Source organism: Uranotaenia lowii, chromosome 2, assembly GCF_029784155.1.
Source record: "Uranotaenia lowii strain MFRU-FL chromosome 2, ASM2978415v1, whole genome shotgun sequence".
Taxonomy (NCBI): domain Eukaryota; kingdom Metazoa; phylum Arthropoda; class Insecta; order Diptera; family Culicidae; genus Uranotaenia; species Uranotaenia lowii.
This window is the reverse complement of record NC_073692.1, coordinates 82,987,365-83,059,453: the sequence shown is the minus strand read 5'-3', so window position 1 is coordinate 83,059,453 and position 72,089 is coordinate 82,987,365. Positions and strand designations below refer to the sequence as shown.

General features: G+C 32.7%; 1 protein-coding gene across 2 annotated transcripts; it reads right to left on the bottom strand.

Moving 5' to 3' along the window:
* Positions 1–16,773: 16,773 nt before the first annotated feature.
* On the bottom strand, positions 16,774–33,970 carry LOC129745919 (pupal cuticle protein 20-like). 2 transcript variants are annotated; one of them, XM_055739311.1, is made up of 4 exons: positions 33,830–33,970; positions 17,740–17,944; positions 17,473–17,680; positions 16,774–17,398 (listed from the first exon to the last, which is right to left on the bottom strand). In XM_055739311.1, the coding sequence occupies exons 1-4, from the start codon at positions 33,836–33,838 to the stop codon at positions 16,939–16,941; spliced, it is 882 nt and encodes a 293-aa protein (XP_055595286.1). In that variant the 5' UTR covers positions 33,839–33,970; the 3' UTR covers positions 16,774–16,938. The 2 variants fall into 2 exon arrangements, with proteins under 2 accessions (XP_055595286.1, XP_055595287.1); XM_055739312.1 differs by having other exon boundaries at positions 17,473–17,677.
* Positions 33,971–72,089: the final 38,119 nt, after the last annotated feature.

The following is a 72,089-nucleotide window of genomic DNA, read 5'->3' as shown; positions in this document are numbered from 1 at the left end:
GTTGAAATCTCCTTCAGTTTCCGAGAAACCGATTTTATTATAACTGTTGTCAAAATTGCCGAACCTCAAACCATCCGGGCTAAATGCGTCTATTTATGCTTTAGGCAAAATTTCTGTTTTTTGGCAATATTTCCGTATAATTTCATTGGGAATGCTAGATACTGATAACTTTCATACGACAAAGCTGAAGTTTTATAAAAATCTATTTCTTCTATTATTTTATAGAATAAAACAGGAGTTAGGGTTGCCATATTATGGAGGCAATTCATCCAAAAGAAAAACTTTATCAAATCTGTTTTTAGATCTTCAATTCTCTCTAAAGGTGTTAATTAGAGCTTAAATTCGAAGTTTTAATTATAAAAATCATATATTTATCCTATTTAACCTGTTATTTAAGGGTAGCGGCATTTTACAAACATGATGGGGGCATACAAAAACACTCTCTTATTCCACTTTCCAATAATTATGAAACCATTATAATAGCTTAAATTCGTTTTACCTCTAAGGTTCCTTTGAATAAGAAAAAAAAAACCACCCAATTTTTTGTTTTGAGCTTCTTTACATATTGTGTAAATGAGCCTAATTTCGCTATATTTTGTCAGAGGTTTTTAGATTTGATATTATTGCGCCGAATCTTTAATACTTAGATATACAATTTTTTGGTAGCTAAATTCCAAATTTTTTTCTGAACTCTGTTTTGGTTTGAAATAATCATTTCAAGCCTTAATTTACGAAAAATATCATGTTTTATAAAGTGTGTCGATGTTCCTAATATGGCACTAATTGTTCCTAATGTTAACATATGAGGAAAAATGTATCCGCGTACCCAAATATTATACTTTTTGTTCCTGATTTTGCATATGGGTCTGTTTTTTTAATACTTTTAAAAGAGAAATCTTAAAACTCACCTTTTTATAAATATAACAAAGTTTTTGGAATATTAATAGGAAAATAAGAACTATTTAAACACTACACAATATTCCTTTACGCTAGTTTTGAAGAAAATAGTGAATATTGAGCTCATTTAAATTCGAACTTTACCTTTTCCAATGGATACATTTATTATAATTCAAAAAGTAGAAAATTCATTGTAATGGATACAAATAAGTTCAGTTAAACAGAGCATCATGCAACAGCATTGTTAGATGCAACATTTGGGTACCACAACACTTATTTAACTTTTATTTTAATATAATTGATTAAAATTATCATTTAATGATAAAAAAACGATGATGCCATAGTTTCTCACATCGTGAGAGAGTTTTATGAAGTTTTTGAATCTCATAGAAAATTCGAAACATCCAAATTTTTACATTTTTGATGCCGTAAAAAACTTTACACAATGGGACGGATTGACTTAGTGATATTACCTACAAACTTTATATGGATTTTATTATCCTACATCAACACTGTTGGTGTATGAATATTTTTCGAACAATCATTTAATTTTTTAAAATAAATATTTTTAAAATTCCGTTACCAGTCTGGGCTAAAATGCATCGACATGCAAATCAATGATTCACAGTTTAAATCTTGTTTCCATATGCTAGAATATGATGTAAAATTTTTGTAGTATTATTTATCCCTAAATGCATCAGCACCCTTCTGCTTTCTTTTAAAAGAAAAAATATAAACTTTAATTCTAACAAAATCTTAAATAACTGCAGATCGTGCTTTATGCGTAACGACATCACAAATATGTCAAAAACTTTTCAATTTTTTTGTTTGATTTTTCATTAAGAACAAAGGTTTTTGCAACTTAGATACCCCTTTTTCTTAGTAGGGTGAAAATCGCATGTTATGTAAATTTAAAAATAACTGGTGAAACCAATTATTTTTCTGACTACGTTAATTTGATGTCCCATTAACCTTAAAACTTTTGATGTACAAACGGTAGGATTATCAATAGACATTAGGGTTTAAGAAGCAATTGAAGTTGAAAAGTGTTGCATGATGCCCCAAAAGACGGTATACAACGTATTTTATTCAGATTTTTTTTTATTTTTCCTTTCGATTCTGTTCTCGTTAAGAAGCTCTCTGTAACTTGATGGTTTCCTTCTCTGTCGCGAAAGGTGCGTTCCTTACAACCTGGCGAAAATATTTTTTCAACATTTTAAGCTTTGAGATATACTGAAGTAAAAAAAAATCATGTTTTATTAGCTCAAAATAGTTTATTTTAACAGATCGTTGAAAATTATGTTAAAACACAATTCTTTCAATCAAATTTATTTCAAATACATTCTATGACTTTGATATAATTTGGAAAACTTTGAATATGTCCATAATTAGGAACACATTGAAAATAGTGTTCCTAATTTTGGACATATGCTTTTTTTAGTTTTTACACGAACAAAACATGGTTCTAACCATGCTTCCTAAAATCAATCATTTTCACTGAGCCATGCTTGACTACATTCAGAGCCAAAAAATCAAAGCAGTCAAATTTTCCTTCTTCAACCAAATCATACAAACAATCATGCATGACAACGACGCTTCTGTATTTGAAACACTTTTGCGATACATGATGAGGTAAAAAAGGACGCAGACTATCAGCAACGAACGTCTCGATGCTGATTTCCTTCCCCTAACGACTTTCAACCTTTAGGATCATAACTGATATGTATCAGTTCTGAGCGATCTATGTAGGCTATCAGATGATTTTTTATTTTTCGTTTTGCCTAGAAGGACAAAATCATGACTAGGTAACCGCAATGAACTGTCCAGCATGTGCTACAGCTTTTTTGAACATGTGGTCCAGGAGATATTCAGATTTTTCCTTTTGAAACATTAATGATCGTCTATCAATAACGAGCATTATCAACAATGATGCGAGGATAGACGTTCGGGAATGATTGATGGAGCGACGTTCAAAATGTATCACCAAGTATGTCGATCACCGTCGATTAGCCACGTGACGAATAGCAACGGTAGCCTCCGGTGGGGCATGGTATATCTTCTTGTATCAAGTTAGTGTTGATTTTCGACATATATTCAATGGGTACTTTTACCACGTGCGTATCACAGCACTCGGAGGTAGCATCATTCTAGCTAGAAACCATTCCTGATTGCTTTTTTTGAGCGATTTTCCGACCACTTTAACATACTTATTACTTGAATCATGATAAAAAACAATCCGACAAAAAATTTCAAAAAAATCGGTTGACAAATTCAGCTTTAATCTTCTATTTCTAAACAGGTGTTTTTTAAGAAATTTGCTAACAATTCCATTCAATTTGGACAAACTTGGAAACAATCCGGATTTCACGAAAAATCTTGTGAATTAGAAAGCTAATTTGTTAGTAAAATGAAAGTTTAAATGATCCTTTACATTATCATTTTTTTGATAATTGTGATAAGTGAAAAATAACGTCAAAAACAGGCAAAATCGAACAGTATGTAAACATTAGGTACACATGCCACATTAGGAACACTTACCCTAATTTTTAAAAGTCAAAATATTACATCAAAAGATATCAAAACCTTGTATGAATTTTTTAATTTTATTGAGTTGGTTTATTCATAAAATTCTGTCTTGCAGAATTTAATTGATCGGCCTAGCGGTGAAAAGTGATGTCCTTTTTAGTAAGGACATCTAAAGATTATGCAAATTTTTAAAAGTAGGTGGATAGAAGGTTAGATGAAAATGAAAGAGGTTGAAAATGAGCGGGTAGAATTTTATTTAGAAGCATATCATCACATATCAAATTTTTGTTCCTCACGGGCCTACTACTATGAAGCGGTAGATACAGATAGAGTTGCATCTACCACCACACATTAGTAGGCCAAGCGTGGTCCGCCCCACAAGGGAAAACTTGCAGTGCGGACGAACTGCAGTTCGTACATTCAGCAACATATCTATCAACCCATCATTTGGTCAATTTGCATTTAGTGATTTATGATTCCCCACCATTTTTCAAAATCCAAAAAATATTTTGTTTTTTTTTAAACTTGGGGAAGTTAACTTATTAAATTTAAAAAAAAGCTTAATGATGCTTTAAAATGTAGAAAACCATACCAGTTTTTATTTCCATTTTATCTTTTATGATATAGAAGGTATGAAACTAAGAAAAAAAACTGACCCATGATTCCCAACTCTCCCATATGTAACTTCTCTTATTTATTGCGTTCTAAACATAAAGAAATAATAAAAAAACCAAAAATTAATGGAGGAGTTTGAACCAAAACAAAACCTTCTAAACTCCTGATTATGATAATTTAGAAAATGACCCTTATCGACTCAGTCTAAAAGAAACGAACTGTTAGTTCGGAGTAAACAAAAAAAATCAATTTTCAATTCTATCATCTGATTGGCAGAGAAGCGTTCTTATATTTATAATCAGAAAAAAAAAATCAATTAACCATTTTATCAATTGGCTTGACCCCACTGCTAAATCCAGCCGTAATTAGATGTTCGAACATCGAAGAGGTGTTGCATTAATGAAGCTGATCTTTCAAAAACTAACGAAATAAATCAACGAACTGTCAGTCACGGTTTGCTCTCGAGCGATTCGTTCAAAAAGGCATAAACTCTCTAGAAATAATTAAAAAAGCAACTGTCCACTATCCGTTCGTGACCGCTGACCGACACTGTTGCTAATGTTTGCCTGGATGGATCAGCATGGAATCATCTGTTAGCACATCGTATAACAGTTTGACACTTCAATTTGCCAAAATATAGCTAGTCAGTTAGTTAGCTGGGAAGGAATAAAACGCCTTTTCTATTGCACTGAGAACGACAATCAAATCTTCTGAGCAAATGACTGTGGACAGAAGTGCCCTAGAGCCTCGGCAGCAGCATCGTCGGTCGTGCTCAAAGGTCACAGTCAAGTATTTATCGCCCTCCGGAGGTCGAAGAAAAGACACTTGAGCCTAAGCTCTGTAACGGTTTCGTCCGTGGGTGTTTTGGTTTTGCCAAAACCGTCCGCAAACCCAACAGAATCCGATCCTTTCTGTCTTCGCCTCTAGTTTATGATTGAGATGGAGGCAGTTATTTTTTAAAGTTTACTTATCTGGGTGTCCTATTAATCATATTCGCTGAGGGCACTCATGTCAGGGTCTTCAAACTTGAGCAAACTCGTTAAGAAGTGATGATAGAATAGATCGGGTGAGCTCTTTGAAGCGAATGGCTTGTCAGAGATGTACAAATTGAATCGAATTAAGATTGATATTCGGTTTGAGCAGATCAGAGAAATTAGAAGTGGCGTTTTCATTCTTCTCGGCTATGTAAGTGGTTATTCTTATGTTTTAAACTTCTCAAATTTTAGATAAATACCTCTATTTTACTCCTCTGAATTAAAAATATTTGTGATTTGTATCAACATCATTACATACAGATTCAGAATGATTACTATCAAAAGTTGATCATTTTTGAAAATCTAACGTGATGGCAAACTGTCTCAACCAGCGTTTATTACGTTTGTCAAAAGTATTCCGTTCGAAGTTAGTAACTGACGTTATTTATCCATTCTAAAAATTCAATTCCCACTCTTTCGCTTAAAATACTTATTATAAAAAACAACAATATTAGCCAAAAAGATGCATAATATCCATAACAACAACACCGCAAATTATCTTCTTCAAATGGTGGTGGAATATGCATCTATATTAAAAAAATCTCTTCGTATTGAAATAATTGAAAAATCTGATAATAGCAACGGCTTATCTCATGGTTATCCAACTGAATTTATCTTAACTTAACTACACTTGGGAGCAAACAAATTATTCTTTGTAGTCTACTATAATCCTCCGGATGTTGACTGCTCTGAAACATTGCAATATCATGTACAGCAGTATTCCTTAACTTGCAACAATAGTTTTCTTATAGGAGACTTTAATACAGACATTATGAGAAAATCGCGTAGAATAGATTGTTTTAAAGATACAATTTCAAGTTTTTCAACTCAGAACCTATTTTTTTCACAATAATGGTTGTTCGCAATTGGATCTGATTCTCACTGATACACCTGATAAAATTAATCGTTTTAGCCAAATTTCAAATCCAGGTGTTTCACATCACGACATGATTTTTGAATCTCTTAACTTTGAAAAAAAGGAAGAGCAAATGGGCTACTGGTATCGCGACTACAAGCATTATAACGCAAGTGAGCTTTTTGCAAATCTCTCCAATTTGCACTGGGATTCATTTTTTAGCATAAATGATTCCGATATGTTAGTGGAATTACTGAATAATTTCCTAACAGAAATACACGATCTATTCTTTCCCTTAAAATTCAAAAAGTTCCGTAATCATAGCTGGTTCAATAAGGACATACAAGTTGTAATGATTAATAGGGATCTGGCATACAGAACATGGAAGCGTTCTCGGAGTTTAGCCGATTGAAACCGTTATAAAGTTTTAAGAAACAAAGTGACCTCATTGATTTCGGATGCCAAACTTAATCAAGAAAAGCGTTCCATAAATTTGAGTGTTCCTGCCAGAAAATTCTGGAGTAACTTGAAAAGAATTGGTTTATCTAATACGCTTCAATCTTCTACAAATTTCAGTTACACTGCAACTGAAATCAATTCTTTTTTCACTTCGAATTTTACCATTAATAACAACGCAGCTCTGCGACTACCTGTGAACTCTAGAGGGTTCCGTTTTAGGATTGTGGAATAATATGAAGTTGTCAATTCTGTATCTCAAATCAAATCCGATGCTGTGGGCATAGATAATATTCCGATAAAACTTATAAAAATTCTCCTGCACTCTTTATTACCATTATTAACTCTTCAACACCATTATTTTAACTTCGAAGTTTCCCGTTTTGTGGAAACGGGTGAAAGTTATACCTATTCCAAAAAAATCAAACGTATCTGATATTACCAATTTTAGACCAATCAGCATTTTGAGCTCATTATCTAAAGTATTTGAAAAGCTTATTAAACAACAAATATATGATCATATTGGTGAACATAACTTTCTCAGTGAGTTCCAGTCCGGTTTCAGACCTAATCATAGCACTGAAACAGCGTTAATGAAAGTGCACAATGATATAGCCCTTGCCTTGGATAAAAGAGGAAGCGCATTACTTCTGTTAATTGACTTCTCGAAAGCTTTCGATAGGGTAGCGCACAACAAACTTGTTCAAAAACTAGTACATAATTACAATTTTTCCAAACATGCGGCTGAATTGGGTTTTTCGTACCTTCAAGGGCGCACGCAATCCGTTTATTTCAATGGTGTTTTTTCGGAATTCTAAGAAATTGATTCGGGGGTTCCTCAAGGTTCTATTTTGGGCCCTATTCTGTTCTCGCTATTCATAAACGATCTTCCTTTGGTTCTGAAGTTTTTCTCAGTGCATCTTTTTGCTGATGATGTTCAGATATACGCAAGTACTGATGGTAGTTCTTCCTTACAGCAATTAGGTGCTCAAATGAACCATGATCTTTCCAAAATCCACGAGTGGGCTGTTGATAACCTTCTGCCTTTTAATCCAGCAAAAACAAAAGCACTTTTCATCAACAAGTTAACTCCATCTGTCCTACCTCCTAAACTTTATTATGATGGACAAGAAATTTCGTTTGTAGTCCACGCTGCAAACCTTGGTGTTATTTTTGAAAAAAGTTTCTCTTGGGACCGCCAAATAATCTCCCAATGTGGTAAAATATATGGATCTTTGAAAAAGCTCTACTTGACAACTAAACATTTGGATACCTCAACGAAACTCCGCCTATTTAAGTCGTTTATTTATCCTTTATTCATCTACGGTGATTTTCTTTATCAAAACCCTTTGGAGAGATCTATGAGAAAACTTCGCACTGCGCTGAATTCTTGCGTCAGATATGTTTTTAATGTTACAAGATTCTCACACGTCTCACATCTTCAAAAAGATTTATTAGGATGTCGCTTCGAGAGATTTTATGCCTTCAGATCCGTTACTGTTATTCATAGGATTTTTCGTGAGAGGTATCGTTAACTGGAACGTTATTCTTTTCCATGTAAAATCTATTAGATCTAGGTCAGAGTTCAAGAGGGGTTTATTAGCAGGACTTGCAGATTAAGAACGACATAATCTTTAAGAAACGAACGAATAAAAATTTAGCTAGGAAAACACATCAGTATAACACATTGTAACAAGTTATAAGATTGTATCTTACGTTACATAATGGCAATAAATAAATAAATAAAAAAAAATAACAAAAAAATAACAAATCAGTCAAAGGCTGATCACCTTCCTAATGCACAAATGCTAATGGATTTGACAAAAGCCGTTCGATGCATTAATCGCAGGTTAGAAAAAAAACATAATCCATCCTTTACAGGAGTGTTACTAGAACGAGTAGAACCCCACAGAGCGGTGTAAAACAACAAATTGATTTATGTTTTGGAAGCTGTTTACCCATTCCGGTTTAAGCCGGAGGCGAGCATGATAGCACCAATGAGCAGCTTTTCGGTAGTATAGCAGCTAAAACATAACCATAATTTGTACAAATCAATTGATGGTGTCGGTATATTTTATGACGCTTTGTTCCGAGATATACCAACTCGATACTCGGTAGTCAATTCTCATCTAATCGAACATATTTCCGAAGCAGTTTATGCTAATCGTGAGCCCGGCGGGTGTATGATGCAAAACACCGCTCCGTGTTTTTGGCTAGAATAAAAGGAGAGTAAGTTAGCTTTCGAGTCAATTTAAAACAACTCTTGAAGACAAAAATCATTTGAAGTAAGAATTTTAATAATTATCGACGTCAAAAAATTTCTATACATAATGGTTTTAATCGGCAATAATATCAAACAAAATATTTTACCTTGGTTTGGTTGTAAAAAAATCAGTTTTAAAACCAAACTTTTATAAAACAGATTAATGTAGAGGAGAGTGGGGTATCGTGGGCCATGGGGAAACGTGGGCCACTTTTAATATCTCAGATGTGTGTTGAGATGAAAATCTCAAACCAACTGTCATCGTCGTCGCTTTGCGTGAGCATATATTCCCATATGTTGTTTACTGAAATACGCACCTTATGCTTCTTTTATTTATTAAGCTAAAAAAAGTTTGAAAAATTTCATTACATAATTAAAAAAACACCCGCTAATTTCATCGATGGGGAACCTAAAGTGCATAACAAAAATATGCTCATACGCTTATGATCTTAGTTTTGTCATGATCTTTCACATGGAAAGGAATTTTTGATGAAACATCAATAAGTCACACAAACGCAACCAATTTGCAAATCATAGCTTGTGGGGAATCGTGGGCCACACATCTCGAATCACCTATATTTTTATGTTTTTATACACATTCAGAACTTAAAATACGTTTTTTCCTATCTGTAAAGTTTTCTTATGCCAAATGAAGAGTTATGAAGAATATTTTGTCCATCCTATATAAGAAATTTTGCCAAAACGTTCGCGAGCCAGGTTTTGGAATCTATGCAATCATAAACAGCTCTCTTTTTTATTTCATCATCAGAAATTGCTTTAAAATAACGAAATGAATCATGAAATCACAGTTTTGGGTCAACTCATAAACTTTGCATGTTATTTGGTTAAGGGGGGGGAGGTTAGGGCCTAACACTTTTTCAAAATGACAAAAATGACAAAAATGACAAAAATGACAAAAATGACAAAAATGACAAAAATGACAAAAATGACAAAAATGACAAAAATGACAAAAATGACAAAAATGACAAAAATGACAAAAATGACAAAAATGACAAAAATGACAAAAATGACAAAAATGACAAAAATGACAAAAATGACAAAAATGACAAAAATGACAAAAATGACAAAAATGACAAAAATGACAAAAATGACAAAAATGACAAAAATGACAAAAATGACAAAAATGACAAAAATGACAAAAATGACAAAAATGACAAAAATGACAAAAATGACAAAAATGACAAAAATGACAAAAATGAAAAAAATGAAAAAAATGACAAAAATGACAAAAATGACAAAAATGACAAAAATGACAAAAATGACAAAAATGACAAAAATGACAAAAATGACAAAAATGACAAAAATGACAAAAATGACAAAAATGACAAAAATGACAAAAATGACAAAAATGACAAAAATGACAAAAATGACAAAAATGACAAAAATGACAAAAATGACAAAAATGACAAAAATGACAAAAATGACAAAAATGACAAAAATGACAAAAATGACAAAAATGACAAAAATGACAAAAATGACAAAAATGACAAAAATGACAAAAATGACAAAAATGACAAAAATGACAACCATTTTGTCAATTTTGTCAATTTTGTCAATTTTGTCAATTTTGTCAATTTTGTCATATTGTCAATTTTGTCAATTTTGTCAATTTTGTCAATTTTGTCAATTTTGTCAATTTTGTCAATTTTGTCAATTTTGTCAATTTTGTCAATTTTGTCAATTTTGTGAATTTAGTCGAATTTGTAAAATTTGTCAATTTTGTCAATTTTGTCAATTTTGTCAATTTTGTCAATTTTGTTAATTTTGTCAATTTTGTCAATTTTGTCAATTTTGTCAATTTTGTCAATTTTGCCAATTTTGTCATATTGTCAATTTTGTCAATTTTGTCAATTTTGTCAATTTTGTCAATTTTGTCAATTTTGTGAATTTTGTCAATTTTGTCAATTTTGTCAATTTTGTCAATTTTGTCAATTTTGTCAATTTTGTCAATTTTGTCAATTTTGTCAATTTTGTCAATTTTGTCAATTTTGTCAATTTTGTCAATTTTGTCAATTTTGTCAATTTTGTCAATTTTGTCAATTTTGTCAATTTTGTCAATTTTGTCAATTTTGTCAATTTTGTCAATTTTGTCAATTTTGTCAATTTTGTCAATTTTGTCAATTTTGTCAATTTTGTCAATTTTGTCAATTTTGTCAATTTAGTCAATTTTGTCAATTTTGTCAATTTTGTCAATTTTGTCAATTTTGTCAATTTTGTCAATTTTGTCAATTATTTTGTCAATTTTGTCAATTTTGTCAATTTTGTCAATTTTGTCAATTTTGTCAATTTTGTCAATTTTGTCAATTTTGTCAATTTTGTCAATTTTGTCAATTTTGTCAATTTTGTCAATTTTGTCAATTTTGTCAATTTTGTCAATTTTGTCAATTTTGTCAATTTTGTCAATTTTGTCAATTTTGTCAATTTTGTCAATTTTGTCAATTTTGTCAATTTTGTCAATTTTGTCAATTTTGTCAATTTTGTCAATTTTGTCAATTTTGTCAATTTTGTCAATTTTGTCAATTTTGTCAATTTTGTCAATTTTGTCAATTTTGTCAATTTTGTCAATTTTGTCAATTTTGTCAATTTTGTCAATTTTGTCAATTTTGTCAATTTTGTCAATTTTGTCAATTTTGTCAATTTTGTCAATTTTGTCAATTTTGTCAATTTTGTCAATTTTGTCAATTTTGTCAATTTTGTCAATTTTGTCAATTTTGTCAATTTTGTCAATTTTGTCAATTTTGTCAATTTTGTCAATTTTGTCAATTTTGTCAATTTTGTCAATTTTGTCAATTTTGTCAATTTTGTCAATTTTGTCAATTTTGTCAATTTTTTCAATTTTGTCAATTTTGTCAATTTTGTCAATTTTGTCAATTTTGTCAATTTTGTCAATTTTGTCAATTTTGTCAATTTTGTCAATTTTGTCAATTTTGTCAATTTTGTCAATTTTGTCAATTTTGTCAATTTTGTCAATTTTGTCAATTTTGTCAATTTTGTCAATTTTGTCAATTTTGTCAATTTTGTCAATTTTGTCATTTTTGTCAATTTTGTCAATTTTGTCAATTTCGTCAATTTTGTCAATTTTGTCAATTTTGTCAATTTTGTCAATTTTGACAATTTTGTCAATTTTGTCAATTTTGTCAATTTTGTCAATTTTGTCAATTTTGTCAATTTTGTCAATTTTGTCAATTTTGTCAATTTTGTCAATTTTGTCAATTTTGTCAATTTTGTCAATTTTGTCAATTTTGTCAATTTTGTCAATTTTGTCAATTTTGTCAATTTTGTCAATTTTTCAATTTTGTCAATTTTGTCAATTTTGTCAATTTTGTCAATTTTGTCAATTTTGTCAATTTTGTCAATTTTGTCAATTTTGTCAATTTTGTCAATTTTGTCATTTTTGTCAATTTTGTCAATTTTGTCAATTTCGTCAATTTTGTCAATTTTGTCAATTTTGTCAATTTTGTCAATTTTGTCAATTTTGTCAGTTTTGTCAATTTTGTCAATTTTGTCAATTTTGTCAATTTTGTCAATTTTGTCAATTTTGTCAATTTTGGTAATTTGGTCAATTTTGTCAATTTTGTCAATTTTGTCAATTTTGTCAATTTTGTCAATTTTGTCAATTTTGTCAATTTTGTCAATTTTGTCAATTTTGTCAATTTTGTCAATTTTGTCAATTTTGTCAATTTTGTCAATTTTGTCAATTTTGTCAATTTTGTCAATTTTGTCAATTTTGTCAATTTTGTCAATTTTGTCAATTTTGTCAATTTTGTCAATTTTGTCAATTTTGTCAATTTTGTCAATTTTGTCAATTTTGTCAATTTTGTCAATTTTGTCAATTTTGTCAATTTTGTCAATTTTGTCAATTTTGTCAATTTTGTCAATTTTGTCAATTTTGTCAATTTTGTCAATTTTGTCAATTTTGTCAATTTTGTCAATTTTGTCAATTTTGTTAATTTTGTCAATTTTGTCAATTTTGTCAATTTTGTCAATTTTGTCAATTTTGTCAATTTTGTCAATTTTGTCAATTTTGTCAATTTTGTCAATTTTGTCAATTTTGTCAATTTTGTCAATTTTGTCAATTTTGTCAATTTTGTCAATTTTGTCAATTTTGTCAATTTTGTCAATTTTGTCAATTTTGTCAATTTTGTCAATTTTGTCAATTTTGTCAATTTTGTCAATTTTGTCAATTTTGTCAATTTTGTCAATTTTGTCAATTTTGTCAATTTTGTCAATTTTGTCAATTTTGTCAATTTTGTCAATTTTGTCAATTTTGTCAATTTTGTCAATTTTGTCAATTTTGTCAATTTTGTCAAATTTGTCAAATTTGCCAATTTTGCCAATTTTGTCAATATTGTCAATTTTGTCAATTTTGTCAATTTTGTCAATTTTGTCAATTTTGTCAATTTTGTCAATTTTGTCAATTTTGTCAATTTTGTCAATTTTGTCAATTTTGTCAATTTTGTCAATTTTGTCAATTTTGTCAATTTTGTCAATTTTGTCAATTTTGTCAATTTTGTCAATTTTGTCAATTTTGTCAATTTTGTCAATTTTGTCAATTTTGTCAATTTTGTCAATTTTGTCAATTTTGTCAATTTTGTCAATTTTGTCAATTTTGTCAATTTTGTCAATTTTGTCAATTTTGTCAATTTTGTCAATTTTGTCAATTTTGTCAATTTTGTCAATTTTGTCAATTTTGTCAATTTTGTCAATTTTGTCAATTTTGTCAATTTTGTCAATTTTGTCAATTTTGTCAATTTTGTCAATTTTGTCAATTTTGTCAATTTTGTCAATTTTGTCAATTTTGTCAATTTTGTCAATTTTGTCAATTTTGTCAATTTTGTCAATTTTGTCAATTTTGTCAATTTTGTCAATTTTGTCAATTTTGTCAATTTTGTCAATTTTGTCAATTTTGTCAATTTTGTCAATTTTGTCAATTTTGTCAATTTTGTCAATTTTGTCAATTTTGTCAATTTTGTCAATTTTGTCAATTTTGTCAATTTTGTCAATTTTGTCAATTTTGTCAATTTTGTCAATTTTGTCAATTTTGTCAATTTTGTCAATTTTGTCAATTTTGTCAATTTTGTCAATTTTGTCAATTTTGTCAATTTTGTCAATTTTGTCAATTTTGTCAATTTGGTCAATTTTGTCAATTTTGTCAATTTTGTCAATTTTGTCAATTTTGTCAATTTTGTCAATTTTGTCAATTTTGTCAATTTTGTCAATTTTGTCAATTTTGTCAATTTTGTCAATTTTGTCAATTTTGTCAATTTTGTCAATTTTGTCAATTTTGTCAATTTTGTCAATTTTGTCAATTTTGTCAATTTTGTCAATTTTGTCAATTTTGTCAATTTTGTCAATTTTGTCAATTTTGTCAATTTTGTCAATTTTGTCAATTTTGTCAATTTTGTCAATTTTGTCAATTTTGTCAATTTTGTCAATTTTGTCAATTTTGTCAATTGTGTCAATTTTGTCAATTTTGTCAATTTTGTCAATTTTGTCAATTTTGTCAATTTTGACAATTTTGTCAATTTTGTCAATTTTGTCAATTTTGTCAATTTTGTCAATTTTGTCAATTTTGTCAATTTTGTCAATTTTGTCAATTTTGTCAATTTTGTCAATTTTGTCAATTTTGTCAATTTTGTCAATTTTGTCCATTTTGTCCATTTTGTCAATTTTGTCAATTTTGTCAATTTTGTCAATTTTGTCAATTTTGTCAATTTTGTCAATTTTGTCAATTTTGTCAATTTTGTCAATTTTGTCAATTTTGTCAATTTTGTCAATTTTGTCAATTTTGTCAATTTTGTCAATTTTGTCAATTTTGTCAATTTTGTCAATTTTGTCAATTTTGTCAATTTTGTCAATTTTGTCAATTTTGTCAATTTTGTCAATTTTGTCAGTTTGTCAGTGTGTCAATTTTGTCAGTTTGTCAATTTTGTCAATTTTGTCAATTTTGTCAATTTTGTCAATTTTGTCAATTTTGTCAATTTTGTCAGTTTTGGCAATTTTGTCAATTTCGTCAATTTAGTCAATTTTGTTAATTTGGTTTATTTCGTTGGTTTTGTGAAATTAGTTTATTTTATCAAGATTGTCTGTTTTATTTTCAACAAATTTGTATTCTGTTGATCTTCTTTATTTTCTAGATTTTTATTTTATTTGCAATTCCATCTATTAACAAATTTTATTTGGTTATTTTTGTCAATTTTGTCAGTTTTGTTATAGATGTTTATTTTGTACATTTGGTCTATTTCATGATTTTTGTAAATTTTGTTATTTTTTATTTCATTCGTGCATTAAATAACATTTTCGATTTTTCTCCAGTTTTGCTAGTTTTGTAATTTTTTTTTTTGTTTTGTTTAAAATTTTCTCAAATCTGTCAATTTTAGCAAAGATCAAGCAATTTACTAAAGTGATTTAATTGAAACAAAAATATAAAATTGACATAATTGGCAATTTTGTCTACATTGGCAAAAATAACAAAATATTGAAACTTTTATGCCAAAACGGGCAGTTGAGATGCATGAGAAGTGAAAAACCAGCATATGAAAATGTTACTTGCAATCTTTAAAAAACCACTTCCGATGCGTTTTATATGGTAGAGCTTAGATATACCTCTCGTGTTTCTTAAACAAAAACCTGTTTCTTGATCAAACGATTGTAAAAAAAATGATAAGATCACCGTGATAGTATTATTATTTCAAATAATGATTGATATGTGTATTTCTTTTGCCATATTTCAAAACTGTGTCTTTGTTGCATTATGTGATCAAAAAGTAAGATAAATGTTCTGGTCTCCGATTATCAAATCTTTTGAGCTTTTCCTGTATAAAAATATCAAAAGCCCTTTGATCGCTATTTGTAAAAATAATACAGAAATTATTATTCAATCCAACAGATATTTTCAATAAAAGACGCTTCTTTAAAACTTCAGAGATTTCATAGAGTGCCGCCAACTGGAGCATCATACAACACTAACTTCAATAGCTTCTAAAAATTAAATGACCCAAAAATAATCATACTGCTTGTTCATCAAAAGTTTTAAGCTTGATGGAACATCGAATTGATGTAGTCCGAAAAATTATTGGTTTCACCAGATATTTTTAAATTTAGCAAAACATTTGATTTTTATCCTACTAAGAAAATGGGGTAAGTTGCAATAAACTTTTTGAAAACTCAAATACAAACGTTCAAAAATTTATAGTTTTTGATATATTTGGGATGTCATAATGCATAAAACACCAATTGCAGTAATTTTCGGTTTTGTTCGAATTAAATTTCTCATTTTTCTTGTCAATATGGGAGTTGCATAAATTTAGGTTTTAAAAATACTACAAAAAAATTTCTACTATCTGAAACCATAAAAATGAATCTTTGAATGGATGAAATTTTGATACTGACAAACGCTTGACTATCATATTCCAGCACATGGAAACAAGATATAAAAGGTAAATCTTTGTTTCGCATTTTGATGTAATTTAGTCCAGACTGGTAAATGAATAATAAAAAAAATTTTTAAATGTCCGAAAAATCTTTTAACATTCATAGTCTTGGTATAGGATAATAAAAGTTTGTAGATGATATTATTAAGCCATCCGTCATACTGGGTAAACAAACTTACGGGTAAACGACATCGAAGAACGTTAAAATTTGTACATCTATTGGACAATTTACAAATTTTCCATGAGAATCAAAAAATTAAAAAAAAAACTCTCACGATGTGGGAAACTATTTCATCATCATTTCGTTATCATTAAATGATAACTTTATATTATTGAAATTAAAATTGAATTAGTGTTGTGGTATACAAATATTGCATCTTACCCTGCTGTTGCATGATGCCCCGTTTGACGGTTCATATCGTTCTGGTCAATAACTCAACCATCAGAAATGACTAACCGAAGCTTATTAAACCGTCCATCCATGGTAAAATTTGCCTACCCACCAGGGGCAATGGTTTTGGCTTCAAAGTTTAATCGTCGAGGCTCGTTTCCAATTCAACAGTGCTTTTACTACACGTTCCGTTCATTCATAAAATCTACCCCATTCGCGGCCCACGCTCCATTCATGATCAGCTGGACGGTAATAAATGCAATGAAAAAAAAAAACTCGCCTTCGCTTGTCTGTTTTCACACCAGTTTGCTTTTTATTAACATCGAATCGGGCATTGCTCTATATTTCATCGCTATGTACAGGTTCAAGCTGCACGATTTCCTCGCTCCTCGGCTCCTCGTGACTCTTAAACTGATTTGTTATTTTTAAGGGCTAATAATTTCACACTAGTATTTATATCCGGACTGGGGGCTAAACGAACCGCTACCGGAAGGTCGTCCACTGCTGGGGCGGGCATTTGAGAGTGGTCCTCCGGCCGATGGGTATCCTGCTCCCGGGCTGCTAGGTCCCGATCCTGGGTAGCCACTTGGTCCTCCGGCACCACTTGGACCACTTCCTCCATGACCACCAGAACCAGCTCCGAGTCCAGCGGCGACAGCACTAGCATGGGCAGCGGCGTGAGCTTCTTGAGCCTTCAGGACCTCTTCCGGAATTGGCACTGGGGTGGGCAAATGATCTCCCTGGGGCTGGAAGCCATTTTCGTCAGCGACGTAGGTGAGGGTAATAAGTTGACCTTCGGGCGAGGTGTACGAGAAAGATCCCTGAACCGATTGGATTTCGTTCTCCGAGCCACGGTTCTTCAGGTCACCTTGTTCCTCGGCTTTGATTCCATTGCCGGTTTCGTAGCTGTTGGAAAATTGAAGTTATTTGAAAAGGATTGCATTCAAACCAAAAGACTTCAACGATTGAAAGATACGAACCTGAATTTGTAGCTGCCATCACCGTTGTTAACATTTTCGTAGGAGATGATCTCTATTGGTGGACCAGCTGGAGCGGATGGGCCAGCCGGGGCACCACCTCCGAATCCTCCGGCTTGAGAACCACCACCGAATGATGATGGACCACTGCCTCCAAATCCTCCCGCCGATGGTGGACCGTATGCTGCAGCTGGACGAGCTGGGGCTCCTACTTTGGTAATTACAATATTATTCAAAAGTGTTATGATTTAAAGTTTGACAACTACAAACCTCCGGCAGATGGCCGACCACCAAATCCTCCCGCAGAAGGACCTGCTCCGCCATGACCGGCACCAGGCCGAGCTCCGAATCCGGACGGAGCAGCAGGGGCCGTCAAACCAGGTCCGCCACCGGATGAAGCAGCTCCCGGAGGTGGAAGGTAATTATTTTCCAATCGGGCACAAGAGCACGCCGCCACCAGAGTAGTCAACAGAATCTAAGCGGAACAAAACGAGAAGCAATCGAACTTATTATTCATCTACCGATTCAAACTCTTAGCTCAGCTGCTCGTCGAGTGCTGAATAGTACATTGTGATGTCTGACGAATCGTCGCCGTCGTGTGGTCACGAAATAACGGAGAAGAGCCTGTTCTACAGCGTATGTGATACCGATCTAACAAGATGTTTGCCCCAACATTGCAACTATAAATCCGATATTGTGCAAAATCTTGCCCCGGTAAACTTCGAAGAGTACCTGCAAAGTGTTTTCTCACGAGAGACCATTGACATTCCGTTTTCAATTCTTATCTGGTCGAAGAGCATCTTTTTGTGTTTCGCTGTTTCGGGTTCTAAGTAGAACTAGGAAACCATGAAGTGTCGTTAGTTTGCGAAACATTTCATGGAAACAGAGCCCAACCGAAGATAAAACGCGCCACAACCATTAGTCATATCTAAATGAGCCACGATGCTGGGTCGATGCTGCTGCCAAACAGCAGACCTGAATCGAGTTGTGCCCCAAAAAGGAATTTCTCGTAATGCTCTGATTTGTAGGTTCAATGTTCCTTTAAGTGGTACAATTTATATCTAGATGATTCTCATTTGAAATAGTTGGGCTGGAATTGTTTCACCTAATTATTTATTGATGCAGATTGCGTTTTCCATTTTCTTATGTTTAGGACGCTAGGAAGTGTTTTTATAAAATCTTTGCCATTTGGATTAACTTTCATTTTTTCAGTCAAGCATTGATTCAGACTGTTATTTCAATCATTTGTCATTCATTACTGTTGAATGCTAGACTAAAATTGTGGAAATATATCATTGTTGTTACATTTATTACAACAGTTGCTTACTGTGAACACTTTACCACGGTTGTTAATTTTCCTTTGAATCAAAGAATTAATACATCTTTTTTTTTTTGCACCGGTCATAAAGTTGAATCTCTGTCACGGAAACCATGATAATTTTTCTGTAGGTTGGTGGTTTATGCATTTTTGTAAAATGCTGACCATCAAATCTTCAATAAGTGTACGGCTTAATATTGAGAGTTGAGATAATAGAATCTCTTCAAGGGAACATGTGCGTTAGATCAAAAATTTCTAAATATTACTGTTTCTTTGATTTTATTATAAAGTGTCTGAGCATTATTATAAGAGAAGCACACCCGAGCAACCAAAAGTCTCTTTAAACGGGTTAAACATAGCTTAATCAGTTCAACCAATGAGCGAAAGTTCATTGAACGCGGCCCAAAATTTAAGTTCTTAGTGAAATAATTAAGTTCCATTATAAATTTGAACGGTCTTTTGTTCAGCTCACAAGTAATCGTAAAATGAGCCAAAAAAACCTCTCCTTTTCTCTCTTAATTTGGTGACCACCAGCAACCATTTTGATACTCAGCTGCCCTCTATGTGGTTAATTACTGCCATGAACTCAGCTCATCTTACTTTTTTGCTTTAATCGGTACATGGCGGCACGCACGCCTTTTCTGCGACACATTTTTTTTTGCTACTCGAGGAATCAAATAACTTATTTAATGAAAAAAAAGCCCTGTTACCAGATTTGAACTGTGATCGTTCGAGATAAAAACCAAACACGCTGTCACGATACCACGCCTAGATGATGGTCCACCAAAAACTAAAATTCGTAAAGCTTTCCTGGAATACCAGCAGAAACAGCCAGCGTCCAGCAGCGAAGGCGCATGTTTATTATTACTACTAAATAAAAAATCACAATTACTTAACAACACTTAAAAATGGCATATAAATCGAACATCCGTTTCAATAATATCGGTTTTCAAAAGATTTATTTTCATAAATGTTAAGTATAAAATTATAAAATAGCTTAAATTTATCAAGATATTCAATTCATGAATTTCTTAAACTGACTTTCAATGTGTAAGTGGATAAATTTCTGGTAAGAAAGTGCAGTAGGACATTTTTTTTAAATGAAAATATTTAATTCTTCTAATAACAATCCTTTGCGAGTTTGCTTTGAGTTGTTATGAGTTAAAGTTTTGATAAATATTATACATTTCAACAATTTCCAAACTACAAGTAATTCATTATTTGCCACGACTTTTTGCTCCCATATGTTTTTTCGATGTCTTTTGGCTCACCAGGCATCAGTTTAAAATTGAAGACGATTTGGTTGATTCCTTAACTAGCGCAACGCGTTTAATTTTGTATGGAAATTTTTATGGAAGAAGAAATTTCCACTAGTTTATCTTTAGCTATTGGTTTTGCCTTTTTCTAAACTTCTTTTTCTGCGAACATGAGAAGAAGCTACGTATTTCATGAATACAGTTATAGCCATTTCAAGTCAAAAAATTCTGAATTCAATGAAAACTATTTAATAAAGGCAGGTTTTGCTGGCTAGAGCTTTCACAAGTTTCAAGTGATATTTTTTCCGAGGTTAAATATGTCAATATATTTATTGGCTATGCAAAACAGTTTTTTGTTATTTTCATTCTTACCCTACGGATAAACACCTTTCAAATAAGCAATAAAAACGCTTTGATTTGAAAAAAAAAATTGAAAAAAAATTCCTTACATCGAATATCTTTTCAGGGGTAAAAGTTTAAGGTTTGTTTACATAAACGTAACTGCAAGAACCAAGAGGTATTTAAAATCCAAAGATATATTTTTTAAGAAATGTAAGTACATTTATGAAGATTTTTGAATGAAAAATTTTGTTTTCCGATACAAATCTCCATACAAATTTAAAACTATTTGCGCTTATTCAAGACTGGATGGATCGCTTCCTAAATTTTCATTGCTATTTCTGGTTTAAAAACAACCAAAAAAAAATATGGGAGGTGTAAAAATTTATGAATTTGTAATTTCCATACAAATCTTGCAGCATTCAAATAGCTTATTGAACCTTTCCTGCATACAACCCCGTAATTTATTCAAAAGGTACTCTTTATAATGTTTTTTTTAAACTTGTTTCTAATAAAAAAAATCAAACTGTTTTAAGCAATGATATATTAAAAACAGTCAAACGAACTTATAGTAACCTGAACAGGTCAAATGAAGAATTCAATCATGCATTCATGGGGTCAACAAAAAAAATCTTTTTATTTGTTTGATTAATCCAGCCTTTTTTCGTTTTTCTGAGCACTTAACATATTGGTTCTTCATATGAAAAAAAGCGATGCCTTTTTCATTTTTGAGTTCAAAGAGGGAAACAAGTGCATAAATATTACTTTTTTTTAGAAAACACTATCTGTCCACCTGCTGCTCAATTTTTCATTTCTTTTTTAAGTGTGGTGGATTTTCGTTCAACGAAAAAGATTTGGAAATACATTTAATTTTTTCAACTTATTCATTTGAACTAAAAAATTGCACATATTGGCTACAAAATGTCAACTGCCTTAGGATTTTTTTATGACTACGTTTCCAAAAAGAGCAATAAGAATGGTTCCGGAGGCTATCAGGCTTTTCCAGAGGAATAATTTCATACTTGTCGGGAATTCCCGGAAATGAAACTATGATTCTCGGGAATCGAAAACTCTCGAATTTTTCAAATTCCCGGGAATTCCCGACCTGGAAAATCCCGGGATGGACGCTCTAATGATAGCTCTCCATTTTGTTCCATTTGGCACAGTTTTCTGGAGTACTTGTTCTTTGTAAAAATCTATTTACTCTCTCCCTTTTAATATGGATAAAAATTGTGGGATCTTAACTTGAAATCTGAATACAGAGTAGAACGAAAATATAAAACAAAACGATCTTCAAAAGATGTAAATTTTTCAATCTGCAAAAGGTTGAACTTTTCTGCAACAGTTTATGAATTTCATCACCCAAAAGTTGATCCTTTAATATCAGCATTCCCAGAATGTATCCGGGTAAAATCGGACATTGGGTTTTAAAATTTTAAACCCTAAAACCTGGCAATATCCAGGCTAATGCATACTTATTGAAGGAACTTTTAATAAAAATTCATGGGAAAAATTGTGAGAAAACCAAAAAAATATTATTATTTATTGATGCAAATAAGCGGCGTTCAAATCTAATTAACAATTCAAAATAAATATATGTAAGTTTATTTCGATGAAGTCAGTCAAAAAAATTATAAAACGAAAGCATCTTGAATTATGTAACAAAATATTTTTTTGGATTACATGAAGTCCAAGCAAAATGCAGGCATATTTTCTCGACATCCGAGACACTTTTTTTTTCTGAATTCTGAGAAAGGCCTGATAAAATTGGATAAAGACCCTAAAACTCAAAGGGGGGAGCGGGGGGGGGGGGCTTTGTGACCAATTTTTGCTTTGATGCTTTTACTCGAAAAATGCATTGAAAGTACAAATTAAAAAGAGTTTTTAAAACTATTTGATTATTCTATTCTAAATTAATTTATATTGGCAGATTTTCGTATAAAACAGGAACTTTTGAAAAAAACATCCTTAAATCTTTGAAATGGTAAGCTATATTTCTTTGAAGAAACCTCTAGTAACAAAATTAAATCATTGAATTTGCTCAAAAACACTGGTGAACTTAGCTTATTTGATTTGAACATATAATCAGAACTCAAAATAAACCAAGTTTTTAAAAGTAAAAGTAAATGATTAAAATTTTGTGATTCAAATCAGATTCTTGAAAACTCATTCCAAGTTTAAGATTTTGAAATTTGGCTTTTGAAAAAAAAACAGCAATTGCAAATGTTTAACAATACACACAAAATATGGAATTCCCTGCAATTTGCCCTTACATATTTACAAGAGGATAACAGAAAAAACTTATAAGCACATCATTAAAAAAAACCATGATTTTTAATTTTTTTAAAATGTAAAACAAACTAAAAACCTACTTGAAATTTGTAGTTTAGCTGAATTATTTATTCAAAATGACTTTTTGGAGATAGGAAATTCTGGAATAAAACCAACAATAAAAATAAAAAGCATTTGATTTCTTGCAATATAAATTATCCAACGAAAAAGTCATCTTGAAAATTTTATCTTGATTGTGAAACTGACTTAAAAGCTGGATTTAAATTTAAACCTAAATTTTGAATAATAATTCCAAATCATCATTCTGCACCTGAATTAAGAATTTAAATTTTAGATTTGTTTTCGAATTTCAATAAGATTTCTGATTTAAAAAAAGATTGCAAATGAGCATTGACATTACAAGTATTGAAATTTGTTCAAGATTCTGAACCATGAATCTTAAATTTTGAATCTGATGATCTGGTTTTCCATCTGAAATTGTTATTTTTTATTATTATCTGTTTTTTTTTATTTTTTATCTGATTCTAGGTTTTCAATTATGAATCGAATTATTTTTTACAATATTTAGAAAATTATTATCTAAACACATTGCGGGCCTAATTCGAAATATCTCGTTTTTCTGCTCGCCGCTAGTGTGCTTTATTTAGAAGTTATAAATTCAATATTGAAACTATAGTAGACAAAGTTCATCACTACACTTTCGGTAACTTATAACAACTACAAATTCAATTAAATTTGGTCTAGCGAATTCTGAAATATCGAATACGTAAGTAATAAAAACGCATATGAGTTTCGAAAATCATGTATCCAATTTGAAATGGCATTCAAAATGGCATTTGAGCGAATTCAAAATAGCTTTTAAATTCTATTTTTTTTATGATAATTCAAACCGAAAATCAAGAATCCCAAACTTGACAAAGAATCGGAAACATGAAATCAGAAAGGCAATTAAGATATTAATAATATGGAATAAGGACCTCCGGAATGTTCAGAAACGAATTTATATCAACAAGCAAGAAAATGTTGCAAACCCGAAGCAGAATTCTGAAACGGGGATTAGTTTTCGATGTTTTAGAATTAATTCTGAGTTAGGATTCTTAGTCATAAATAACATAACTCAATGATCAAAATTTGATTAAGAATTTAAAATTTTGAATGTAGAGTAGAATATCTCACTTGCTTTTCTGTAACCTCATGACGGAGGGGGGTTAATGCCAAATGTTTAAAAAATTCATAATACGTTAAGATCTGGCCTTATCTCGAAAAAAAATTCTTTTCAAAAATCGACTTTCAAGGGCTCAATTTTCCGAAAAACGGTCAACTTTCCAACTAACATTCCTTTCGAGATAACATCAGATCTCGAAGTTTTATGCATTGTAAATCATTTGGCATCAAAATCCAAATTGCAAATTTTCCGATTTTGTTGAGTTCCCCCTTTGGCGTTTTTGAGGGTCATAAAACCGAAACTTTGAGTGCTTTGAGGCATCCTCAAAAATTCGATTGAGTTGAAATTCTGAACAGGTCAGTTTTTTGGGCCAATCTACAGAACGTATATGGTCGGTTTTCTAAAACCGAACAAAAAATTCTTCCCATACATCCGTTGCAACCTTAGGTAATACTTAAGTTCGAAATGGTTGATTTTGAGTTCATAATGCCAAAGATGTCACCATACTTTATTTGGTGATTTTTATTTGATTTTTAGAATTTTTTTGATAATCTTTGACATTAAAAATAATAGCACAAATATTCGAATATCGAAAAAAAATTAATGGAAATGGCTATACACAGCATCTTAAAAACGTGATTTCTCAAAAGTAACGTTTATTCACAATCTTCTTTGAATTCAAGAGGAGCTTTCACAATTTAAAACATGTCAGACCTGTGGACAGTATTATTATAGCTTCAAATTTATAATTCTTATTTTAGACAAAAAATTCATTCACCAAAATAAAAGCCCGGGAAATATTCAATTTAGGTTATAAATCCAACTTTACCTCGAAAAGCATCTTCAGAATCAAAAGTATTACTCTCAAATAAATTAAAGCGACACAGGACGCTTGATACAAAATACTGAATTCTGGTCAAATAGAATCTATGGATTTCCATAACCGTCTGGCTAGTTAATGCAGCCTGTAACATTGTTGTTTCTGTGAAAATCTTGACTTGAGTTTTATGATTTCTAGTTGAATTAAAACGGAATTGAATAAGTCTATAATTACCGTTACAGAGGTTTTTCAATTAAGGTCTGATTTTTTTGTCTGAAATTTAACCATCTTTTTGATTATAAAATAAGTGAGTTAAATGTTTTATTTTTTCTTTTAATTTCACTAGCAAATTTTAACAAATTTGGATGAACAAATCCAAACGATTGTTTTTTTACAGTTTAAAGCTATGATCATTTTGAATCCGGGCAGTTACAAACGTGTGTAGTTAAAAACTTTTCATTTGATCGATAAACTTTCTATGGAAGAAATGAAGGTGTTAATATGTCCTTTAATGTATAAATATAAAAAAAATTACCGTTGATTTCAAGAAACTACACAGAAAAAAATAATGAGTATTACGTGTCATTGAAAACGGGAGCGTTTAAAATATTACATCCTGTAATTTAAAATAACACGTTATTTTCAGTGATTGCTTTAAAAGTAAATGAAAAATCATTAAATATTACAGAAAATGTCCTGTAACAAAAAGGAGCATGATACTTACCGCGGTTTTACAGGTCGAATCATTTAATTTTATGTGAGCATATTATTTACTGATTGGTTTCGAATTACAGGACTGTGAAATTTTCAATTGCCAATCGAAACAAAAACAAAAAAACGTGTTAACGAATATTTGTTCCGAGAAATGGCTTGTACAAAGAAAGTACAAACGTGTTGCCGCCCAGAAAGTGCACGTCTTCTGGAAGAGTTAACAATCTGCCGTCGGAATGCACCAGTTGATATTCCGCTGGAAGAGGCAAGAAGCTGTCCGATAATTGAATATTTCGACTGTTAGTAAGTATTTGAATTCAATCGATTAATCCAATCGCATACTTCAGTAAAAAAAATAATAAATTTCATGTTGTTTCCAAAAACCAACAATCGGTATCAAAACAAAATAGGCGAGATGGATCTTCCTGGTCTAAGCTCATTCATGCAGACTAAAACAAAACAAAATAACTTTGTTTGTTTGTTCCGATTCTTTCTAATTTCAAAGGATATCTAGCGGAGGAAACAATCCAAAACAATCCTCATCAATATAGACAGTAAAAAGATGGTCCTGCGCGACATTCGACGCTACTTAGAGTTCGGAGTGGAATTCCGCCGGTTTTCTTTGTGGTTCCCGAGTGCTTTTGCGGTTATATAGAAGGTTGTTAGATGACATTCCGTGCCCAATCCACACCAAGAAAGTAACATCCAGCTGGCTGGACGTATACAGGGAGAGCGATCCGGAACACACACGAACAAGGTTGGTTTAATCAAATTGAGTAATTCATCCCCAAAATATATGAAAATTATTAAACAAATGTGCATTTGCAGATGATCAGCCGTCCGGAAAAATGTACCGTTTATTGAGGAGTGAACAGCTGGCTGGCCTAGGTTCACCGTTATCGCTAGGAGAATCCACCGATGTCAAAAGTCTGCCGAGCTGCGTTATCGTGAGTTGACTAAGAAAACAATTTCCTGATGAACATATCACCTTCGGATTCGAAGAGTATTATTCAGGTGAGTTTGGTTTGAATTTTTTTGAGGAATTTTTAAGAGAACGTTCTATATTACATTTATTTTACAGAAAAATTTGTGCGAAACTTCAGGAAATTTAACATTTGGGATCTGCGAGTCAAACCTCACGCGAGAAATGCCAGTTTTGGAAACACCAAAGATGTTGCATTCAGTCTAAAGTAAGATTTACAATTTTTAAATTAAAATTAATAGTGTGTGATTCTATTCGTGTTTTTCACTCCCAGGGATTCATGAAAAGCAGTAATGTGTGGATTAATTGTCGGTTTAGAGAAAACCAGCAAAGGAAGCCTTTATGCGGACATAAGCATGAATAATCGTCATATTCTGCTCATTCGATCAAACTGCGCCATTTGAAACTAGACTTCTTTTTGGCTTTAACTTCGTCTGCCGTCAGGAGTGAATAGGAGCTGGCTCGTCAATTGTAACAGATGTCACCATGGGACGCCGGTTTTCACCGTGAAAATTCCATTATGGTGAGGGAATCGGAATTAAAACTGCTCTAGGAGTTTTCAAAAAACCGAGACCAGTTGGATTTGCATCATCCCACCATTTCCATCGATTACCATGTAACAAAACCGTTGTTGAGTTATTCGAAATAAGATTTTTCACGTTCATTTCCACGAAAACTGTAAATGGGCATAAAGTGACTCTGATTGTATAGCGCATCTCTGTTGGACAGACAAGCTTGTCTTGCGATTCAAAACGTGGAATTTAAGTAATTTATTTGTAAAATAATTGTAGTTGGATTTGCCATTTAAAAAAAAACTGACTTGGAAAAGATTTTCTGAGATAAAAGTTGAAAAGTTAAAAGTAACATTAAAATGTTAAGTATAGATATCAATCGCGTAAAGTTTTTGCAATGATTTGATCAACCCCGTTGTTTTTATATATTAATTGTGATAAGGAAATTTTGTAGAAAAAATATGATTGTAAAATTATACAAACTCAGGTAAAACATCGATTAAAATGTGATAAACGATTAATGTAAATAAAGGTTTACCAAATTTGATTAAATAAAATGCTTTATATTGACAAATTGGAATAAATTTAATTTTCTTCCTTGAAAAAAAAAGCCTTGCAGTCGGTGCAAAAATGTACATGACATAAAATTTTACAGGCCTGTAATTTTGAGTCGTCCTGTAAAAAAATGTGTACACTTAAAAATAAATGACACGTGATTTTTTGTCGACCTGTACAATTACTGTAAATGTCCTGCTCCTTTTTGTTACAGGATATTTACCGTAATTTTACAGCAATTAATTTTTTCTGTGTATACCTACTTTATCATAAAATCTCTTTTTTGTTTAAGCTCTCTATTATTTTTTAACACAGTAGCAGAACCTTTGCAAAATCATGATATTTTACTCAAAATCACCGGGAAAACCCAATTTTAATCTGGTTGGAACCAGGCATCTCGAAGAATTTAATTTCTAAAATTCGGTTTTAGCATAAATATCTTTGTCCATCAGAACACCTCTGTCACATTTCGTAAAAACCGATTGCACAGATTTCGATCCATGGAACTGCTCATTATAAGTTATTTGCTGGGAGTCTACTAATTAATCAGGCGACACTTTTTGCCAGCTGGAAACGGATTTACTGTCTAGTTAAGGGGTCTGAATTAAGTTATCCCCAAAAACCATAGACTTTTTACCGTAGTTCAGTACAAGGGTTCACTCCGGTGCTTGTTTGATATTTGTGAGCATCCTAGAGTGGCTCTTATACTTTTTACCCATTTGGTCTAAAAAATAATTCAGAAAAAATCAACACTTCATGAGTTTTCAAGTAGACAATGAAGAATTTTCGATGCGATTGTGCAAAATTATTTTTATCATGTCTTTTCGCATCGTAAATGTCTCAAAAACATGTGAATTCAAAAATAGTCTTCTTCATAACCAACAAACGCTGCTAAATTTTTGTATATCCGAGCTCTAGTAAGGTAGCTATCAACGAAATAAAGTGCCTGGATACTAAATGATCATAGCTTTAATGCAAAAATAATATGAATATGGTCTCAGAGAAAATTGGATTGTAAGGTATCTACATTGAAATTAAAAAAAAATACTAAAAGATATTACTACTGCTTGCAACATTAACCAATATTTTAAGTTATGATTACAGAAAATTCGTTGATCTCCAGTGGATTGCTGGTAGACTTAAGTTAATCACACATTCAGATTCAGATTCCGCTCATAAATTGTTGAAACGGGACAAAAAAACTTGGTCCTATGTAACCTGCATCTCTATTCTTCACACAAAGTTGCAGCCACTATTTCGACTAAATTTTGCCTTCTTTTCCCACAGAATCTAGACCCTCGATTCATTCAAGCTAAAATGACTAGACGAGACGCTTCCTTGAAAGGAAAATTGATTCACGATCGCAAAAGTCGCGAAAAGCTGGGTTCACTATGAACCATTAAGGTCCAACGATCTGAATAACTCGCCCTAACACAGCTAGACATATTCGCTAAACAGTGACTTAAAGAACAATCACTAGAGCGTGCCAATGGCTGCCATGATCCATCCTCCCCCAACCCCACTTTAAATCCATTGCCGGATGCTCTCCATAATATGTGCTCAAGATCACTGAATAGTCAACGAAACTCAAGGGACTAAGTACTAACATGTGTGCTGGCATAGTTTCCCATCAAACGGCACGACACATCAGAACGATGCATCCGACACGTGACTCACCCGAATTGAAGCCAGCCAAAGCCAAAAATGTTTGCGCATGAGTGAGCATTACAGAATATGCACAACTTTGCTCTAGCTAGAACATAATTATTGGAACCCGGACAGGTTCTGACATTTGATTCTCCGAAAAGGCGACTTTCCTAAAAGCTGTGGCGTGGTGCCTAAACGACTTTTCGTGCCGTCGTTGCCCTTTCGGTTGTGACAATTTCGGCGTAGGAAATTTGGAACAAGATCTGCCGGCGTTCTGGCGTCAATGAAATTTGCATAGATGCCAATTCGTGCCAAGTTCTGTGATGGCCAAGAAGGGAAAATCGATCAATCGGAAACCAATCATTAGATGAGGATCACCAGCTGTGTTGATCACTTATGCGCGCCACGTCTTGGCGAGATCGATCAGATACCGGCATCACCGAAATTGATCTCATGGCATGGAAGCTGTAAATCGAAGGTGCTAGAAACACCTCATGTTAAGGGAACAAATTCTATTTAGTATTCGTGTGAATTTGATTGCCTATAAGAGTAATGAAACAAATCGATGCATTTTCGATGTGTTGAAGATTCTAGATAATTACACTTTAATTGGATTCACGTGATTATCGTCAAATGTGGTCGTTCTCTGGATGAAGCGCATATGAGGCCCTCAGAGCCAAAGGGGTATAAGTGACAAAATTGTCGGTTTTGAGTTATTGATGCCAAACGATTCTCCATATTTCAAACTGTATTCGATGATTTTTTCAGATTTTTTTTAAAATTTATTTACATACTTTTAAGTTCCAAGGAAAAATTAAAATTTTGAAAAATATATGGAAAACTGCCAAACACAACAACTTAAAAGCTTGTTTTCTCGAAATAAGCTTCCATGCACTTATACCCCTTTGGCTCCAAGGGCCTCATATTAAACCATGGTATTACCCACTAGTTTAAAACCAACATGTTTGAGTTTCAAAACTAAATTCCACCAAGAAATTTAATGATTTTGATTTAAAGTTCCATTTCAGGACCTCAATTTCTTGAAAAAAAGATCAGGCAATCTTTGTTAGTTCTGGAAAAAATGTTTGAGAAAAAAAAGTTTAGTTTTCGCCAGGATTACACCGAAAAATCGGAATTTCTGTAAATTGCCTCAGGATTATTTGGAAGGTGAGTTGTCACAATATTCGTAATAACGTTGATTTTGACAGTTAAATTGAATTTTTTACCAACGAAATTGTTTTATTTATTCAAGCCACGGAACATTCTTTCGAACATTCCGCACATTCTGACAGATTAAGTTCAGGATGTCAAGTAACAAGAAAATGAATTCTCGATTGATCAGAAAATTATTTGTATATATTCTACAGAGTTACTCTATTGAACCAGGTTCAAAATGCAGATGATTGCAGATTTCTTGTTTAAGTTTTGGTTTCAAGTTCTGTTTTGTGTTGTGCAAATTTTAAATATACTTTCTTTAAAAAGAGTTTTTTGTTTTTTTTTAATCAAAATAAAAAGAAAAACATAACAACGGGCCGATCATCCTGAACTACATTTCAATACTAAACGTATTTCACGGAACTTTCATTGATCAGATAAATTTATAATCGGCAGATCAGTCCAGTTTATTACAAAAATTTTATTTTAATCCTACGTTTCGGTGTCGTATAACACCTTCCTCAGGGATCTAATAATCTGTATGGTTTGAAAGTGAAATGATTTGTGTTTTAAAAGCTTATACTTAGTAATACTTACAAAATGGTCAATCTTTATGTGCTTTAGTGAAAGCGTATTGTCCGGTCTATTTTATGTTGGATTTCAATGTAAATATAGATAATTTTGTGATTTTGTTGTTGTTTTAATGACCTAAGAAAGATTTTATAACATTTTATATAAAATTTTTCTTACGTCATTAAATTTTAAATTTCAAATTTTCTACACACAAAAAAATTTTTTTTGATTATGTAAGAAAGGTTTAATAACACTTTGTTCAACAAAATCACAAAATTATCTATATTTACAGTGGTATCCAACATAAAATAGACCGGACAATACGCTTTCACTTAAGCACAATAAGATTGACCATTTTGTAGGCAGGACTAAGTATAAGCTTTTAAAATACAAATCATTGCACTTTTTGAACCACACAAATCTTAGGATCCCTGATGAAGGTGTTATACGACACCGAAACGTAGGATTTAAATAAAATTTTTGTAAGAAACTGGACTGATTTGACGATTATAAATTCAACAAAACATACAGTAGAAAACTCAACATAAATAAATCAGATAAATTTTAGTTGATGTTCATTATGCACGGATTCTTCGTTTACATATTCCTTCCGTAGCGGATCCTCCCTGAAGATCATTTAAGACCCTCAGAGCCAAAGGAGTATGAGTGCAAAAATGATATTTTTTGGGTTAATAATGCCAAAAGATTTTTCATATTTAAATCTACATTTGGTCATTTTTTCATAATTTTTAAATTTTGTTTACATACTTTTACATCTGGAAGAAAAATACCAATTTTCGAAAAATGTGTGGGAAATGGCAAAACACAACAACTCAAAAGCTTGTTTTCTTGAAATTAGCTTACACCCCTCTGGCTCCAAGGGCCTCAATTGGATACGAATTATGTAATTTTTCACGTAGTCACAACGTGCAGATTATTTTGCGTGTTTGAATTTTGGAAGGGATATGGACGTTTTTTTCAAGCGTGCTCGCTCAAACAGACAGTCATTTGGGTGCCTTGAAATGGAACAATATTAATTTATATAAGTTTAGATACCCGATGTTCCGGAATTTTGTAGACTATAGGAATTTAAAAAGGAGTCCGTACGAACTATGGGCAGTCATTTGATTGAAATACATCCAAGTTTAACTAAAACATAGAATTGAATTTCCGGGATTTAAAAAGGAATACTTAATGTATTGGAATCCTATAACAGCGTCTATAGTAAGGTTGACGTATCCGGGTGGACAAATCCAGGCTATTTTATCTTAAAACCTGGCAAAATCCGGATATGTGATTTCAAATCAAACGACCAACATCCGAGCAAAATTGGTCAAAACATAGGAATTACTCCACAAAAATCAAGAAACAAATCTTGAAAAAAAACTTTTTCGTCAAAATTTATCTGCAGACTTTAATTCATATTTCAAGGCTGTAAAAAAAGCTTTTCATTATTAATTTTATGAAACTTAATTTTTACAACAAAAAATTTTTGCAACATAGTTAGTTTTTTTGTTTGATTTGAGAATGAAAATGAGAGCAAACGCGGATAAAATCCGGCATTTTTCAATGAAATCTGGGCAACAGGACGGGACCGGACTTTTATCTAATTTTTTGTGAATATCCGGACACACCCGTCAAAGTTGAGAAAAAAACGCTTTTTTTTCAGAAAGTCTCTTAAGGGGGGAGTAGGGTCTAACACTTTCAAAAAATCGATTTTTTTATTTTTTTATTTTCTTCTTGTAAAACATTTCAAAAATGTTGTGTCAAATTTTCAAGTCAATCGAAGCAAAACTGTAGAAATTATAGGCCTTTATCTCCTCTTATCTAATACTGCAAGAGAGAGAGAGAGAGAGCAGAAACTTCAAAGACATTTTTAAAGTCCGTGGACATCGTCATTTGAAAACTACTTCACCGATTATTTTCAATTTTTTTCATATTTTCTACATACAAAATACCAAACCCCAACGATTTTCTTTTTTTTTTCTTTTTTACTTTGGGGAATTTAACAGATAAAAAATGGCGGATTTTATCGTGAAAAATCGTAGTTTTTACTTCAAACAGCCACAAAAATTTCAAAAAAAAAATTTAAGTAAAATAAAATCGTTGGAGTCCAGAAAAACATCTATTAAAAATACTTTGCTCTGATTTTTTGACTTCAGATGATTCTGTGCTGAGATACAGTGTCCACCGCAAATCCTGTTTTCTAAAAGGCATCCTCGAAAGTGCTTCGTCACCGGCTCATTTTTCAATATTTTTCTACGAAAAAATTACTAAATATTCATTTAACAATGTTTTGTAAAACGCAAAAAATTTGAATACATTTGTTAGAACGATAGCTCTAAAAAAAATCGTAAAAATGGTGTTTTTTACCCGTTAGACCCTACTCCCCCCTTAACATTATTCCTCAAAACGTCTTAGCAGAACCTTAAACTTTTGAGCGAAAAAGAATATAATATTTTATTTCACGTTTTAGAATGTCAACAGAAGAACTTGTCATGAAAATTTGCTGACGTCAACTATGACATCTAATTTTTTTTTAATATTTGAGGAAAATGTTAAATGTTGAAAATTAATTGATTGCTCCATGTCTTCATCTTTCTAATTTTAATTTAGTGGTCGAATTTAATTTTACGATATTTGATAAATTGATTCTAGATAGATTATGGAATTTAAGTTGTTTCCATTGTAATATACCACTTAAGTTTTGTTTCACATTTCGCATTTTGGGAAAACACTTCCATGTTTTCAAATACAGCTTAGTATTGTGAAGAAAGATGGTTTAACATTGTGTTTAGCCACTTTTTGGTCGCTTTAACATGTTTTCTTCGAGCAAACTTTGATTAACGGTGCTCCCCACGCCCACAAATTCCTAATTTTTATGAACCAAACATGCACTAGAAATCCTTTTGAATGTCCTTTTATCTTCCTTGGTTGACCAAATAACTTTTTAATTGTTTTAATAAATTTACACTCCTTAAACTTAAAACCAATTTTAATTCAGATGAACAGTCCTTTTTCCGAATATCACTTACAATTTTCATTTTGATGAATTAAATAAACACTTAAACTGTCTTATCACAAAACGCCAAAGACCGGAGAAACTCCACAAAATAAATCCTACTCGAGTCCTGAACAGGATAATGCACTTGGTTGCACAAATGGATGCACAAATCAGAATGTACTCCTTCGTCACTTGCCAAAGCTTTTTATAGTATCCTCCTGTCAAGAGGAGTTCTCTCGGAGCTCCGATTGGGCTATAGATGAGGTTCAATGAGGCGGATTTTTTTTTTCGTTGCCATTCAAATTGAATTGTTTTTTTTTTCTTGCCCCCAGAATCGCTTACCTTCTTACTCAAATCAGCTGACGACGAGACCCAGGTTGCCCGAAACTTTTGGCGCCCGCTCTCGACAAGATTCTCACTAGGGCCAGCCGCGCATGCCCGTTCATGACGATGAGCTACTTAGTTCAGCTTAAACTACACAATCAAATTGATATCGGCTAGTAGGTCTACGCCGTCGTCTCCGTCATCACCAACCACTGATGATCGTTCAGCTCATCTCAATTGATCACTCCATTGATTCGACCAACAAACAGGAGGCATACGGGATGCGCTCTCGTCATCGTTAATTTTCTGTAGTGCAAGATATGCTAACAGGTGAGCGAGGAATCCTATCGAAATTCAGGTAATGGACCGCGGCAGTATCCTAGCTGCAGGGTTGAAGCATGTCATGGGAATTAATGTCTTTTATTGAAGACTTTCTAAAAGCTGGCTCCTTTAAAAGTTATCGTAGCTTCAAAACAAAAACAAATATTGGTTTTGGTAAATGTACCTACCCGTTCTTGGCCCCTAAGGCATGGTTGACTAGATGTCCCATGATTGTAACCTTCCTGTAATGTGCATCTTATAATTTCCTTTGACAAATATGATTGATTAACCTGAAATGCAGTGAAAATATATCCTAGCTTTAAAGCTGTGGATAATTTGAGATATATCAGGTCAAACTATTGATTGAAACGCTCCTAATTGTGGCCCTTTCTGAGTTTGTTAAGTTGGCCATCCCTAGAGAAAACTTGCCTCAGTAATGCAACAACGGAACCGACGAATTTGTTCATAATATCCCGGAAGCAAGCATATTTAACAATGTACTGTATTGTTTTCATAAAGTCGGATGTACAAAATGTCAATAATCTTTTAGAATTTGCATTCATAATCTTTACGTTTAAAAAGTCTTTCTTGTTTTTTTTTCAGTTTTTTGTTTGTTTGACATTTCTTTTATATGAATGATAACTTAAAACAAAAAGGGTCCAAACTATTTCATCGGTAAACATAAATATACACATTCACCAAGCAAACAAATCGTTCGTTCAATTGTTTAACATGCAATCATCAAAGGTCTGAGTCCTCTGAAGTTTAGAACCAACAGTGAATGTTCATAATTTTGTTTTTATTTCACTCCCATAAATGGAGAACAGACATTTCAAAACCATTATGACCTAGGCAAGAAGCAAGCTAAAGCTCAAACTAAAGCAAGTGAACGTAGTATTTCAACATTGCTAGGAAATTTTCATCACTAAAATAAACATAATTTTTTGTGGTGGTCAAAGTTTGAACTTTGTAACAACTTTCATTAAAGCGACATATATGCAGCAAATGTTAATCTTAAACACAAATTAAATTAAATAAAAATACGTTGAAGGTTATTTAAAAATGTAAAATTTTTGGTATGGGCAAAGTAATTTAAACATTGATATCCAAAATATCGATTCGGCTCGACTTATCGATCTTTTGCTTGAATATTTAAAAGTAAATTTTAATGAAGTTAAGGGTTAAGGGAAAAAATAAATTGAGCAATTCCAGGATTTCAATATAAAGTGATATTTTCTTGTTTGTACAATGGATACATTTGTTACTTAAATTGATACTAATTACAAAGAAGTTAATAAAATCTTTAAAACTTACAGCGCTATCACATTTTGAGAAGCAGAGATGCCAGATAGCTGAGCAGATTTATTCGGCTTGTTTGTTTTGTTTGTGCGATTTTCAGAAGTAGGAAAGTAGGTGTTTTGTTTTTTTTAGTTGTAAATAATATTCCGTCGGAATGCCCGGTAACAAGTTCGGAACGCCGCCGTTATTGGCTCCATCATGTTTAGAAAACGGAACCCTCGCTGTATATTTGACAAATGTCATTCATATAAAACGTAGGCATAATATCGGGAGTTAAATTCAACTTTCAATCAATTTTTCGGTCCCACCATAACCCGGGCAAAGTGCAGCTTATACCGACGAATAATTAGAGGAAATTGAATGTTTGTATCAGGTGGGTGGCCTCAAAAGTTCGCAAATTATTTTAAAATCAAAACTCATATTTCAATTTGAAAATTTTTAGGTTGTGCTTCCGGAATCCACCCAGTTTTCGAGCATAATGTAGGCCACGGAGGCAAACCCCGTAGAAGACGTGATTCGTCCCTCAGATGGCTTCCGATGTGAAATGCGAAAAAATCGACAAGTAGCAACTATTCGCAGCGAACCTGAAAAAATGGCAGCGTCGCTAGAACTGTTCTCGCATAAGGAAAGCTCAGTAGGCACATGGGTTGTTACGTTTTTGCTCGTTTGAAGTGTGCGTAAAAACACGCTCTCAAATCACTGGGCTCGCTATACATGGGAATTCTCTTTCTGAGTTTCTCATGTACAGTAAGCTAGTGTAGAGCAAAGGTGGGACAATTCATGGAAGCTTTTCATCAACATGCCCTCTAGCCTAAAATTTCAACACCTTTCAAGCTTTCTCCTTTTGGCACACTAATGCCTGTCTATCAACCTTTCTTTCTAATTTCTATAAAATAAAATTCTCTCTTGTTTTTCATTCCGCCGAACATGCCATTAAAATTATAATCATAAAAATACCGGCGATTAAAATCATATAACAAACGATTAAGAAAATTGTATTCAAAATAATGGAAGAACGTTACTAAACATCAGTGTTCGGCATCGCTAACTGAAAAATTAGCGCCACTAATTAAATCGCTAACTCAATCAAATTTAGCGATTGCTAATTAAATACGCTAAATGGGCCGAAAAAGTTATCGCTTCAAGCTTAAAGCGCTTATCGCTAACTGTTGACCAACATGAAGGCTGGAACAAATATCAAATTCTTTTTTTGTCACGCCCTTCCCCCTGCGATTTTTCCAACTACCCAAGGGGGAAAAAGAAAGTTTCAAGTATTTAATTTAAAATTCGAAAAATTGATCGAATTTCATACAATTTTATAAGAAAACAAAACGGTCAAAGGTGGGAATTTTATCACCTCTCTGTGTTCTACAAACAAAACCCGAATTTTCGAACATCACGCGCTCAAGAACATAATGTGGCAGGTGGAAGCTATATTTTTTTTTTAATTTCGATTCAAAAATTTATTCAATTTATCGGTTTTATGCAAAATAGATAGTAGGGGAGAGTGAGGTATCGTTGGCCATGGGGAAACGTGGGCCACTTTTAATATCTCAAATGTGTGTTGAGATAAAAATCTCAAACCAAATGTCCGATGTCACTTTGCGTGAGCATATATTTCTATATGTTGTTGACTTAAATACGCATCATATGCTTCTTTTATTTACAAAGCTAAAAAAAGTTAGAAAAATTCTCGTAGATAATTAAAAAAACACCCAATAATTACATCGATAGGGAACCTAAAGTTCATATCAAAAATATGCTCATACGCTTATGATCTTAGTTTTGTCATGATCTTTCACGTGGAAAAGGAATTTTTGATTAAACATCAATAAGTCACACAAACGCAACCAATTTGCAAATCATAGCTTGTGGGAAATCGTGGGCCACACATCTTGAACCACCTATATTTTTATGTTTTTATACACATACAGAATTCTAAATACGTTTTTCCTATTTGTAAAGTTTTCATATGCCAAATCAGGCGTTATGAAAAATATTTTGTCCATCCTTATAAGTAATTTTGCCAAAACGTTTGCAACCCAAGCTTTGGAATCAATTCAATCATACACAGCTCTGTTTTTTATTTCATCATCTGAAATTGCTTTAAAATAACGAAATGAATTATAAAATCACAGTTTCGGGTCAACTCATAAACTTTGCATGTTATTTGGTTAATTTAGATTTAGTGGCCCAAGATCCCCTACCATTTCGTCAGAATTAGGGGAAAATAGCTTATTAAAAAATTTTAAAAAAAATGCCTTATGATACCTTGAAAATGTAGAAAACCATACCATTTTTTAATTTCATTTTATCTTTTATAAAAAAAAAAAGTTATGGAACAACGAAAAAAGGTGGCCCATAATTCCCCACTCTCCCATATGAATTTTCGTTTCAAACAATCTTTTATGCAATTTATTCCAATTTGTTGTTTCTACACAATTTGCCATTATCCTCATTTGACATCTTTAACCAGTTTTCCACTGTTTCAAACTTGTAGGAGCATTGTAAGACGTGAACCTTTATACAATTTATATTTGAAATGAAAACGAAGGCTACCATGGAAGAATTATTAACAACTTAATACCTAATGTCAATTCATTCTATGGTAATTTCATGATATTTTTAACTGATCTGTAGAATTTTTTAAAAACTGTATTAAGAAAATTAAATACCTCAACCACTTTAAAACAAGAAGCTGATAAAGGTATGTTAAAAACAGCTTTCTAATGTTTAACACCTTTTATGTTATTCTTCTCTTAGAGCAAGTTCACTGGTGTTGGGAAAAAGTGGTAGAAATTTTGTAACTTTTTGCACATTTGAACATTTTGCCATGCAAAAACATTTTCAAGATCTGCGGCCTTCAAAATTTTCAACAACACGTGTTTTAGTTTCGCATGCAAAAATAGCAATATTTCTATCACATACGGCTGAAATGAAACAGTGCTGTAAAACAATACAACGCCCAATGATGAATCAAAATGTCAAAATTTCTACCACTTTTTCCCAACACCAGTGAACTTGCTCTTAATGTTGTGAAAAAAAAGTGCTATAAGAGGGAACATTACATTAAATACATCTTTCCTTTAACTCCAGTATGCATTCCTCCAATGAATCAAACTAAGCAATCAGAATGTCCAATGTCTCTTTAATTTGATTAATGATATACAGTTTATTCTATCACTAATAATTCGAGAGATTAAAGCAAATATTTGGGAGTTAGCGGTCTTCAATTAGCGAAACCAAAAAATAGCGGAACTTTTTAATTCGCTATATCCATCAAAACTTAGCGGCAAAATTAAAGCACTAACAAAAAGTTAGCGGACCAACTAGCGATAAGTGGATTAGCGCTTTTGTGCCGAACACTGCTAAAAATCATTACCATTACCTTTTATGTTTAGTTACAAACAACTTACAATAAATAGTACATTACGAATAACTTTCATAACAACTTCCTGATGTTTAGATACGTTTTCCATAAGTGTTTTTATATCTGCAGCGAACTGTAGAACAAACCTCTCATGCAACAGTTCAAAGCAGTTACAGCTTTGAGACATAAATTTGCCATGATTATAAAAAAGACTACATCTCGATCATGGCAAACATAATACAGCTAATACAGTTCTCTCATTGTTTTTTTCAATAGGTCTTTCATCGAAAATGTACGATGTTTGGAGAAGGTTATAATTTTATACTTTTGCCATCTTTTTCTGTAGTCAACTATATTTTTTAGTGATTTTTCTATAGGGAAGAGTGTATATGCGAAAATTGCAGATGCACTATCGAGAAAGGTTCATTTCTGCTTTTTTCCGAAGATAACATTTTAAATTGCAGTTTGTTATGTGATGAAAAAATAACTACGCAGTTGTTAAGATTCAATTGTGAACAAGTGATATGCAGAATGTTGACATGACATGATTTTTTTTTATATTTCAAGCCTAGTTTGACATGTAAATAACCAAAATGCATTCTGGCATGTGAAAATAAGGAGCATGCTCGGGCTTGTGATATAGCTCAGTTGTCAAGTCCGTTGCTTCCTGAGTTCGAACCCAAGAGTAAACATCGATCACAGTTGTACCGGATAAGTTTTTCAATGACTGACCGCAAACTGCATCGTTGATATCTGGGGGAGGAAGACTGAATAAAAAAAAAGAAAAAAAAATCTTTTAAACGTCAAATTTCTCTCATCAATCTACCGACAAGTGCGTAAGTTCAAAATTTTACTTTCTTATTCAGTGAATTTCAATAAAACTTTATGATGCTGAAAAGCACTTGTTTTGCATAAAACAATGATTTAATTAGGTTTGGTTTTTCTTCTGGAAAATTCTTGCATGATCATCAGGCGTACTGAGTCGTTCAAATTTCGTTGAAGTTTTTGAAGCTGATAAATAAAAAGTGTTTGATTAATGGTTGTTCTAAAACTAGCTTAAATAACAGATTTATATCTTGGGTACTTCCCAAGAACCGAACAACTTTTTTATATATTACATACAAAGTTTTTATTTACGACAGAGTTGACAGACTGGTATTGAATAATCTAGCCGGTGTATTCGATTTCGATGTTTACTTTTGAATCTACAGCAATTAACTCAGAAGACTTAAATTTAGCACCTAAACAACTGAATTACATGACTCGCTACACGAAACTGATCATCTAATGTTAAAATTTGAACGATTACAAATCTTTTCAACAATTGCTGGCTTTTTGCCCAACAGTAAAACAAAACGATACAGCGAATTTCAGTCCTCCTCCCCTATGTTGATATGCAGTGTTCGGCACAAAAGCGCTTATCCGCTAATTGCTAGTTAGTCCGCTAACTTTTTGTTAGCGGTTTAACTTTGCCGTTAAATTTCAATTGCGCCAGCGAATTAAAAAAATCCGCTATTTTTTGTTCTGCTAACTGAAGACCGCTAACTCCCATATATTTTTTTTCAAACTCACGTATTCTTGCTGATAGAAGTATACTTTTAGTAATTTTTCAGTTTTTTTTAAAGATCAGTTCAGATTAAAATAAGACAAAAAAAACATAGAAAAATTGGCATTGGTTAGGCATTGTCATTACACTGAGTCGATTTTCTCAAACCTTGCAGTATTAAAAGCTTTGTTATGACCTAAAATTCACCCATGATTTTTTGCAGAATTTCGAAGTAACGTTTACATGATTAAATTTAAATTATTATCTTGTATGGAAGAACTTACCATTTTGTTTGAAATTCGAACATGATTTTTCATTTAAATGCGGAACAGAGTGTTCGTTTTTGTGTCAATTTGTAAATTTTCTAAAGGAAATTTATTACTGAACAATTTTGTCGATGACCGCTACTTGGTATCTTATTAGATAACCGAGTTTTAGCCTGTTGAATGAAATTGACGGCAGGTCAATCAAACCCAAAAAATCATGGATGAGTTTTGAACCAAAAGAAAGCTTTTTTAACCCTCTTTTTTTAACAGTTCATTTAGCTTTCGATTTAAGCACACTGGATACAAGTTCGAAAAGAAAAGATTTGCCTATCTATCATAAGATTCATACATTTCTATCACGGAAGTTTAATAATGGAGAAAACTGGTAAATGATTTAACATCGGACTGGACACATAAAATATCTGGACAGCATAAAATATTTGAACCAAAAACAAAACATAAAAAAATATGATAAATTTTTCTGTGTTCGTTTTTTGTTCTACAGTTTGCGGTTAGTGATTAGCGCTTTATGTTTAAGTGATAAATTTTGTAGAATATTTAGCGGTTTGAATTAGCGATCGCTAATTTTGATTGAGTTATCAAATTAACTAGCGGCGCTAATTTTTCTGTTAGCGATGCCGAACACTGTTGATATGAGTCGCGAGTGACATAAAGATGTTAGAACGAATATAATCGAAAAAACAACAATAAACAAAGAGCATGTACACTTGAGGCTAACTATCCCTAGAACATATTTTTGTTGGAAATTCTCTCAGCAATCTGAACCTGTCGTTGGTTTTGGCCGAAATTTGACGTTATTAATTTTTACTGCTCAAAAACATAAAATAAGCTAAAAAAAACTTCTCATGAAAATATAAGTGCATTTACATATATATAGAAAGCCGACAGTGCTAATTGCGTTGAAGCTGTTGTTGTTTTTTACAATCAGTCGCAGTTTATCGCTATTAAATAATTAAATAAGCGACAAATCAGGTAGGTGTTTTTTTTGTATTTGTGTATTTGTATATTAACTGATCAAAGGAAAATAAAACAGCTATTGAATGATTTTCAAATATTTTGTTTTAACTTTAGAAAAAAGAAAAATTATCCATAAGAAGATGACAAGCTGAATTCGAGTTTATCTATGCAAAAGACTGACTTGATTTAGGATAATTCCAACATTTCTCAGGTATTTCTTGAGGTCTTAAAACTTTCATTTTTGTTAATTTTTGATTTTTTAATCTTCAAAATTTCTAAGATTGTTTAATTAAACATGGATATTCTTAACTTGCTTTTTTTTTATTCTGACGACGTAATCTTGTTTTGATATCCATAATTAAATTGTTTTGGGATAATCATCTTTACTTGACGTTCTGTTCATATTAACAAATTCAGACTCCTGTAGTCCATTATTATTTAATTATTTTTTCATAAACAATTTTTCCAATCGTCGAAACCGAATTCAACCCTGTAATCTATTTGCTGCTAGCAAATCATTTTCAATTCCATTCTAGAATGCATTCACTGTTTTAGCATAAATTGGTGAGCCCTCTTGTAGGTACAGCATCGTCTCGTCCACAATGATGATGATGTTGATGCTCTTCTTGATTGGGGGAAACCGAACAGGTGAGAGAGCAAGCGCAAATCATTCGGATCGATCGATTGAGCCCCGACTCAAGAGCAGGGAAGCAAGAGCTTAATGGAAACATTGGACTTCAACATTCGAAGACGAGGCGACCGTGCGCTTCGTTGCAGGTTGCAAGTTCAACAATCGTCGCGGTTTTCCAGATGCAGTTGCTGCTGCGGCTTTAAACGATTCCAATAAGTCACATCATTTGCTTCGGATGACATCTCGGTAGTGCGCGCCTGTCGACTGTTGGTAAGAGTTGAGACAGTTTGAAAAAGCGGTTTTAAAATATTAAATCAATAACAATGCATTTCCGGACCTTTCCACAATGTGCAGCACGGATTTGAAGTTCAAGATTGAAGAAGCATGTTGGTTACAGGAAGGTGTACTTAGCTGCACAAGTCTATTGAGTGTCATCGATAGAGATCTAATACAACCGATAGCGGGAAAAAAATCTGTGACAGGTCGTTGAAGCTTTTGACGTTATCTGATTGTAGCAAATTGGAACGATCTCACCGGAGCATTATTGTCAATTTATGAGTTAAGGCGAAAGGAACAACAGTTGAAATAAAAAAATGAATGCAAATCTAGCAGTTGAAAAATTATTTAAATGCATGATAAATGAATATTATGCAACCATTCTAGAAAAAAAAATGTTTAAGTAATACAAATTATCAAGTTAGCGATATGGAGGCTTCTCAAATTAAAAAAAAAGTTTTATCACTTGCTCTGAGGCACACTTACAAGAGATTGAAACCGTAGCTGAAGGTTGCCAACAAATTCTATGTTTAAAAAAAATAAACTCAATGAATGTCAATGGAAGAAAATTCATTTGAAGAGATTAATTTTATTTGTTTACCAATTATTTATTTATTTAAAAATGTCTTATTCCAAAAAATCTTTTCAAAACCATGTGATCTGTGACAACGTTACCAAAGAGATATGTCAGATTGTAGGCTCTCAAAATTACAATGTACTGATAAGTTTTAATTTTTCTTCGGTTTCAATAAATTAATTTGAAAAAGAAGGCTGATGAAAATGTTGAATCTACATAGCTCAAGGTGCAAAGAAGGTACAAAATGTTGCCGTATGGAACTTGAAAGTTGTCTAATGATTCGTTGGGAGACACGGCTTTCAAGTTGAAAGTTTTAATATGACAAAGACACTTTAAACACACTTTTATTGCAAAACTGCTTATTACATTGGAAGTACATTTTTGGCGGAATAAAAGGTTTTCGAGAGAAATGAAAATCGTTTTTCGTAAGTGAAAAAATCATAATAATTAGGATGATTTACCAATCGTTGTCCCCTTACCTATTGTTGCAAAGAATGACTTAAATTGTCAATATTTAAGCAGTCCTTCAACCTTATCCTGAAAATAATACTGAATCATGTTAATTTGATTGTTTACTAGTGGAAAGAGGCTTTTTACGATGTTTTTTGCTGTCAAATATGCATCTAACGACAGTTTTAATTTTTCTTGTTTTTTTTAGCGGTTTTGGTGCTAATTGTTTAACAAAACCTTAAGATTCCTTCTACGGCAAATAAGGTTTTACGTCAGAACAAATAATTTTTCGTAACGGTTTTCGTTACAAAACGTCTGTTGAACACCTTGATTATGGAAAAAAAATTTGATCCATACATAACCAGAGAAAATATGGGATCGTGCATCAATTGATACGCTAAATCTCCTTCTGCCCCATTGTTGTTCATAAGCCCGCTGCAAGATTTGTATTGAAGTTTAAAATTTATTGGTTGTTTACCTCCAAAAACTTTGTTTGGTTGCTTTTAACAGCCACAAATAGCAATAAAATTTTTGGAAGCAATTCATTGAGTGCTGATTTAGGGTAGCGTGATTTGATTCTGTGAGGAGGTTTGTAGGGAAAATGAAAATTTTTATTCAAAAATCACCAGAGATGTACTAAACGTTTGAAAAACATATTTTGTTTTCAATTTTGAAATATTTTTTGGTTCTTGCTATACATTTCATGTAAACATAAACTAAACCTGACTTGTACTTCAGAAATGGTATTCAATGTCATACAAAAAACTCTAAATAAATATTTTTGAATTATAATGTTTTTGATTGCTTATTTGAAAGCTGGTTATCCGTAGGATGAAAATAAAAAAAGTCGCAATTAACGCCAATTAGTTTGATTATTTATAAATCCCTTAAAAAAATATGTCATGACATTATTGAAAGCTCCAGCAAGCAAAGCCTTCAATTTTACAATACTTTTCAATGGATTTCTATATTTTATTTCGAAATGGTTATAACTTTTTTAATGAAGTTTTTTGCTTCTTCTCATGTTGGCAAAACATTCAGCTTAAGAAGAGGTTAAATCACTATTCAAAAACAAACTTAATTTCAAGCTTATTTGAATTTCCTTGATGATTTTATATGCAAAAATTTCAAAGTCCTTAAAACTACTTCGGCTTTGAAGGATTTTTTTTTATAAATTTAGAAATCCTTTATCCCGACCATTCACTGAACATTTTATGCAAAGAATATAAAGATTTCGAAACGATAAATTTAAAGAATTGCTTTTCATGTCAACAGCAAACTCCTTGATTTTGATAATAATTTTGTCAAAATATTCTACAAAAGGAAAACTACTACCCTAAGCCCCAAAAAAAAAATCGATGTCAAAGGTTGTAATACCCGAAATATTACTTATCATGTGTATTTTTCTCTGAAATTCATATGTGCCGTCGAGTTAGACCAGAGACAATGGCCTTTATTATCCGTAAAAATAAACAGTCCAAACTTCGTGAAATTGAATCTGATTAAAACAGTTTTTCAAACGGAAAATTGTTGGGAAAGATTTCGATGTGAAATGAATATTTTTTGAAGATTGATGAAGTGCTACTGAGGTAACATTCATTAAAATAATCCCACTTTTACGAAAAAGATGTTTAAATTAGTTAAAAAACATATTATTCAATAAATCAGACGAACAATCTGAAACTTTGAGCGTGATTGAGTCCACTTTAAGCTTTATACTATTTAATTTTAAATTTTAAACGATCGACTCCCAAGTGAGCCCTAAATCAATTATTTTATAAAATGACATATTCTTCATAGGGGTAAAGGGGGGCAAATCAGATCGCGTCCTTTTATCCTTTCACCTGTTAATAGGCATTTTAAAAAATATTAAATACCTTACTGCCCATTCTATGGAATTTCAATGGCACATAGTTTTATGTTGGTAGGACAAAAAAAACAAAAAAAAAAAACAATACTGGACAAATAAGATCAAATAACACTTCACTCTGATGGCTCCGTTTAACTTCAGCGGCAGATTTGAGTTTCTAAGAAAATTTCACGTATGATAAATGCTAGTCCATACTTCCAAACGGCGGCTTTGTGCTTTTTTTAGATTTTTAGTCTGAATTTTTCCATTGTGCATTTGACGGTTCTTATAGAAGACCCCTTTCAAAAAGGACTGTCTCCAAATTGGATTTCGTTTGCACTAGAAGTTCTCATAATAAGCTTCCGTAACAAATATCAGCCTCTTTGACCACGTTGTGGCTGAGCCTTAAGAAGGTTTTTTAAATGTGCGTTCAAAACTAAAACTTTTGAACAAATTTAATAAAAATAATCATGCAAGCCTTAAATACGATTTATCAGCTGCTGCTAAATTGTAATGATTTTTTTTTCAATTTTGTTTTTTTTTAATTCTTGGTGAGTTTCACATATTCCTAGGATTTTACCAAATTTGCCCGAACATTGCCCGGATTTTGGTCGACAATTTTGAAATCAAATATTCTAAATTTGCCAGGTTTTTATTTTAAATAGCCCGGATTTGTCCGGCCCAGATACGCGCTGAAAAAATTCTGGCAACCTTAGTATACACGCCAAATAAAGAGCTGAATAACTTTGGATTTATAGTTCATAGAACCTTTCGATACTTACATCTTTAAGTTTTCGCACGAAGTTAAATATTTATTTCACAAAATATTTACCATACGTAGTTCTGTGAAGAAAACATAGAGAAATCGATTCCAGTAACCTCAAAGCAAAGCTCATTCCATTCGTGTTATTAGAAAACTAATCTGTTTTGCTATATCAGGTATCAGGAAAGTTCTATTACATCACTCTCAGAAGTTAAAGTGAAAGTACAAAAAAAGACTTGATAAAACAGTTTTCTAGATCTGAAACGTTGTAGATTAAACCAAATGATTGGCCGTCCTCGGAACAAAGTTGGAAAAAAAACTAAAATTTCTTCCTACATTATGATTATTTTAGAAGTTGCTGAACCTCTGTAGAAAGCATTTTGTGTTTTTTAAGTGATTTTCAAAGGCTTGTGCATCATTATCGCAACACCACCATTTGTGCGATTATTTTCGACGATAAATGAATAATTTTTCTATTAGAAATCAGCGTGGAAATTACTTAAGGGAAAATAGTCATAAACAATTCATTTAAGGACTTAATGCAGCAATTTTTTTTACACATTTTGAACCTCAAAATTAAATTTTAATTCAACAACACAAATCATTTATATCTCCTTTGAGAAACTTTATGAATATATTGTATCAAATTTAGTTGAATATTAAAAAAACTGAATTATATCAAATAAACGAACAATAAAAAAATAATTGACTTTTTCTATATAATATTCTACCGGTACTAACCGATTCATAATCATAGCTATGAAAACCTTAAAAAAAATATTTCAATAATTTAACTTTAAATTTAATCTTATGTTTCAAAATTGGTAAAATGTGTTAAAAAATATTGCAGCATTTAATCCTAAAATGAAATGTTTTTGAGCTTTATTGGTTGAGCAGAAAAGGTAATTTTTCTACAAAAAATAGTACTTTCAATTTTGAATGAATTTGCTAGTTCCGTCGATTCCCAAGCTAGTTTATGATTTCATTTAGCGAAGAAAAATGAATAAGAAAATATTTTGTGAAACATCGGTAGAGAATAATCTAAATTATGATTTCATGATAAAAAATCACACTTACATAACTCACTGAAATATGCTTTTCGAGAATATGTTTAATCACGGCCTTTGCGCTCGTTATAATGCGCCACTAATAAAATGATGAAAATAGCATTATTTTCCAAAACGGCCAATTTTCATTGAAATTTAACAATAAGTATTGAAACCACTTTTCAGGAATAACTCAGCCCAAATAAATTAATTTTATAAATTTCATTTAGTCCATTTTGATTTTTCTTTCCTGTCAAAAAGTCTTAGTATTGGTGTGTTTTTGGTCTTCGGCTGTTATCGGGTGTGTTCGGCATTACGGCGCGTATTGAATACCAGCGGCATGTAAACTCGCTTCGGAAAGAATCATTCGGCTGATTTTTTCCGAGTTTAACTTGTTGTGGGTCATTTCCCGTTCCCTTGTATCCAGGGTTGCCAACATTTTTTTCAAAAATCAGGGAACTGGCGAAATAAAATTCAAGCAAAATCAGGCTACGTAAAAGTAACGGAAATTTCGGTCAAAGTGATGACCTTTTTTTTGGTCATCGCTACACATTTTTACTCTAATATGTGTTGTGAGCCTACTTGGTTGAATAATTCTACTGCATCAAGCAATCAAAGGATTCCATTGAAATCTTTTTTTTAAATAAGAATTAACAAAATCCTTTCGATTGCTTTGATTCAGCCACTTTTTCACTTTTTCACTTCAGCTATAGTATCTACTTCTGTTCCTTACTATCCATTTTTCATGACATTCGCAAAAATCAGGCATAATCAGGCATATTTTCAAAAATCAGGGAAATTTAATGACTTATCAGGTTGAGCCTCGAAAAATCAGGCAATGCCTGAAAAATCAGGCACATTGGCATCTCTGCTTGTATCTATCACTTTTAGCCATGCCCCCATGCGTTGTCCGATTGATGTGTTCGGCTGCCGAACAAAAACGATTTTTTTTAAATCCGCAGCAGAACTGTACGTTCGCTTCGTAGATGTATCCCCCGATTGCTGTTTACTCCTGCCGAGTTTACCCGAAGTTTACTTCCTGATGCTTTCCGAATTGAACTATAGATAGCATCATTGCAGTTTGAGTTTAACGAAATAAAATCGTTCTGCAAAGAAGGGCAAAGTGCGAATATGAAGACTCGCGATTTTAACATCTCTGTTGAATATACACCGGCGCGAATTAGCAACACGGTTTAGTTCTGTGGCTTTTGATAAGGCGGCATCCATTAATTACCTAACGCAAAAAATGCACTTTTTTGACCCCCCCCCCCCCCCTCCTTTATGTCACAAATCGTAACACTTCGACCTACTCTTCTAGGAAAATTACGTAAGTTAAGTGAAAAATTAATGGCACTTATATAAAACACCTTTCTTCAACGAGTTCACTCGTGTTTTACACGAAATGTTCACGGAATACATGGCAAATTGGTGATTCGCTTAGGTAGCGCATTATAGAGCATGTTCCCCTACCTACAGAGAAATTGAGTTGGTTGATCCCAACAATCTTCAATTATTGTTTCAATTCAAAATTGTTGTTTATTTTTCAATTCAAAATTAGCGTGTGGGTTATGCATGGAGTAGAATTGCATCAATTTTTCAAAATGGCTAATTTTCATTCAAATGAACAATAAGTCTAAAATCATATTTTGAGCGTTATTTGTCATTTTTTTTTTAATTTTGATAAGTCTATTTTGATTCTTCTTTCAGTGTCTCTAAGTATTTGTGTATTTTCGGCCTTCGGCCGCTTTCGGGTGTGCTCGGCTGCTAGGCGCGTATTGAATACACAGCGGCGCCTATTTCCAACACAGTTTTTTTTTCTGTGGCCTTGAGTATGGATTTTAAAAATCTAGTTTTTCAAGCAACGAAAGAAATTTGAGTAATAATAAATCATAGGCATTTGTAGAAAACACCTTTCTTCGTCGATTACACTCGTTTTTTACCCATATTGTATGTGAAATACATAGCATATAGCAATTCGCTTAGGTGGCGCATGATAGAGCATGTTCCCCTAGAGCTTCCTAAGATAACAATTTTAAAGGTCCAATCTTCATTGATGATGCGCATTGTCAGTAGCCCCAAAATAATATTCACACGTGCAAGGGTGACCAGAGATAGCTTTAATCTACTGTTATGGAACGCTACAAATTGAATCTAACACTTTTTTTATTATGCTTTTTATTAATTAGTCCAGATCAATCACAAGTTGGTCTATTTTTCAACAGAGCCTAGAAAACAATCCATAAAAAGACAGTTATGGCATCTGAAGCTACATTGTAACATGTAAAGGTACCTACTACCGATCAATTCAACGAGGTATCCATGTTCAAATTAAGCGCGAATGTTCACGGGCTACTCGAAACAAATGATTCTCGGATATTAAAGTCATCAGACCGATCGACGAGAAGGATCTATTTGGCCCGACCTTCGACACTGCGCTGTATGTGGGGCCATTAACATTTAGAACTCGCTCTCTATCAAAGGTACTAATGTATTCTCGCTCGAATAATTCACTTCACGGGTCATACATACTATTTGTGGTTTAATTTATTTTGACGTTTTTCTTGGAGGATAATTGATCTTTCAACTCTACATGAAGACGACGACCGGACATGATGGAAACGACCACACGCATCATACAGTCGAAGGTTAAAAAGGAATTGGATGGATCCTGATCGTTACCCGGACGAGTTATCCTACAAAATACCGGCAAGCTCGATAACTTTGCCTGCTCTGAAATCCACGACATTTCGATTGACGGTACATAATCACCGAGCTAGATGGCATCCAATGGCATGAAACAGAAGAACTCATTAGAGCCATTTTAGTTCTGGTCCAAATCGTACGCCATAAATTTGCGCATCACTTGTTTGCATTTATTATGAATCAAGGAGTCTTCTTCTGAATCGTCTGCTATGGCTTGATTTTTTTCTCGTCTCATGTGGTCACCTATCAATGCACTGCTCAGCTGTAATGGATGCTGACACCTCTCACTTCAAGCTAGACTAAAGGGGCTCCAGAAGTCTAGAAGAGAAGATGATGCCGATGACGATCAGCGTAAAAATGATGATGACGATGAGTATGATCCGAGAGTATCTTCCGAAGATATTGAGACTCTAAAATCAGAAGTCATATTAAGCATTCGTTAAGTCACGCGAGGGCAAACAGATTGAACTCTAGAGCGTTAGTAGCAATGGTTTCGCGCCGTTCAACTTGATCTCTCCCTCTGGACATCAATTCTTATTTGTTCTATAAACATGAATCGCTGATGTTCTATTGCATGGTTGCTAAAATAGATTGGGTTCTTGAAAAGTCACCCATCGATCAGATCAACAAAACAAACTCTAGGACAAATGATATAACTGCCTGATTGTCAAAATTGATTGAACTTTCTGAAATCCTGATTTAAAGAAGAACATTTTTTTCAGAATCATATTGTTAGTCAATTTAGCTGAAAGTTTAGAAAGGCATAATAACATGAAATAAAAAAATAACAATAAATAAATAACAAGAATGGCAAAAATGACAAAAATGACAAAAATGACAAAAATAACAAAAATGACAAAAATGACAAAAATGACAAAAATGACAAAAATGACAAAAATGACAAAAATGACAAAAATGACAAAAATGACAAAAATGACAAAAATGACAAAAATGACAAAAATGACAAAAATGACAAAAATGACAAAAATGACAAAAATGACAAAAATGACAAAAATGACAAAAATGACAAAAATGACAAAAATGACAAAAATGACAAAAATGACAAAAATGACAAAAATGACAAAAATGACAAAAATGACAAAAATGACAAAAATGACAAAAATGACAAAAATGACAAAAATGACAAAAATGACAAAAATGACAAAAATGACAAAAATGACAAAAATGACAAAAATGACAAAAATGACAAAAATGACAAAAATGACAAAAATGACAAAAATGACAAAAATGACAAAAATGACAAAAATGACAAAAATGACAAAAATGACAAAAATGACAAAAATGACAAAAATGACAAAAATGACAAAAATGACAAAAATGACAAAAATGACAAAAATGACAAAAATGACAAAAATGACAAAAATGACAAAAATGACAAAAATGACAAAAATGACAAAAATGACAAAAATGACAAAAATTACAAAAATGACAAAAAATACAAAAATTACAAGAATGACAAAAATGAAAAAATTGACAAAAATGACAAAAATTACAAAAATAACGAAAATGACGAAAATTACAAAAATTACAAAAATGACAAAAATGACAAAAATGACAAAAATGACAAAAATGACAAAAATGACAAAAATGACAAAAATGACAAAAATGACAAAAATGACAAAAATGACAAAAATGACAAAAATGACAAAAATGACAAAAATGACAAAAATGACAAAAATGACAAAAATGACAAAAATGACAAAAATGACAAAAATGACAAAAATGACAAAAATGACAAAAATGACAAAAATGACAAAAATGACAAAAATGACAAAAATGACAAAAATGACAAAAATGACAAAAATGACAAAAATGACAAAAATGACAAAAATGACAAAAATGACAAAAATGACAAAAATGACAAAAATGACAAAAATGACAAAAATGACAAAAATGACAAAAATGACAAAAATGACAAAAATGACAAAAATGACAAAAATGACAAAAATGACAAAAATGACAAAAATGACAAAAATGACAAAAATGACAAAAATGACAAAAATGACAAAAATGACAAAAATGACAAAAATGACAAAAATGACAAAAATGACAAAAATGACAAAAATGACAAAAATGACAAAAATGACAAAAATGACAAAAATGACAAAAATGACAAAAATGACAAAAATGACAAAAATGACAAAAATGACAAAAATGACAAAAATGACAAAAATGACAAAAATGACAAAAATGACAAAAATGACAAAAATGACAAAAATGACAAAAATGACAAAAATGACAAAAATGACAAAAATGACAAAAATGACAAAAATGACAAAAATGACAAAAATGACAAAAATGACAAAAATGACAAAAATGACAAAAATGACAAAAATGACAAAAATGACAAAAATGACAAAAATGACAAAAATGACAAAAATGACAAAAATGACAAAAATGACAAAAATGACAAAAATGACAAAAATGACAAAAATGACAAAAATGACAAAAATGACAAAAATGACAAAAATGACAAAAATGACAAAAATGACAAAAATGACAAAAATGACAAAAATGACAAAAATGACAAAAATGACAAAAATGACAAAAATGACAAAAATGACAAAAATGACAAAAATGACAAAAATGACAAAAATGACAAAAATGACAAAAATGACAAAAATGACAAAAATGACAAAAATGACAAAAATGACAAAAATGACAAAAATGACAAAAATGACAAAAATGACAAAAATGACAAAAATGACAAAAATGACAAAAATGACAAAAATGACAAAAATGACAAAAATGACAAAAATGACAAAAATGACAAAAATGACAAAAATGACAAAAATGACAAAAATGACAAAAATGACAAAAATGACAAAAATGACAAAAATGACAAAAATGACAAAAATGACAAAAATGACAAAAATGACAAAAATGACAAAAATGACAAAAATGACAAAAATGACAAAAATGACAAAAATGACAAAAATGACAAAAATGACAAAAATGACAAAAATGACAAAAATGACAAAAATGACAAAAATGACAAAAATGACAAAAATGACAAAAATGACAAAAATGACAAAAATGACAAAAATGACAAAAATGACAAAAATGACAAAAATGACAAAAATGACAAAAATGACAAAAATGACAAAAATGACAAAAATGACAAAAATGACAAAAATGACAAAAATGACAAAAATGACAAAAATGACAAAAATGACAAAAATGACAAAAATGACAAAAATGACAAAAATGACAAAAATGACAAAAATGACAAAAATGACAAAAATGACAAAAATGACAAAAATGACAAAAATGACAAAAATGACAAAAATGACAAAAATGACAAAAATGACAAAAATGACAAAAATGACAAAAATGACAAAAATGACAAAAATGACAAAAATGACAAAAATGACAAAAATGACAAAAATGACAAAAATGACAAAAATGACAAAAATGACAAAAATGACAAAAATGACAAAAATGACAAAAATGACAAAAATGACAAAAATGACAAAAATGACAAAAATGACAAAAATGACAAAAATGACAAAAATGACAAAAATGACAAAAATGACAAAAATGACAAAAATGACAAAAATGACAAAAATGACAAAAATGACAAAAATGACAAAAATGACAAAAATGACAAAAATGACAAAAATGACAAAAATGACAAAAATGACAAAAATGACAAAAATGACAAAAATGACAAAAATGACAAAAATGACAAAAATGACAAAAATGACAAAAATGACAAAAATGACAAAAATGACAAAAATGACAAAAATGACAAAAATGACAAAAATGACAAAAATGACAAAACAAAAATGACAAAAATGACAAAAATGACAAAAATGACAAAAATGACAAAAATGACAAAAATGACAAAAATGACAAAAATTACAAAAATTACAAAAATGACAAAAATGACAAAAATGACAAAAATGACAAAAATGACAAAAATGACAAAAATGACAAAAATGACAAAAATGACAAAAATGACAAAAATGACAAAAATGACAAAAAATGACAAAAATGACAAAAATGACAAAAATGACAAAAATGACAAAAATGACAAAAATGACAAAAATGACAAAAATGACAAAAATAAAATGACAAAAATGACAAAAATGACAAAAATGACAAAAATGACAAAAATGACAAAAATGACAAAAATGACAAAAATGACAAAAATGGAAAAAATGGCAAAAATGGCAAAAATGACAAAAATGACAAAAATGACATAAATGACAAAAATGACAAAAATGACAAAAATGACAAAAATGACAAAAATGACAAAAATGACAAAAATGACAAAAATGACAAAAATGACAAAAATGACAAAAATGACAAAAATGACAAAAATGACAAAAATGACAAAAATGACAAAAATGACAAAAATGACAAAAATGACAAAAATGACAAAAATGACAAAAATGACAAAAATGACAAAAATGACAAAAATGACAAAAATGACAAAAATGACAAAAATGACAAAAATGACAAAAATGACAAAAATGACAAAAATGACAAAAATGACAAAAATGACAAAAATGACAAAAATGACAAAAATGACAAAAATGACAAAAATGACAAAAATGACAAAAATGACAAAAATGACAAAAATGACAAAAATGACAAAAATGACAAAAATGACAAAAATGACAAAAATGACAAAAATGACAAAAATGACAAAAATGACAAAAATGACAAAAATGACAAAAATGACAAAAATGACAAAAATGACAAAAATGACAAAAATGACAAAAATGACAAAAATGACAAAAATGACAAAAATGACAAAAATGCCAAAAATGACAAAAATGACAAAAATGACAAAAATGACAAAAATGACAAAAATGACAAAAATGACAAAAATGACAAAAATGACAAAAATGACAAAAATGACAAAAATGACAAAAATGACAAAAATGACAAAAATGACAAAAATGACAAAAATGACAAAAATGACAAAAATGACAAAAATGACAAAAATGACAAAACTGACAAAAATTACCAAATCCATTTATCAAGAAAAATTATTAAATCGAAGTCTATGTTATGAATCATTCAATTTTAGTGAGAAATGATTGATTCCAGTAAAATACTTAGAAAAATCCATACAACCATTGTTTGTATCACGTTATTTACACTTTTTTAAATTCAAGTTTCATAATGCCTTTTTTACGAATCACAAAAACAGTTAACACTTTAGGCTAACGTTCACAAGTTAATAGATCCTTTATTTTTCAAATTAGTACGCTAATCTTGTTTTCGTTAAACGCTGTGAATTATTTAGCGTTTGACTTGATTAATTGTGGTAGTCTAAACATATCAATTATGAAGCATATGTTCCATTCGAATCTTCATAAACAATTTCAAGTTTATTTTACCAAACATCATTAAAATGTAAATCAACACTTGTTTTGTAGTCAAACCAATCAATCACTTTGATTCTCGTTTTGGCAAATTTGCTGCCACTTTTCAATGCAAAAATGAGACACCTGTATGTTTCGACATAAATTTCAGTTAGCATAAATTACACGCTCTCATCGACTACAATTCAACAAATCAACTCAATCCTATAGATAATAAAATTATCCACGGAACATAAGCGGAATTCCAACGTGAATTATTTGGTATGCAGATGAATGCATTTTAGGCCGCCATCCACCCAGTCAGAACAATTAAGCTAACCATACTCATAAGCTCCATACTTATTGCCTACTCTCAGAAGGAGTCTCACACCCTTATTTTTTTCTTACTCGAGCAATTTGTTCCATGGCGAGCATCTCTTGGAGTTGATCAACGATTCTTCCTTTCGGTCACCATTTTATGCTACAAAGGCGCAATAAACTCGTGCAAGAGTCGGATTTTTTGTTTCGGTTTGGCTAAAGAGCATCTCCGCGAGCGATTTTTTTTTTTAAATTTGAATTGAACTAGAATCGTTTACCAATTTGCTTCCCTGTAATACAATAAACAACTGATCGTTTAGCAGAGGGTCTTTTCCTTCCCTTAACGTGATGCCGACAATTTGAATTTTCTGTATAGAATGTCGATCGGTGTTAACTTATAGCATTCCTCTCGGAATGGAAGCTACCAAACCAACCACTATGAATGATATGACTCGGTGTAAGGGTGAATCGACCGTAAGAATCCGTAATGCCTCGCCTGCGGGAAGGAAACTTAACCGGATAAGAGTTATTCCTCGTTGCCAGCAACCTGACTCTATCAATAGCCAATCGGTTTCAATGGCTGACTTCAACAGCCGATCTTTAAGTTTTTGCCAATTTTTCGAACGCTTCTAGGTGCATTGACTGTTGTAATAATATATTAAGAGAGGTAGTTAGCTGTTCAAAATGCTGCTTAAATCATGTACTTTAAGGAGAGCTCCTCCGGAAGTTTAATTGACTGATTGACAGGTTTCAGGTATCAAACAAATTACGGTTAAATCAGTCATGTCTTGTCGCATGTATAAAAAAATGATTTGAATTGATTTTTTTTTGCAATTTTCATGTTGCTATAGAATTGAAATAAGACAACTTCGGTTGCAAAATTAGACCGTACGATTTTAAAAGAAATAGCAAACGGCATGAAAGACAGGATTGAAATAATTATGAGTAGAAGTGATCAACTTTATATGAAAGGTCAGTAAAAATATGCGCTAAATTTCAAAGACAAATAAATAGGACATAGGCTCGTAATAAAAAATCATGTTTTCAAAAATTTACTTACAAAATACCAATTGAATTCGATTCAACAGAATTACAGTGAACGTAACATAACATAACAAAACAAAAGATAACAAAACATGACATAACATAACATAACATAACATAACATAACATAACATAACATAACATAACATAACATAACATAACATAACATAACATAACATAACATAACATAACATAACATAACATAACATAACATAACATAACATAACATAACATAACATAACATAACATAACATAACATAACATAACATAACATAACATAACATAACATAACATAACATAACATAACATAACATAACATAACATAACATAACATAACATAACATAACATAACATAACATAACATAACATAACATAACATAACATAACATAACATAACATAACATAACATAACATAACATAACATAACATAACATAACATAACATAACATAACATAACATAACATAACATAACATAACATAACATAACATAACATAACATAACATAACATAACATAACATAACATAACATAACATAACATAACATAACATAACATAACATAACATAACATAACATAACATAACATAACATAACATAACATAACATAACATAACATAACATAACATTACATTACATTACATTACATTACACAATCTATATCTATATATATAAAAATGAATGTTTGTCTGTCTGTCTGTTCCCTATAGACTCGGAAACTACTGAACCGATCATCGTGAAACTTGGCATCTGAGGGTTTTTGGGGCCGGAGATGGTTTCTGTAATACTTATTAACCGCTCCGACTTTAGGGAGGTGGGGCTCCCATACAAAATTCATAGTTTTTCGAAGCAAAGTAAAGTCATGACATGCATTTTCTCGAGATTTTTTTTCCTTTGTTTTTGTTCTCCGGTTTGTTTTTCGTCTCCATAGTCGAGGCGTCGCGAGCCAACGTCGCGAGAGGATGGCAACCATGGCATAGCATACTGATCAGTGGGAATATTTTGGCGCGTATTTCTCAAACGAGCATATTTTCAATGCAAGGGATGGCGGTATGAAGCCTTGATTTTTTTTCTACTTGATTCCTAGCTCATTTGTACAGCACATGCTTATGAATGACGCCTAGATGTGATCCAGATTGACATTTCGCCGATCTAATAAAACATATACATTTTTTTTGCCAAAATCTGAAATTGAAAAGGCATGGCATTCATTTTTAGAGATTTTCTTTTTTTGAGGGGTTTGTATTTCGTCTCTATAGCCAAGCAAACGTCGTCGCAAGTGAGTAGTAACCAATGCATACCGTTTTTTTTATCGCTGAAAATATTCAATGATTAGGTGCCTGTTGCTCAACCAAGTACCTATATTTCTTATGCACGTGGGGCGATATGCAACCTAGATGTGTTTTTTCTTGCTTAATTGTACACAGCACGTGAAAATAAATTACGCCTAGATGTGACACGGAGTGGTATTGTATCAATCGATTCAAAACCAATTGAAAGATTTGCAAAAATAGTTCGTGTTAATGTAGGTAGCATTTGTTGTCTAAAAAATATAAATTAGGTTCTGATGCAAATGAAATAATGGTATGACACTTTGCGAACAATTGAAAAAAAAATTTAGAAAGTAAAGAATTTACATGCAATTTTTTAACCCATTTTGCCTACAAGGTTATTTTTGAATCATATTGATAACAGAAATATGAATAAGATGTTTTCTACAGAGAGAGATCGGAAACATTTTGTTGAACATGAACAAGTTTTATCAAGCGCCATTTCAACTTAACGAAGATAAAAAATCCGATCCGACCCATGAACTGATCAAGAGCCTTTTCTTTAAATTGGATAAGATAGGACTGACGTGTGCATCAGTGAAATATACTGATTTTTATCGACCAAAAGTGAGGGAATTCGTTTTCTCAAAGTATTTTTATTCAAGGAACATTAGAGCATGTTCAAACGTTCAACTTTTTTCTGTTACAAAAGAATTAAAAATTATGTTTTCTTCTAAAAATTGTTACATCGGCCCAAATACACAACTGAAACGAACTCAGAAATTAAAGTAAAAACTTTTTATTTAAAAAAATCCTGAAAAAAACGTCGTACTTTTTGCTTACATACCAATTCAAGTACGTACTTTACATGAAAAGTCTTTTTGTGTTACATGGCTGCATAAAAGAGGCTTTTGATCAGCTTCTTTTTTGAAAAGTGAGACTTTAGAACTGATGTTGAACTGGAAGCAAAATTATTATGAGAAATTTTAAGTATGTCCTTGAAGTGATAAACAAATTTTACCTCCTGTCAACTTACACGGTGGGGCAAGGGCAAACGTCGAACTTTTAAGAAATTCATCTTCAAAATGATTCAATATGCTGGAAAGACCAGAAGGGGTATTCTGAATGTTGAAACGGAAGCGGATATTAAAAAATTTCAAATGTCTTTGTAATGAAGGTCATTTGCTTTGAACAGCATTCGTTAAAAGTGGAGTAACAAACATAAATTTATACTGCTGGAATACTGCAGATGTATCAATGAAACTTGATATAACAAACAAACAAACAAACAGAAGTACGTATCAAATCCATTTTAAAGCCATTACTCTGACGCATCTGAAAACAAGGAAGTAGGCGACGACTCGTTTTAAACGCACGTGTTTTTTCTGCGCTGATTAAAAATTTCGGAAAAAAAATGTTTTATTCAAGTTAAAATGATGGTAAATCGTCATAAAAATGTTTCGAATATTCAGCAAAAAGTTATAGTTGTGGTTGTCAACAATACAGAGGAAACTTGTGTTTTTCAGTGATGTGGTGTTAACTCCTCAGGAGCCGGGGCTAGAAGAGAAAAACTCCCTAATGTGCATGTTTTAATGCAAAGATAATTGAGATCGGTTCGGGAAATGTGAGTTTTGAAAGATATGAAAGCTTATCTTTCATACGCATGAATACCGTATTAATGTGAAAAAGTGCAAAAAAATTCCCCCCAGTGTGGGTGGGTAGAAAGCAAAATTTAAAGGCGAAAGAAGTAGTTGCTACTGCGAGGAAAAGAAAGCCTTCCTGGCGTAAGAATAAACCTCAAGATCTGTCCCTAATTTCTCAAGTGAAATTGTGTTTATATGAGAAGAGAATAGTGGTGTAACGTGCTGCTAACGAAGAGTTTGCTGCTCAGCAATCGTTATCAGTGGTTGTTTAAAAAAAGTGATGGCCTTTACATGTTGATGTGGAAAAATAATTTTTTGTGCTTGGGCGATCGCTATAGAAATCTCGGCATGCTGTGATCAGAAAAATAATTAGCACTGTTTTTTGGGTCGTTTTAAAGTTTACGATTTCTTTTATGCTATGAAGATAAGTATAATTTGTTTAGAGAATTTCAAGTATCCTTCTCAAATGTAAGGTAAGATGTTAAAAGCATGAAAAATATTTTAATGTGTGGTCGAGACTTCCCATACCGACACGAGTGAGAAGATCTATAAGCCACTGGTGTGTTCTTATACATACATACATACATACATACGTACATACATACATACATACATACATACATACATACATACATACATACATACATACATACATACATACATACATACATACATACATACATACATACATACATACATACATACATACATACATACATACATACATACATACATACATACATACATACATACATACATACATACATACATACATACATAAATACATACATACATACATTTTTACGAATTTTTTTTTAAATTAGTTATGAAAGAATGGTAAAATTTTTAATATTATGTCAATAATCATCTTTATAGAGTTTTCTGTTTTTGTTCGAAAGCACAATCTATTAACCCTAGGGCAAGAGGTGAATACTGAAAAAACTTTTCGAGTTCCTAACAGATCTCGAAAGGTTTGATGTTATACTAATCCTTTCCTTTTCTCATTTTTATTTTCAAGAGCGAGTAAAGGCGCTATATCCTTGGTCGACGACCAGAAATGATTGTACTCAGAAATCCTAAACAGTTCTTAAAAGCTTAATGTTTTAAAACTTTATGTTTATCAAACTCTTCTAAATAAATTTATTCTTAGGTTTTGTGATTTCTGTGTACTAAATGAATCATTTCCAGCCACGGAGAAATTCGCTTAGTGGAGTTATTTTACATTACGCATGGTTTGTTCATCAAGGAGCATTTTTCTTAGCATGCTTCCAACGAAACTGCCCATTTGAAACGTATGGTACTGGTGGTCCACGTTTCTTCTTGTTCCTGTATTCCGGATGTCTCTGCGTTCTCTGCTCCATGGTAGGCCCAACCATTTTATGTTTTTGATCATTTTAATGTCTTTATGTTAAAATGATGAAAAGCATAAACAAAGACAAGAAGAATAATAACCTACTTTTATTATTCTTTGGGACTCAGACATAAGTTCTGGCTGTGGAAGTATGATTAGTGATTACTCTGACGCATCTGAAAACAAACTTTGCTTTCACACTTGCCCCAATATACGGGACAAATGTTAACTTAGAAATTGTTTTTGCCAACATTTTTGAATATTTGACTTTCAAAGAGAAAATAAAAAACGCTGAGAATGTATTTAGTAAAGCAACTGATATTTTTTTAAATATTTATATTTTTTGCTTCAATGAAATTATTAGAAAAAAAGAAATTTGCACTGTATAAAATCGATAATTTTCATACCATGACAAGTGCTGTTTGGGAAAACTTCAAGCTGAAATGTCTCATGTCCACGAGTTTGGCATATCGCGAAACATTTTTTAACATTATTTTGGCGCAAAAAGGATAGATATTCAAACTGCTTCAGAGGGCGAGGATGGTGCAAAAAGCTGTTTGGAAATGGTTATTAAAAATCTTTTTCATCGTTTTTTTTTTAATTTCTATAGCTTTTCTTTTCAACTCCTAAAAAAACACCATATAAAGCTGTTCAGGAGCTGGAAGTGCTCATAATACAGAATAGGTATTAGGAATATACTAAAAAAAGGCCACGATTCACGCTATTGATCGGTTTTCAAAATTACAATGCGAATCTTTTTCTTTCGATTAGAAAATTATGAAAACTCGAGCCGGTTGAATCAGCCTACCTTCTTTAAGCAGTGGCGGACAAAATTGGAAAAGATGGGGGAGCTCCCATGTAAATTTAAGATAAAGAGCTTTCAAAAGAAGGGGCCATATTTTATAAGAGGGTTTTTTGCGTACGGATATTTGGCATAACTCAAAAATAGATGTGACAAATGTTTATATGGAAGTTCGTAACTTCCCACTTTGGGAAAAAGGTGGAAAATCTATAAATTTTGACATTATTCAAGTCATTATGAAGCTTTAAAAACAGTGTACAAATTTCAGATCTTGAAAAACAAATTTAGAGATAAAGTTTCAGTAAATAATATACATATACCATCTTTGAAATGTAATTCGGAACTCCAGCTGCAGCTCTCATTTCAAAGTTGTTAGTTTTGAACTATGATGAGGTTTGATTTAAAAAAAAAAAATGCTTACAAAAATCTAAATTTGAATAAATTTTTACAAATTACATTTATGTTTGTAAAGGGTAGCAAAGCACACCGGGTCATCTGATATAATATACAATAACACAGTTTACTGGAACATTATTTTTATCTTCTTCTGAAGCAAGGCCGTTCCAATGGGGGGACGATCCGGAGTTGACGATCCAGAGCAAGCGTTATTTGCTTTAATAAAAACCATTTACTTAATAAAATTATTTATTAAATATTTATTGAAGCAAATAACACTGGCAAAATTCGGAGCTTGTATGAGTAACATCACACATTTTTGAAGAAAGATTCAATTTTCAAAAAAAGCTGTTTTTCTTTTCAACTGTTTGTCATATTTGAATTTTTTAAACATATAAATTAAACTTTGCACTGGACAATGAGTACCGTCAACTGGGGCAACATGCAACACTTTTCAACTTCAATGGCTTCTTAAATATTTATGCTTACAGATAATCATACCTCTTGTACATCAAAAGTTTTAAGGTTGATGAGACACCAAACTGACGCAGTCAGAAAAATTATTGGTTTTACCAGTTATTTTTTAATTTACAAAAACATGCGATTTTCACCCTACTAAGTAAAATGGGTAAGTTGCAACAAACTCTGTTATTAATGAAAAATCAAATGACAATCTTTGAAAATTTATAGTTTTTGATATATTTGTGATGTCATAACGCATAAAGCACCAATTGCAGTATTTTGTTCGAATTAAATTTTACATTTTTCTATCAAAAATGTTTTTAAGGAAAAAGTGTAAACATGCTGCATACATTTAGGGGTAAAAAAGTACTACAAATATTCTATTAGCTAAAATCATGAAAATAAATCTTAGGATGGATGAAATTTGAATGTTTACAAACGCATAATGCAAAACAATCATATATAAAGTTTGTAGGTGATATCATCAGGCCAATCCGTCATACTGGGTAAAGTTTTTACGGCATCAAAAAATGTAAAAAATTCTACAATTATTGCTCGATTTTTCAATTTTTTTATGAGAATCAGAAACTTTTTAAAACTCTTTCACGATGTTAAAAACTTTGTCATCATCAATTTGTTATCATTCAATGATATTTTTTATTACAGTAGGATGTTGAAATAAATGAGTGTTGTGGTATACAAATGTTGCATCTAACCCTGCTTTTGCAAGATGCCCCGTTTGACTTTATGCAAACACTGTAAAAAATGTCCACAAAGTTGAAATCAGGCATTGGAGTGAAGCACATGATCGGCAACTACGTACATCAGGGAACATCAGGGAAGTCAAGTTTCATATCAGAATTTTTAATTTTTAATAAACAAAAAACTAAGTGAAGATCGCTAAATGTCCAGCGATTTTTTTCTCGATTAGCTGAAGTGTTGCCTCGTTATGAGAAATGCAAACCTAACCTCAAACAAAAAACTGTTGCTTGTTCTAGAGCTCGTAAGCTGTAAAGCCGGCATCGAGTCTATGAGACAGATGATTATTTTATTAATCTCATGTTGGTTTTACTTCGTCATTGTTTGGTTTTATCAGCAGAAGTTCCACTAAAAACGCTTTTAAGCGGCTCAAAAATAATAAAGTTTCCACTAAATTGCACTCAATTTCTTTTTAAAGAGAAATATTGGACCGAAAAGTAGCAGAAATTGAAGGAGGAGGATGCAGTCACCTAGAATAGAGATTAGACGAAGTAAAAGTTGGAACAACTGATCAATATCATGACAGAAAAAAGTGAGCGCCGGCCGATGGGAGCCATCAAGAATAAAGTAGAAATTTTTCTTACAAAAAAAAACATTAAATCATTCTTTTCAAATTTTTTCATGAATTATGATAAGATTACCTTCATTTCCGTCATAGAAATTGTTTCGATCAAACGAATGGTTTTTGAGATACACGGATTCGTAACTGTCCCATTTCAAAAAAACTAAGCTTTAGTTTTCAGTCATTTGTTTCAAATGAGCCATTTGAACTTTTATAACAGTTGAGAATCCAAAAAGTTCTTAAAAAATAGCATCGTTGTGTCAACAACCATCAGCAATATTCTCAATCACCACCGCAATGATCATGACTGCTAGACGATGATTTTAATCACCCACAATGTATGTACAAACGTATCTGAAGCATGAAAGATTGAAGATGTGCTGGCACCAGACCAGACGAACATATCCAATTCCGACCATGATTTATTTAATTACTGACATCCAACTAGCTGAGAGTATGTGTACCATGTACTTGCTTGGTGCTTCTGCCATAGATTCATCTCCAGTTCCGTCAACATCTTTGAATCGACAAAGTACCTACCTTTCACGGAGTCCATTCGCGGGAAACTAACATATTTATCTTCCACAAATGGAACTCAAAACCTTCGACGATTTAGACCGGCCAATATGTACGCTGTCGCGCCAATCCTTTTAGAAGCAGCACCTCATCCCTCTGCCTTATCCGAGGTCCCGTAGAACATGTTCCGCGCCAAGCCAATACAGATATTTCATGTTGTTGATATGAAGATGAGTCGCTCAATCTGGAATAAGTGCGAGTTCTCAAATCCGCGAATGCATTGCGTCTTCTCTCGTTGGACGAAGTTTCAGTTCAATTAACCTGCTGCTGTTACAGCAGAGTTTAATTAAAACCACCATCGAATGGGATGAGTTTTGCACGCGATTTTAATTTTTCGTAACGTTCGATTGCCGACAGAGTTCTGTCTGGCCGTCTGTGGGGTCACTAATTGACCTTTAATCTTCGGTTGCGTTCTGATCTGGTGTCACCCCGAGGGCACCTGACTAGCGAAAGTTTTGTATAGGACGGTTTCGATATTTGTTGATCTATTCTAATATACCGTAAGCTGGGGTAGCTTTGATAACTTATTTCGTTTATAATTAAATTTACTCGAAGGGGTTCCTATTTCGTATCATTTGAAAATTTTAAAACACTGACAGTAGCATGAAGTACAAAGCCTGATTGTTTATTGCAAAATATTCGAACGTCCTGATAAGGTTTAATCGAATGTTCAACGAAAAACACGTTTTCAGGTTTCGGATTAGCTTTGATCACCCAGCTGATTTTAGCTCAAACTCTATCTATCATAGTTTTGTTTGAGACAAATTCATGATGAAATTATTTGAGGCTGGATCATTCGGTCGCAAGTCATGAGGCCGAAAGCCATTGGACGATAGGTCGAATAGGTTCGTTTGACCGAAAAGGTCACTAGGCCGAATGAGTTATTCAGCCGACAGTTATTCAGTCGAAGGCTGTTAGGCCGAAAGCACGCAAAGGAAGGATGTAAGGCCGAATGGTCATTAAGCCTCATGTTCATAAAGCCAAACGCATGCTTTGCCGAATAGTCTTCAAGCTGGCTTAGCATCCATTACAAAAATTACAAAACATCCATTCGGCCTTACGACTCTTCGGCCTGATGGCCATTCGGCCTTGCGACCATTCAACTTGATGACCATTCAGCCTAACATACATTCGGCCAAATGCCCCATTCAGTCTAAAGGGTGATACGGTCAAAATTTGTTCAATATCAACTTGACGTATTTCTTTCAATTTTGCATTTAAAAAAAATGAACACCCTTCATTTTCAAGGTGTGTGTGTAGAAAGTTGCTCTTATTTTGATTTTGGAATTCACTCTTCAGTTGTTAAAATGCCGTCCAAGGAAGAAGAGCAGCGTATCAAAATTTTGCTTGCGCATCGCGAAAATCCGAGCTATTCGCACGCAAAGCTGGCAAAATCGCTATAAGTTGCCAAATCAACCGTTACAAATGTAATTAAAGTGTTTGGGGAACGTTTGTCGACAGCTAGGAAGTCTGGATCGGGGGGAAATCGAAAACCGGAAGCCGCTGAGACGACAAAGAGAGTTGCCGGTAGTTTCAAGTGAAACTCTAACCTCTCTATCCGAAATGCCGCAAATAAGCTGGGTGTATCGTCTACAACCGTGCATCGAGCCAAAAAACGAGCCGGACTATCGACTTACAAGAAGGTCAAAACGAAACCTACGTCAAAGCCGACTACAAGCAGCTTCCGGGAAAGGAGTTTTATACGGCAAAAGGAAGGGGAAAGGTAGCAGATATTTTCAAGCACATGAAACTGTCAAAGTTTGCGGAGAAATATCTGGTTTGGCAAGCCATCTGTACCTGTGGCTTGAAAAGCAGCATTTTCATAGCTTCCGGGACTGTCAACCGTGAAATTTACGTGATAGAATGTTTGAATGAACTTCTGCTGCCTGTCCTAAAGAAACACGGTTGTTCCGTGCTGTTTTGACCAGATTTGGCATTTTGCCATAACGGTAAAAAAAAACCATGGAGTGGTACGCCGCCAACAACGTGCTGGTGGTTCCCAAGGACAAGAACCCTCCCAACACGCTAGAGCTCCGCCCATTTGAGAAATACTGGGCTATTGTCAAGCGGAACCTTAAGAAGACCAAAAAAACTGTTAAGGACGAGCAGCAGTTCAAGGCAAACTGGCTATCTGTGGCGAAGAAGGTGGACAAGGTGGCTGTACAAAATCTGATGGCAGAGGTTAAGCGTAAGGCCCGGCAATTCGGATTTGGAAAAGCGGAAGGCTAACTGAATATTTTTCCTGAATTTTATGTTAATTAAACATTAAAAAGAAATTTAATTTGAATTTTTAAATAAACGATTTCACCGATTTACACGCGTTTTCCCTTGACCAAATTTTGACCGTAACACCCTTTAGTCAATTAGTGATAATTTTTTTAAATTTATATAAATAGGGACATTTTCCAATAGTAAGCCCGTATTGGACAAATTGAGGAACCCTATCAAATGATTTAACTTTGAAGAAGAAATGGAAATTGAAATAATGGGAGGGCCTACAGGAATGTGTGTAGGCAAAATTTCTTTTTTTTTTTGCGCAAACTATTTAGCAATTAGTTTAATTTTTGCCCCTAAATGTATGCACCATCATAGTTAATTTTTCGATTGTATATGTTTTTAAAATAAAACGTTGAAAAGCTAGGTAAAATTTATAAACAAGCATTTGTATATATTATGATGGTGTTTTGTATCTTTTATGATCAAGAGAACTGACACCGCTGGATTTGAGTTTGGAGGACAAACTTTTATATAAGGGCTAACTAAAAAAAATATATATGGGTCATTCCATACCAAGTGACCATGAAAATGCAACGACCCTCTTCGATTTCGCTCAAAATCAGTAGAGTGACTTATCATAACGTAAATAAGAAAAATCCAAAGTTTTGGAGGAATCGTACCACCCTCCCTCAAATGGCAGCCCCCCCTTTTTTGAAAATTTAGCAATTTTAGCCAAAAAAACTGTTTTTGTTTTTTTAATATCTCAAAAACGGTAGAAGCCACAGATAAGATAAGACCATCCCTATAAAGAATATATTATAAGCTATCAAATGAGTTGATAGAAAATTTTCGGCAGTGTTACCAAACTAGATAATTTTGGATTTTTATAATAATGGTTTTAGAAGTTGCTGAAGCCCTGAAGAAAGCATTTGGTGTATTTTATTGGCAATTTTGGAAGGCTCGTCCACCGATTCCCCCGCTAAATTCAAATGAAAATGGTTCCGCTTATTCTCAACAATGATCACAAAAAAGAGGGTGTTGTCAAAATGTGCACTTCTCGATGGACGAGCCTTCCAAAATTGCCAATAAAATACACCAAATGCATTCTTCAGGGCTTCAGCAACTTCTAAAACCATTATTATATATGAGACAATTGTATATCGTGATTGGTACAACTGCGAACCATTTTATTCAATATTTGACGTGTCAGGTTTAAAAAACTGGTTTTTCAAGGAATTTTTTTTACTTTGACTGTAACTTCAGAGAGTGATGTGATAGGACTTTGACATATTCAACAAACTTATGTATTTTGATCAGATAAACAACTTTGTCGAAGACATCAAAGCCCTAATTAGAAAAATAAAAAAGGTAGCATTTTTATCTCGCTATCAGTGGACCCCTCGGCAAAAATTTTGATGCTAGAATATGCTCCATGTAAAATTGTACAATGTTGCTGAAGACATCAAACGTCTATCTCTTCATCCCTGGGCGCTATTTATTTCGTACAGCTGAATTGATGTTCTGCACCACTGTGCAATGATAGCTAAGACTATGTAAACAAAGCTACGAGGGGTCGTTCAATACTGTTTCACGTGCAACGAGATAATTACTGTTGCAGCAATGTAGCAGTTCAATTGCCGAACTCTGTAGTACCTATATGCGGAAGCAGATCCATCCTTTCGGAGGCGTATTTATAAGATGTATTGGCGTAACGGTGAAATTTCACGAACTTCCCATCTTAAAAACTAGATATCTCCGAAACGGCTCATATTGTTTTGAGTGAATAAGTGAATCTTATGTAAAATTTCACGCTGAATCCATTGGCACCATCAAATCAAAAATAAAAGTGGAGGCATTTTGAGATAATCGCAATTTAAGTTTTAAAATGCAAAGTTATCTAGTTTGGTAACACTGCCGAAAATTTTCTATCAACTCATTTGATAGCTTATAATATATTCTTTATAGGGATGGTCTTATCTTATCTGTGGCTTCTACCGTTTTTGAGATAGTAACTCTTCCGAGTCACGAATAGCGATGGCCAACAGAACCCGCAGCTCGAAGCGCCAACAGTAAGCCGCATAAATGGCGTCAACTCGGAAGCGCCCTCGCTGGCTGAAATAGAAGCGGCAATCAAAAACATGAAATCCAACAAAGCACCTGGGATCGATTGCATCCCTGCTGAAATGCTGAAAGCCGACCCTGCCCTGTCAGCACAAATGTTGCACCGTCTTTTCGCTGACATCTGGGATACTGCAACATTCCCGGCCGACTGGATGCAGGGTATCCTCGTAAAGGTCCCGAAGAAAGGAGACCTGACAGAGTGTGGTAACTGGCGAGGCATAATGTTGATCTGTACAACCCTCAAAGTACTCTGCAAAGTGATCCTGAACAGGATCCAGGAGAAAATTGACGCTACACTCCGACGGCAACAAGCTGGATTCCGATCCGGACGGTCATGTGTGGACCACATCACAACGCTACGAATCATACTGGAACAAATCAACGAGTTCCAGGACTCTCTTCTGCTGGTGTTCGTTGATTTCGAAAAAGCATTCGACCGACTTAACCATGAAAACATCTGGGCGGCTCTAAGGCGACGAGGGGTCCCAGAGAAACTAGTCCATCTCATCGAAACACAATACGAGGCATTTTCGTGCAAGGTCTTGCACGACGGTGTCTTGTCCGAACCAATCCCGGTAACTGCTGGAGTGAGACAAGGATGTATTTTATCACCGCTACTTTTTCTCATCGTTATGGATGAGATTCTGACTGGATCGATTGACTGTGCTCCGAACCGAGGATTGCCGTGGAATCCTTCAACAATGGAGCAACTGAACGACCTTGTATTGTTTTGCTCGCCCAAACACAACCGGACATGCAGAGCAAACTCGACGACCTCATCGAATGTTCCAAGGCAGCAGGTCTCAAAGTTAATTAACCACGTTAACCACGGCCCTATGCACCGGTGGATCGGCGCGGAATCATTAAGTAAGTAAGTAAGTAGTGTGTGTGTGTGTGTGTGTGTGTGTGTGTGTGTGTGTGTGTGTGTGTGTGTGTGTGTGTGTGTGTGTGTGTGTGTGTGTGTGTGTGTGTGTGTGTGTGTGTGTGTGTGTGTGTGTGTGTGTGTGCGTGTGTTGTCAAAATGCCGTCCAAGGAAGAAGAGCAGCGTATCAAAATTTTGCTCGCGCATCGCGAAAACCCGAGCTACTCGCACGTAAAGCTGGCAAAATCGCTAAAAGTTGCCAAATCAACCGTTACAAATGTAATTAAAGTGTTTGGGGAACGTTTGTCGACAGCCAGGAAGTCTGGATCGGAGGGAAATCAAAAACCGGAAGCCGCTGAGACGACAAAGAGAGTTGCCGGTAGTTTCATGCGAAACTCTAACCTCTCTCTCCGAGATGCCGTAAATAAGCTGGGTGTATGGTCTACAACCGTGCATCGAGTCAAAAAACGAGCCGGACTATCGACTTACAAGAAGGTAGTGACTCCAAACCGCGATGATAAACAAAATACGACGGCCGAAGCGCGATCCCGGAGGCTGTACACGATGATGCTGACGAAGTTTGACTGCGCGGTAATGGACGACGAAACCTATGTCAAAGCCGACTACAAGCTGCTTCCGGGACAGGAGTTTTATACGGCAAAAGGAATGGGGAAAGGTAGCAGATATTTTCAAGCACATGAAACTGTCAAAGTTCGCGAAGAAATATCTGGTTTGGCAAGCCATCTTTACCTGTGCCTTGAAAAGTAGCATTTTCATAGCTTCCGGGACTGTCAACCAAAAAAATTTTCGTGAAAGACTGTTTGAATAAACGTCTGCTGCCTTTCCTGAAGAAACACGGTTGTTCCGTACTGTTTTGGCCGGATTTGGCATCGTGCCATAACGGTAAAAATCCCATGGAGTGGTACGCCGCCAACAACGTGCAGGTGGTTCCCAAGGACAAGAACCCTCCCAACACGCCAGAGCTCCGCCCAATTGAGAAATACTGGGCTATTGTCAAGCGGATCCTAAAGAAGACCAAAAAACTGCTAAGGACGAATCAGTTCCATCTGTACCGTTGAGCCGTCAACACGTACGCCGGAGCATCGTATCGTTGCTGTGTACCTGCAGGAACATTTTTACATTATTTATTTTTTCCTTACCTGTTTTTCAATCAGCACTTCTCAGTGCTAAAATTATTTTTATTTTCTTTTATTCATATTTTTCTCTTTTCTTTCCAGCATGGGGAAGTCATCGGCCGGTTCAAGGGCCGGAAGAAAACGGATTGCCGAACCTAATTCAGGTCCATCGCCCAAAAAAGTTGAAATTTCTAATTCATTCGATGTCCTTCATAACATCGGTGATGAGGAAATATTCATATTTAATTCTGATAAGAGTACTAAGAAACCTTCTTCTTCTTATACTCTTAAAAACGAAAAGGTTCCACCAATTACGGTCACGATTCCTGACTTCAATGCCTTTCGAAGAGAAATCGTCACTTCCGTCAAGGATGTGAAGATTTCTTTTCAGATCGGTCGAAGGGGAACTGCTCGTATTTTGGCGGAATCTTTTAATGATTTTCAAAAAATTTTTAAATTATTTGAATAATAAAAAACATCAATTTTTTACTTACGACACTAGAAGTGATCGTCCTTTTAAAGTTGTACTTCGTGGTCTCACCGGCGATCAGACACCAGATGAGATCACAACTGAATTAAATTCTTTGTTAGGTTTTTCTCCAATTCAAGTAATTCAAATGAGGAAAAGAACCAACACGAATAATATCAGTAGTGTTGGTTTTGCTCCTGAGCTTTATTTGATCCATTTTAAAAAGGATCAAGTTAATAATTTGCAAATTCTTGAAAAGGCTCGTCTTATGTTTCATTGTCGAGTCAAATTCGAACCTTTTCGAAAATCTTCAACCAATTTCCTTCAAAATATTACGCAATGTCGTCGTTGTCAAGCTTTTTGTCACGGCACTTAAAATTGTAGAATGAATGCCAGATGCATGCTTTGCGGCTCATTCGATCATGAAAAATCTAAATGCCTTTTTGGTGGTGATAAGCAACAAACAGAATTTTTCAAGTGTGCAAATTGCGCAGGTAATCATTCCTCGAATTCGCTAGACTGTCCCATCAGGGCAAAAATTATTGCTTCTAGGAAAAATCCCAAAGTTT

Bases quoted from the DNA above. Each gene is read 5' to 3' on its own strand.
- LOC129745919 (XM_055739311.1), bottom strand. The intron at 17,681-17,739 runs GTTTGTAGTTGT...TAATTACCAAAG, and splicing joins TGGTCGGCCATCTGCCGGAG to TAGGAGCCCCAGCTCGTCCA. The intron at 17,399-17,472 runs GTTCGTATCTTT...ATTTTCCAACAG, and splicing joins GATGGCAGCTACAAATTCAG to CTACGAAACCGGCAATGGAA.